The sequence below is a fragment of the Lagopus muta genome, chromosome 4, assembly GCF_023343835.1.
Source record: "Lagopus muta isolate bLagMut1 chromosome 4, bLagMut1 primary, whole genome shotgun sequence".
Lineage (NCBI taxonomy): Eukaryota > Metazoa > Chordata > Aves > Galliformes > Phasianidae > Lagopus > Lagopus muta.
The window spans coordinates 41,994,066-42,066,154 of NC_064436.1; the positions used below are offsets into that span (position 1 = coordinate 41,994,066).

A 72,089-nucleotide genomic window follows, 5' to 3' on the forward strand; every position below is an offset into this window, starting at 1 on the left:
CTGATGTAGTTTTTAAAACAGTCCAACCTTTTGTCTTGCCTGAGTCACACTCAGTGCAGAGGAATTGGGCTGCACATAAAAATATATAATATAGTTAATGCACATAGGCAACAAAAATTCTTTATTATTCTTTTTTATTAAAACATTAAAAAACACAACAAAATCATAAAATTAGCTGGTTAGATATGTATGTTCTAAAAGCAATAGAGTAAAGCAATTAATTGCTTAACAGAATAAAAGAGGCTGAGGCTGCCTTGCTGTGAAAGGCAACGACAGTCATTACAGGTATCAGCAAAGGGAAGAATTAATTTTAGTGAAATGTCACTAACAGTTAAAGTCCAAATTGTTACAGGTCACAGTTCCATCCAGATATTAAACAACCCTTACAAATTAGAACAGAATAGTAATCAATTATTCATTGAATGACTTTTTTTTTTTTATAAGTGAGCAGAGGGAAGCTTAACTTTCAAAAAAACATTAACATTTAGCCTTTGATACCAATTATGAATGCACTGTGTTTACCTGAGTTTAAGCTTGAATTTATTTTTACCCTAGTCACTAACAATTATCCCTCAAAAAAAAAAAAAAAAACACAAACAAAAAAAAAAACCACCCTGATCTTTTTTCTTACCCCCTTCAACATAGTAAGATGGGGTAGAAGGGATGAATTTTGTTATGCCTGCTGCATGATATCATCAGGTATGCACTTTTGAGGCATCATACTCAGTTTTCTTTCTCTTCTCTTTAGAAGGAACTTTACACTTTTGGGGGCTGCAAGTATTCTCATGTATGCAATGGTTCTGGCTGTGCTACAGATGTGTCCCCCAAATTTTTTTTCTCTAAATGCCATGAAGCGCTGTTAGAGTTGGCAGTAAAACTAATCTGGCATGTGTCAACATCAAATTTCGTAGCTGCACATAGCTGCCCTGTAAATAATTCCTCAAATTTCACCACAGTAACCAAGATAATAAAACAAATGGGCTACCATTAAACATCACAAACAGTCTGGAAAAGATGAAGTATGCCATAAGAAAAAATGCATTCTCATTGTTCTGAGTGTGTGTGTGTGTGTGTGTGTGTGTGTGTGTGTGTGAGATTACTTCAGTTTCTAAAATTCACAGGACTCCAACAGGAAAAATGTGCCACTAGCTTAAACTACAACAAAGGTTTTATTTTCTGAGAAAAAGGTTTTGCTGGAATGTGTAATTATTTTGAGTTGATAAAATCTTTTGAACACAAGAAACATGATGCAGTGTCAGATTAATAAAGAAATATGATTAGAATTTGATAGAATTTTTGTCCTGAAGATCATAAATGAGTTATGAAATTTAAGTGATCTTGATGATGGTTTCACAGAGGCTTGTGTTTCTATACTAAAAATTGTTTTTACAATTGGATGTTGAATTATTTGAGTATTCTATCTGACTTAACAGTTACCTCATTAGAAATAAGAAAATTTTTCTTAAATAATTGGAAAAATGGAAATAGTGTACATTTCAATTAAAACCAGTTTCTTTTTAATAGTAAGTCAGCTTCACTGGATCGATCAGGTTTTAGAGGTTCATCTGGAACAATAAAGATTTATTATGTCTTTACCTCTCAGATTTGATTTCTTTTTCCACAAGGAAATATGCATAAAACTAAGAGCATAAGCTTTGCTAGGTAAATTTGACATTCAGATTCTGAATGAACATCTGAGAGGAAGAATGAGTAGTGGAAACCAAACCTGGATGAAAGTCTAAAGCACACCTCTCTGAAGACAAGTTAATGTTATTTGTTTCATTTCTTAGATAGTAAAATGGGAGAACTACTGAATATACACCGTGATTGAATGAACCGAAGTTACTGAACTCTCCCATAGGACTTGGAGAGATCAAGTGAATTTTTACACAACGAAGCCTACACCTTTTTTAATATATGCAAAGATTAGGTGACATTCCAGATAACAGAAAGCCAAGGTTTGGGGAAGCTGCAGCCAAATTCACAAGCAAGAAAGGAAAATTTGTAACTCAGACAATCTCTGATAGATTTATCTTCTGTAAAGTGTTTCACAATATTACTGCCCTAATCACCTGAACATCATTTTTGCCAAAATCTGGTGTTCTGCAGAAAAAACAAAATAAGTAACATGTCCTTACAGTTACTATGATAGTGACAGTCTCGCAGCCTGGCTGTATCTAGCTCCTGATGAAGCTGAGTCGTTATTACTATGTCAAGGTGTGTCAACTGAAAAGCACCCCATTCTGTTCTAACTATTGAGATAGTGGGGATCTCTGGCAGACAAGTTTCAGGTATATCTAATGCATCAGATAGAATGTTAAATTAGTATCTTCTCTCTGTCTGGGCACATATTTTCCTCTGTACTAATTATGTTCTAGACTCTTTTCTAACATCTTTTCTGCATTTGAAGGAAAAGGGAGATATAATCAAAGAAATAATTTTAACTACTTCTAGAATTAGATATATTTTCAATCTAGTTGTTTGTGCCAGCCTTCTCATACTTACATAATAAAAAAAACTCTGTCCTTTTAATGTTTCATCTCCAAAGTTATTGCTACAGGCTTTGAAATAGGAGTTAACTGCATTTTGGAATGTAGATGAGCTGTGACCTATTTTTTTTCCCCATGCCGAAAGCAATGTTTTCCAAAACAAGCTGTATGAAATCAAAGATTTGCAGAAATCTATTAAGGAAAAATGTTCACTTTTAATCCATCAATGAAAGCACGGTAATGTGCTGCATGGTAGCGAATATACAACTGTTCATGCTGTAAATTCATACATGCTTCCTCTGTGAATATGGTGAATGTTTTGCTCATGTACCCAATCAACATTATTCTCTGTAAGATTATCATTCTAATGTTCCTGTTAAAAAATTTCTCAGACGCTACAGAGAGCAAAGTGCTGCTCTTGTCCCACAGATACAGATTTTGTGCATATTATTCAGAGCTGAATATCATTGTCCATTCCATTTAAAACAATGAAAATCCATAGGTGGCATTTCTAATTCAGATCTGCTTTTCAGAAAGAATAATCCTGTAGTTATGATGAATATACATACTCATCCAGATGAGCAGACATATCTGAATATATTGCAATCATAGTTTCATGACTGCTTTGACTCACAGAATGAAGTAACCTACAAATTGAAAGGAGGGTAGCAAAGCACACTGGCATCCTGGAGATCAGTCTTCTCATCATGCTTCCTATTGGCAATTTCTTTTAACAGTTCTCTGTGTATCAGTTTTGTAACTATAAATATAATATAGTAAGTATTCTTTTATCCTCTTTTATCCTCTCATCCCAGGGAACTACAGACCTGCCAGTCTCATCTCTGTGCTGGGAATGATAGAGAAGATCTTCCTGGAAGCTATGCTCAGGCACACAAAAGACAGGGAGGTGATGTGATACAACCAGCAAGTCTTGCCTGACCAACCTAGTGGCTCTGTATTGTGGCGTGTCTGTCTGAGATCCTCTGAGATCCTAAAGCACAAAAAGAATTTTTTAAACTGCCTGTGACAGGTGAAAGATTTGAGTCATAACTCAGATAATCTGCCTCTCTGTATGGTAAAATGCTGTACCATTGATATGCGTGAGCTGTACACTATTCACTACTTTTTACACTTTTCACTACTTTTTACTCTGAACATCCAATCTAGAAAACAAGTTTTAAGGGGAAGCATTAGTTACAGTGTTAGTATCTGGAAACTGCTAGATATTTCAAGCAAATACAAGCATGCAAGCTCTAAATACTATTCACCTAATACATCTATAATTCTTGTTTTATGCAATTTTAGTCTAAATGTGCACATTTTTCAAGTGTTTTCTGCTTGGAAATACATAGAAGAAAGTTAATAAATTGATATGAAGAAATCTGCAGAAAGGCTCATCAGGATGCCTTCTCCATGTATAAAAGGTCAAAACTTTATAAATGACCTTTAATTTCTACTAGCCCTTAAAAATCCAGTCATTGGAGTTGGGAATTTTGACATTTGGGATGCACATTCTTTTTGAGTTAAAATGGGCAGTATGAAGGAAATCTTCCCAAACTGCCGTCAGTCTGGGCAGCATTGGCTGGTAACCTGGTATTCCTAGTGCTTCTCCCTTCCTCAGGCTTTTAAAGTTAGATGCTAAAAGCAAGTGGAACAGCATATGAGGTGCTGCCAAAATTCTGTTATTCTTATAACACATTATCTACCACAGAAAATCATTTGGGAATAACTAGAAGAGAGACTACGTTTACCTTTTAAGATTTAGCATTTGCTCTGGCAAAGCCACAGCTTTGAGAAGGGGGAATGGAAGTTTCAAATATTGAATATAGAACATATTGCATAATAAATCTGGTATACACATTTGCCATCTTCTCACATAGAAAAAGTGACACAATTTAATGTTTGAAGATCTATGAAAAAAGAGAAGCAACAGCATATCTGAATCAAATGGCAATATTGATTTTTCTGAACACAACCACACATCTATTTTCTAAGTGTGACATCAGATAAAGACATGACACTTGCATTTAAAGTTTATTTTTTATACTATCCATAATGAAAACATCTTGCAGAAAACATTTTGGAAAAGTACTGTGTAGCCTTCAAAAAGTCAATAATCTTTCAATTATCAAATTTTGTTCCCACTAAATAGAAAGGGTTTGGTTTAAAAAGACTTTAAAGTCCTTTCTTGAAGGGATTGACGGTTATATAATATTTACTATTTTTTGTCAAGATAGCAGTTTCAAGAGTATGTGTGTTTATAAGGTGATTAATAAGAAAACTGTTATTCTCTTCATACTTTCAGATTGAAAAGGACAGACTAAGTGATCTCTGATTAATGACTAGGCAAAAGCAAAACTAAGAGTGCTTACTTTTTTCAAGACTGGAAGGAAAAGTGGCATATCTATTGGCACAAACTTTGAACTAGACCGACCTGGCCTAGCATAATAGCATTAGTAGGAATCAGATTTGAAAGTGTTCTGCTGGGACTAAAAGTTGTTTAAATATCTGTGTGTGTGGAAGCTGCTTGAATGCTGCTGTGAAGTAACTGGGCCAAATTTAGTCAAGCTGTCGTTTATTTCTTTATTTGTTAGCCTTGCTGATTTCTTATAATGAGTACTGTAATTTATGTCCCACTCTTGAATGAAATCTTCATTTTCCCAGGAACTACTAAGAAGACTGAAAGTGACATGAAGACATCTGTTCTTTGGATCAGAGTTGAAGTTTCTACCTGAAAGCTCCCAGGCCAGGATTAAAAAACAAGCATTTTGTTTTAGCTGAAAAAAATGTTGCAACCCATACATGAACTGATTCAAGGGTACACACCAATGTTTGTCTGATTTCTTTTACAGCAGTCTGCCAGACTCACTAACCTTATTTACAGAAAATAGATCCACTGGCATGATTCTGTGATTTAGTGTACTGTATTTATTAAAACTCTAAGTCCACTTAGCTTGAATGAAACTGATAGTTAAATATTGTCTAGATAGTGTTTCAGAAACACTTCTCCAGTGTGGGAAACTAATATTTTACAAATAATTTATGCCCATAGCTTTTAATTCACTTGAGTGAAGGCTTGTGACATTTTTCATAACTATATTTTTACAAAACAAATGTGTACTGAGTACTTATGAGCCTGACTGACTAAATATAGGTTTGAAACACTTTTATTCTTAGTTAGAAAAGACAAAAGATAGTGCTAGTGGGGAAAAAAATTCTAGAGCCACAGCATCAAAATGGAGAGTATGCCATTCCATGATTTTTGTAGTGTAATAGAGAGATGTCGCTTTTTCCCTATCGTAATTTTCTCCATCTGTTATGCTCCAAATTGTTGGTAGCTATCATATTGGTAAGCAGATATAAGTAATTCTGGACTTTGACTACCATAATTAAACAAAGATTTTGAATTTCAATGAAGATTGTCTTATTTTTAGGCATCACTGATAATGTCACGTACCATTCAGCAAACATTTGCCTCATAACATAAATAACAAGATTATCTCCAGATCTATCTAAAGAGGCATAGTTTGTCTTTCTCCTAGTGCAGCAGCCATTTTATTTCCAGAAACTGAACCCTGTTGCCTCTGCAGAGACAAAATGCAGAGCCTGCAGAAGCACAAGCAGCCATTGTTTTAGTAATATTTGGGAAAGGTCAGTCTGTGTTTGGAGAAGTGGATCAGGAAGTCAGAGGCCAAGTGACTTAATTCATATTACAGGGTAGGCTTGGAGAAGGTTACAATATGATGGCAGTGAAGAGGAAAAGAGCAGCAAGATGAAAATGACTCTTTAGAGTCTGAGAGGAAAGCTGGACTTGTAAGTCTTTTTAAGATGAGGAGAACATGTAAATAAATTCTGCTACGGGGGCTTTACAGGAAATTTACAAACATTTAACACTGTATAACTTGTATGTATTTTGTTCCTGCTTTCCGATTTATAAGGCATTTGTATTACAATTCTCCTCCTAGTTGTGGAGAATACAAAGCACTTTCCAAAACTCCAGAAGGATATATCGCATGTAAGTAAGTAATACTCTGCTGGAACCTGTCCAAAGAAGCTATGACAGTGTTCTGTAACAAAGACAAGACTGAATCACTAAACACAGCAAAGAGCAAGAGAAAAAAAGAGAATAAGATGAAGCAGCATTCCTGTAAACAAGTGGATTTTTTCCCAGTAATTCTGCTTTTCATTCACTTTCAGTATATTGACAGGTGATTGCTATTCCTTTAAGACAAGAAGGTACAGTAAGTAGCTTTATATTTCTCAACTGCTGCAAGCAGAAAGCAACCAACTGAATATTGATGTTATTGGAAAGCAGAACTAAAACCTTCTTTCAGACGGAGGTAAGGAGTGTGAGCTTGGAGTCACATGTACAGCTGTTTGACAGAATGACGCAATGGATACATCCTTCAGTTGCTATGGTGATGGCTTATATGTCCAAGAAATAGAGCTTTTCATTATACCCTCTAAGAAGAGAAACTGCTAGCTCATAATAACAAAGTGATTTGTTTTTGCACTACAGCATAGCTGTGCAAATAGCATTGCTTGGCTTTAATTTGGGCATGAAATTAATATCCTAAAGCAAATACATGAACAAATAACTTTTCTATTCTCTATCTAGCTACTCACACAGTACTTTTCACAAAAGCAACTGTTTACCTCTTCAATGAATCACTAACATATCTACAATAAATTGGATTTCTAGAATGATTGAATCAAAATCCCAGTGCACTGTGGTAACATTAATAAAATTTCATTTCAGACTAGGATCTAATTTTATTCTAACTTAAGTGATCCAGATATTAGAGCTGAACAGACTTTAGAAAGACTTCTTATTAATAGTTTCCTGAATACTTAAGCAAATTCTGATCAGTTGTTGTCATAGTCTGTATTTATTTATTTTCTTCAAGTCCTCTCTGATAGGGCTCTATTAGTAGGAACTTTTACAAGAAGGAAAAATGCACGTCTAAACTTCTTGAAAATAGATATACTTTTTTTTTTTTTTTTAAATACATAAACAGGGAGCATCTAAATTTGAAATGCCTGTTTCCACAATCCAGGATCAGCATCACCAATATATGACAAATCAGATTGCAAAATCAACAAATACACAGATGTATAATTGACAGCTATACAGAGAAGTTAGGCTGGTCTTCAGAGAGTGTATAGCTGGAAAGATTATCCCATTAGAGACAGATAATTGGAAATGAATGGAGAAGCTTACCCATGTCCTGAACTTGCAGAAAAAGACTCCAAGAAGAGCAATCACCAAAGAGAGAGCCTCCCTTACTGTCAATGAGCCCTTAAATGGGGTCTAGGAGAGGTGGAGCCAGGCTCCACCCCTTCCAGTCACACAGGTGAATTGCCTTCACCAGTACTCCTACAGCTGACTCATTGCTTGCCTCAGGTGATCAATCAGAGGTTCAGGCCATGATTCAACAGTTCCCATACACAGATCAATTTTAAGTGTCAACCTAAAAAAAAATTTTGGGTACCATGTAGTATTTTTAATATTCTATTTGATCTGCAAAACTTCCTTAAGCAGCAGAAAAAAATCAGTGGAAAATTTGAACAATAAAACTAGAGGAAATTGTATAGAATTTATAGTCATAGAATCATCAAAGATAAAAAAAAGCATCTAAGATCATCCAGTCCAAACATTCACTTTTCACCAGTATCATATGTTCGCTCTGTGACTGTTCAGAAAGTTTAGGAAAAAAGTTTTTAAAAAAATCTTCAGTTAAAATTCTTTGCAGATACAAATGAATACTGTAATTAAATTTAGTTCACTTCAATACTTCTCTTACTTTTTGAGAAATCATAGTAAAATAAGTATAATGAACAGTACAATATGAAGTGTTACAGAAATTACAGACATATCTTTAGGATGTTGTAGCCATCCTTGCATTCAACTCATTCAAAATCAGAATGTATGACTATGTAATTAAGTAAAATGATGCAAGGGACTCTGTGATCTCAAAAAGGTAATTCTGTAGATTAGAAGACGAGTACTTTGTGACACTTATTTCACAGAATCACAGAATGTCCGGATTGGACATTATGTCCTCATGTCCTGTGTATCCATGATCAAGCCAGTAAATTCTGTTGTACAGACCTCTCCATTTTAATATTACAGATATCCTAGGTGGAAAAAACAAAAAACAAAAACAAAAACTATCAGGACTTAAAATGATTGAAAGGAAAAAAATCCCACCTAAATAGTTGGAGGAATAACATCCTAGGTTTTTTGTTTGTTTTTGAGAAAAATGTATTTATCTAATAAAACTACTCCTAGGTGAAAATTTAAGTAATAATGATTTTGTTTTGTTGCTTTTCTTATGATATTTTATTATTCAAATTGCACTTGAATTGGATAGCAATAAAATTCTCAGTAGATCTGGTGGGCAGATTGTAGTTCTTTGTGGTTCAGTCATCATGGCTTAATTTTTCCTAGGATTATTTTCAAATGCTAGATGTAAGGAATGACAGAGTGGATATGTTAAAAGATGGAGAGGATTATTAAGTTATTAATGATGTGTACTTCAGTCAGCGTTTGGTAATAGGGATGGTTTGGGTTACTAGTATTTTACTGTATTCGGAAAATAAAGTTGGTTACCACCATTAATATAAGGGCTGCTCAGAAGGTAATGCCTCCTATTTTATCATGTTGATCCACAACATCAGAAGTGGATGTTGGCAGTGACAAACATATGTATTTCTTAATTATTTGTAAACCACAGTAATGATACGCAGAAAGTATTTAATAAAAAATAATTAAAGAATTACACTCCACCTGTATTATACTACAGTTTGTGAACAAAATGTTCATCTGAGATTCTATTTTAAATTTAGCAACCATATGTACTTATGCACTTTTTTATTATATTTTAAGTACGTTTTTATTATTGCTTTTTTTTCAAGTGTAAGGGAAGTAACAGTTCACTTCAACCTGTAAGCAATAATCAGATTTAATATTGTGTTATTTCTAAAAATAGAATTTTTAGAAATCCAAATTTTAGAATCTAAAAATTTCTAAAAATAGGTCCAAAAGAAGAAAAAGGTCAATATGAACTGATTATGGAATGATGTATTATACAGTGCAGTACGGTTTCATTACAATAGTATATTCATTATGGATGGTTTAAAGACTTAGTTTCTGGAATACGTAAGAAAAGAAAGAAAAATAGAGGAAGTATTGCTATATATTATTCTTACTAAAATAACATGCTTGCTTCATATCTATGTGCTTCCAGTAACTTAGTGGAAGAAGAAACTGTGCAGGACACTCTTACATGACCTGTTCCAAATGAAATTACTTTGTTGCATGTAATTACAGTTTAAGTACAATAAATGCTCTGTTAAATAATATTAATGTATTCATTAATAATTCTCTCTGCTGGTAAAATTAAAATAATGCCAGATATCCTTGTTAACAGGAAGTTTGCAATTATGTTGACAACAATTAAAAAAAAAGTCTGTAAGGATTCAAGATGTGATATTATCAGTTACAAAATGTCAATATATTCAAGATTGTGATATAAGAAAAAAAATTTTTAGGATAAGACCAGAGTCAATTACGATGTGAATTTTCAGTGTCATGCATACAGGCAATTCATTGCTTCTTCTCAGAGTTCATTTGGGTTCATTAGAGCTCAAAATCGAAGTGGATAGGAAGTACTGAAGGGAAGTGTCTTTGCATGCATGGCAGACTTCTAAGACTTGAGTTTTAGATTTAAATCCATCTAGGCCTTATGGCTGGTAAGAAAATGCTATCCGCCAGACAGAGATCTAAATAATATAAACTTAAAATATGTCTTTCATACAAGGAAAAACGTCATGACTTGGAACTGCAAAAACACATCATGGCTCATTCACTTTCATAGAAGCAATGAAATCTGGTTATATTTCTAGCTCCATCTCACTATAATGAAAGGAAATTACAATTATTTTTGTTGATCATTTTTATATTGACCATAAATATTTGGAGATGCTGACTTACGTTGCCATGTAAGACAGTGGTCTGCTCACTGTCTTACATACATCACTTTAACCTCTTCTTAGAGAGAACAAAATCTGAATAGAAAAAAATCACTACTACAGAGTTAAACCACAGTATTCTCTCATTTTTGCAGAGTTTTTTGAACACCCTGACTAAAGTATCTCAGAATGGCAGTAAGAGTAGAAGCAGTGTGAAGAGAGCAGCAGATGTTTCTCATCCATATTAATTTACACTACATTGTAAAGTCTAATACATTTCCCTCCCCCAAAGAAGAACAAGAGATTAGTTTCTTAAAGTTATTGCTATATTTATCAGCTCGTAACATCACCACCATGCACAGTTCTGTGATTTAGATATCATACAAATATTTCAAAATATCGATCTGAAAAAAATGCTCTCCATTTTAATTACAGGCCTATTCAATAAAATATATACCTTTGGTATAATATGTTTTATTGCATATAGCAAGCCATTTTCATTATCATCAAAAATATACTTTAGCACTTGTGAATTACAGGGGACTAATTCCTCAGAAAACTAACAAGTTTGAATCAGCTCATAAATACATAGACAGGATAGGCATATACATTATCTGTTGTCAATGGCAAGTGAAAAATATTTGAGAATTCTAAATTTACTGATGATTAAGCTAACTGTCTTTATGCTAATTTATTAGAAGCATTGTAAGACATTTTCATTGAAAATACACTTTAAATAAGGCAGGTTTGTAAGAATTTGAATAGTGTTTTTTCTTACATGAAGATTTTATTTTCTTATACGCTGGTCATGCCTCCCTCCCTATTCTGAAATCAATACACACAAAGCAACAAAACAGAGCAAAGCATCCTCTGAGGATGAAATCACAGTGAAAAAAACTGTGATATAATTTATGTTGTTAATCATGTTGTACCATACTGCATCACATGATGATACCACAGTAGAAGAGAGCTGGTTATTTACACAGTGGTTCTGACTGGCAAATGTAAACAAAGATGAGTCAAGCACCTCAACAGTGCTTTGACTGGCTAGTTAATCTGCAGGATTTTAATATGTTTATTAGTTCCAGCTTGACATAAACAAGTGAGAACATGAGGCACCTATGTTTAAGGTAAGAAGCTGGTCATTGACAAAATGTCAGTGGGATTTTCAAGTAAATATGAATGTTTTCTCTCTTTAGTTCATTGCTAATATTAAGTCAAATGTACACTAATCTGTGATCCATGAAAGAGGAGATGCTGTTAGATTTCTAGACAGCTTAAGGAATTATATAAATATAGAGTGGCTGTTAGTTTCTAAGACATATAAATTGAATAAAATCTCCAGTACAGCAAGTAATTATTCAAATTAATTGCTTAGATAAGTCTACTTTTCACTACAGAAAACTTTTACAGGCTGTTCAGAAAAACTTAGTATAGTTGGAAAAGCTCAAGTTTAATTGAACATTGGTACAGATATGAACAATTGAGTACTAAAAGGTATGACAGTTGCAGTATCTTTCCAGAGTTAAATATTCCTTCTCTGTAAGGTCAGCTTGAAGGTGAATCCTATTGTCTTCCGACATCAGAGGACATTTTATCAACAGAGATGCACTGTTGCAGGAGACATGCTGTCTAGGTATACTTCCTCATTTCACAGTGTGCTTCCTCTCAATGAAAAGGCACCTGCTGTCTGTAGAAAGTCCACATAACAGGTCCTGTCCAGAGAGTCATGCATTTCTCCTTCTAGCAGCATCATTAGTAGCATTTTCTCTTTATTATTTAGATGTGTTTAATTGTTCTAGGTGAACATTATTTTTACAACCGTGTTAAACAATGATTATTTTGAAAAGCTTATCTATGAGAGATTACAAAATAACCTGTAAATCTTACACTATGCCCAGGAGATTAAGTTGAGAAAGATGTCACATGCTCATTCTGTAAATATTTGTAATTTCCCAGGGTGTAATGAGATTATGACTCAAGTAACCAGACAAAATGGCATCCTTACCCACTGTCACTTTTAAAAGCATAAGTCTTCTTGCAAAGGCTCAGAAATTCCATACCACACAGAATTGAAAAATACTGGTTCTTCCTTGCTTATATTTCTAGGAGGCGTCTCTTCAGAACATGTTTTGGAAAACTTTCCAATTTTGTGAATTACTATGTCTTCAGAAAAAAAGTGACGTTTTGTATTTTTCTCCACCTGTCCCAAATGGCTTGAGAAGATGAATTGAATCACTTTTCTTTCTGTCCACTTTATCCTCCCCTCTCTGTAGCTTTGATAATAATCAGTTGCTTTTCTTCCCCTAAAATCTATTTTGAATTTGAGAAGTCAGTTGGGAATGCCACTACTAGGAAGTCTGGTAAGGTTTAATGTAAACAATTCTTAGAGCTTATTCCCCAAAATACAACCAGATTTCATCTTTTAAAATAAGTTGTCAGAGATTTTTGAATCGGGATCATAACTCGGCCAAAAGATGGGGTAGAGAGCAATGGGAATAGTTTTGTGTCTTTTTTCATTAAGCCAGGTAATATGGATATTTCTGTTTCATTCTATCTCTGATTTGTTAACTCTGTTTGAGAGGAGGAAAAAAAAAGTATCCATGCATAATTTGTATTGTAATTCCCTCAAGGATATCACTGTGTTGTTATATGAAAGATACACCACTGTATAACAATATCTGTACGTAAAGGCTCTGTAACTCAGATTCCCAAATATCATGCAAAGATTTTGATCAAAGTTTCTTCGATGTAGAATAGAGAATTCAGTATAATATTCAACAGTAGGTCTAATGAAACAGATTTTTTATTTAGATGTTGTGGATTGAAAGTAATAAGGTTCCCATTTTCACACAGAGTCCACCTTCACTTGATTGTTGTTCGTAATCAGCGGAGAAGGTTTACTTCTTATCCTGTCTGCTGCATCATTAGAACTGTCCTGGAAAAAAGCTTTTGCTGTACAAAAACTGACAACAATTTTCTTGTATTCTCTTCTGAAGTTCTGATTCAGGAGTCCATATATGATGGCATTAAGGCAGCTGTTGAAATACGCCATGTAATAGCTAGACACGAACAACCACTCTGGAATCCTAGGGATTATAGTTTCTGGGTCAACAGCCACAGCAAGGCCAATGAAATTCAGAGGAGCCCAGCATACTGCAAACAGTACAAATACCACAAACATGGTTACAAAGTTTCTGAAGTCATGTGGTTTCAGTCTGGGGTTGTTGTCTGGTTTAACCCTTCGTCTTACCTGAATAACAAGGATCCATATTCTCAAGTAACAGTAAGTAACGATGGCTATGGGAAGCATGAAGTGGAAAAACACCACTGCTATTGTATATGCTGAACTCACAGACTGTGCAAATGTGCACGAGTAAATCCTGGGGTCATACTGTAGAGATCCTACAAACAGGTTGGGCACAATAGCAACAACTGTTAGGACCCAGATAAGAACAACATAGCACAAAGAATTCTTGTCGCTGTACAGCTTGTCATATTTGAGACTGTGGCAGATATAGCAGTATCGATTGATAGCAATGCCTGTAATATTGAAAATTGATCCAATGACACTTAGGCCCATCAAGAAGCCACTAATCTGGCAGTGAAGGTATCCCAGATTCCATCCATTGTGAAATACAGATGTGAGGACCAGAGGATATGGATAGATTGCTACGACCAAGTCTGCAATTGCCAGGCTTACCACAAATATATTTCCTGTAAAATAAATACAAAAATACAAGTATTAGTTTCTCATTCTCTCTTCCATTACTTCTGCTCTTAATACATTAATGACCAGACTTAGTGGAACACTTTATATTTAATTAAGTTCTAGTTTCTAGGTTGAAATTAACTGAAAAAATTAAGCATTCTCTCAGGTCAGTTTTCTAATTAAAACAAAGAGACATTATTATAGGGTGTGTTAGCTCTTGGTAGAACTCTCAAAGACAAAGGAATCTGCCATAATTACATTAATTTTGAATTAATCCTTTTAGTGCAGATGATATATTCTCTCTCTTTTTTTTTTTTTTTTTTTAAGAGATGATTACTTTAGTAATAACTCATCTGAACGCCTTCTAGCAATTCTAGGTTCTAAGGAGAAGGTCACAAAATAAAAAAGATACAGCTTCTCTTCTTTTTTAAGAAATAACTACTGCATACCACATATATGTGTTATGTTATTCATGTTCATATCAACAGAAATGTATAAATGTATACATGTTCATATGTATAGGTATACAAATGTGTTTGCGTGTAAGTGTGTGGTAAGATTGTTCACAGAAGATTAAATATAAGCTATTGTAACCTCTAGGAAAATATATTGCTAGCTCAGTAGTAATCAAAATCAGCTTTGGCAAATTGCTTTATGCATTTACCTTGAGAAAAAAACATAAATAAAAATATTTTAAGAAAAAAGGTAAAAGTACTTATGGATTAATAGGACATATAATTTTCAAAAAGTGTTTTACTTGAAAAAAGTTTAAATACATATTCTCTCACTATGCTTTACATGGCTGTGTAGAAATATTAACTGTGCAAAAAATATAGACAAAAATACAGCAATTATTTAGCTCAGGATTCCACTTATTCCCCTTTTTTCAAACTTTTGATTTTAACATGAAATACTACATTTGGCATTTATACTCGTAGCAATGGGATAAATGGCCTCAGAAGATTGCTACAATACTTTTCATAGATTTTGTATCTGGATTTAGAGACGTCTTTCTTTCTATGGTCTCCATAATTTCTTTTTTTTGCCTGTGAATTCATTGCCAGGCTGAAATTTGTTTATCCTGTAGGCTTTAGCATGATTCCAGATCATTTCAGAAGAAACATCAGAGCTCTTTTAAGCAGAAGCTCTGTGTTTAACTTAGGGATTGAGAAATTGAAATGGTATTAAAAGTTGGTAGTAGTGGGTTACCAAACATCCTCCCCTGTCTCAAATGCTGTATATTTGATGAAATGGCTACAGATAAATTCTAGTTGGGAAGAAGAGCTGGGACCTTGTTTAAAGAATACTTGAAGAATCCTGTTTCATTTGCTTATAGATTTTTTTCACAATTAAGACTGTTCATATCAGACTTTTCTCTATGCTATTCACTACAACTTCTGCTGGTGATCTGCATGAATACTGCCATTATTACCAGTATTGACACTCCTGATATAAAAGGTTCAGCTATTAACCAGCTATTAACAAGAGAAATGTTGAAAGAAGTATGGATTTTCTTTTTGCCCTTTTTCAAGTAAAAGAAAGGTGTAATGCTCTTTCTCTCCTTCTCTCCTTCTCTCTTCCTTTCTCTCTTCCTTTCTCTCTTCCTTTCTCTCTTTCTCACTTTCTCTTACTCCCTTCCTCCCTTCCTCTCTCCCTTCCTTCCTCCCTTCCTTTCTTTCTTTCTTTTTTCCTGATTTGTTTTAGAAATGCTTTGGAAAAAAACAGTCTAGGAAAAGTAGGCATTCTGTCTATGAATCAGATAAATTTCAGGCCTCAACAAATTTGGGAACCATGGTAATCCCAGCTGTTCTTTCCAGTAGGCTGCCACAGACCCAAAAACCCTGAAAGGCTAGAAAGATAAGCTGTTTCATAAGGCGCTGGGAGGCAAGCAGGCCAAGTTGGGAACCTATCTTTTTAAAAATTCATGAACTTGGAAACCAAACTCTTCATCTGTCTTTTCCTGGTTTGCATGTCACGTATAGCCTTGGGCTAGAAGACTGCTGGGAAACCAGATGCTTGCTTGTAAAGAGTACATTTAACTTGCCGTTCAGGAATGGTTGTCTTCAGACTTGAGTTCTGATGCATTTTCCTTGTGAGTATAGAAATTTCAAGTAAAAATTTTTTGGATTTAGCTTGTTTATTATGTGTTTTAAAGTTCATTGTTTCAGATTCTGATGTTGGATCTGAAATAGTGCTGATGTTGCACATGTTGAATAGTTCTTGCTTAAAAAATAGGAGCCTTGATTTAGGCATCCACTATTACTGGAAGATACTCAATGAATTCCCATATATTTAATGGCATATTGTGAAAATAAAAATTCTTATGTGTGTGAAGCATTGGTATTGTAGTGGTGAGTATCAAAAAAAAAAAAAAAAGATCTGGGTATAAATCAGCTTTTATCCTCAGAGTTGGGTTTGAACAGAATGCTATAAATGAAGTCTGAAGTTCCATGTTAAGCTCTTTAAAAAGAACAGCTACAGCATCAGAATCTTCAGTAGTTCTTCAGTGAACAAAAACTAGTCTTCCTCCTAAGAGATTAAGATTAGACTGTTGGGGAAGAATGTGATTTATGTAAGTGAAGAACTCGTTACAGAGCATTACCACAAGTTGGCTGAACAAATGTTCAGTGTAGAGTGAATGTGGAGGGTAATTTCTTGACTTCGCAGTTAAATGAGTTTAAGCAGCTGTTGTGTTATGGATGCATGTGAGAAGACAATACAGTGGTCACTTTGTGGACTTTATCGGCCTGTTCTTTTAGATGAAATCTAAAGCAATTTCTGTTAAATACTTTCACCATTGCTTCTAAAAAAAGGAAATTATTCTGCTCAGCAACCACTTAGCAACGTCAGACCTACCTGCTAAATAAAAAAAAACCCTGCAGTAAAGCAATTGAAAACAAACAAGTACTTTTCCAGGCAAATGAACTTTTCCAAGAGCACAATATAAGCTGAATATAAAAACTGTGACCTTGGCAACTTATAAAAATATATGGGATATTAATTGCCCCAGTGTCAAAATTAATAACTTGGCATCAAATAAGAACTATATGATGTTATACCAATGGTAAGTAGCATCTGCATAACATATAAATTGCTGTGTGTGTTGATATTCCCTAAGGTATTAAATGAATCCAGAAATTAATGGGAATTAGTATGTCTGCAGAAATTTCCAGAAACTTAAGTGCAGGATATTCATGGAAAAATATTACAATTACTTAGTCTAAATGGTGCTCTGTGTCTCTTGTAGACTTAAACTGAAGGAGGTGGGGGTCCACAGATCTAGTTCCTCAGGTGTAGTGAAATATTTTGATAATTTCAAAACTTCTAGCTTGGACCAGGGGAAAAAAAAAAAAAAAAAAAAAAAAAAAAGTGAAAAAAGGAAACACCTACCTAAGGAATGAATAGCAAAGTGCTAAAGCCATTAGAAATTCCAACCAAAACTTTCTGGAACCAAGTCAGTCAAAATGAATTTTATCGAAGATGTCCTTTTGCTGGCAACAGTGGCTAAGCTACTGTTTCTCCTTTTTTGTAAAGATATTTCTGTACCTTTTAATATTGGATGCTATCACTATTTCTGTTTATTTATTTGAAATTCTTTATCATTTAAATAATGTATTGGCTTCTTATTACAAATCCTTTCCAGACATCATGTTTTAATCGTAGTTCTACATTTTGCAGTATAAGTGTTACATTTCCCATTTTTAATTAATTTTAATTAATGCTTCAGGTTGTACCAAATTTAGCTAAGAGGATCATAAAGTCTTTATGCTAACTAGAGATGCTTTTACTTTTAGGCAAAACTAAAGTCTATGCAGCTTTATTCAAGTCAAGTACAAAGCTTTTGTTTCAGTGGCCACTGGCTCAGCTCTCTCTTTGATGTTTACTTGTTAAGTGTGTCTCTGTGTCTCTGATAGTAAAAACATTTGCAATGTTGAAACAGTTATGATACCAAACCTACAAGTTCCATGCCATTCCTATTGATTGTCCATTTTTATTAGCTCTCAGATTCTGCCAGATGTGCTGTCATTTCTGATTGTTTCATAACTAGGCTTAATTAACAGGATGCTTTGCTTTCTAGAAGTTGTGCTTTATCCAAATATCGTGCTGCAAGAATTCCATTTTCATCATTTTTATATATTTAGTGTTGCCTAAGTTTTGATTTATGTTTTAAAGAACCTAGTTCTGATCACTCTAATACTGACTTTCTTCAAGGATTGCTACAGATTTAGCTGCATTTTGAAATGTTTCTCATTAATTCAATGCTGGCTCAGAATATGAAGTTAACTTTATGTGCTGAACTTAAAATGACTAATATTAGGTGCATGCTGGTATTAAACATACAGTGAGAAGTAGGAAATTCAAAGGCGATACCTCGCAGTCATAACTGAGCAGTGCAGCATTGTGACATGATTATATCGAGCAAAAGCGATGGCAGTAATTGAGAGCTAGCAAAACATGCAGTTCAGAAAACTTGTAACTCCACAACAGGATGGTAGCAGTGAGTAAGCCTCTGATTCAAGTATATAAAACATCACAGGAAATGAGACAACAGGCTAGTTTGTGAAGAAAACAGAATTAGAAGTCTAAAAATAATATTTAGTTTGCCATATTTTGTTCCTATGAGCTGGACTTCCTTCCCTAGAAATACATTTTGGTAAAAATACCTGCTGGTCTTTCCTCTGTTTCTCTTCCATGGATAGCCATTTCCATGAACAAAATGGTGTCTCAATGATGGATGACAAATCTAGTATTTGTTTCATATATTGTGTATAGTTTTACCCTAAATGTTGTTCCATTAGTGCCAGTGTTTCACTTTTTAAAACATCACAACCAACTACAAAATTAAGAAGTGAAAGCTGTTTTTGTGAGTATCAAATGCAAATTTAATAAAATACTCTTTTTCATGTATCTGGAGACAGAGCTGGATTATTACATCCTCAGCAACTCTTCTGCCCGGGATCTTAACCAATCATGACTTTAGTCAAATGGGATCAAGAAAAGACATAACTGTCCAGAATCTTTCTAGAATCACTTTAATATCAGAAATTTACTGTACCTGGCAGCACAGTTTGGGATTTCACAAAGGTAATGAGTAATAAAAATTATTAAACAAAAATTACTTTAATAGGGGGCAAGTAGTCAGTGTCTCAAGCAAAATTCCAAAGCCAAATGAGGTTATCTAGACAAGAAATTGCAGACAGTCCTACCTTCACTGAAGGAAGTTTTAAAATGTTTAAGAAACTAACAATCCTTGCTGTTCAGCATCAAACTGGCACAAAACAGCTGAGCAGAAATGTAGGAATAAATATTACATAAGCTCCAGTTACTCCTGGGAGCTTCATTCACTTCACAGATCATAATATCAACTCCCTTAGATCTGAAAAGCCTATATTTAAACTGAAGATACTATTTATAAACTTGGCCTGAATCAAGAAGTCCACATGCACATTAAATTTAAATAGCGTGATGGGCCTGTGGGTTTTTGCTTCTGATTAGCAAATTAACCCTCATCTTGCAGGTGGTAATGCAAGCAAATATAAATAGCTTAAAGGCCACAATGTATATTATAGCTCTTAATGTTTGTAAGAAAACCTCTTTCTCCTTCCTTTTAAACTAATAAAACTTTATATGATTTAGAAATTTTCTTAGAGCCTTATTTGAAAGTGCACCTCTCATAATAGAAGGGATTTTCACATCCACTTTCATCTAGTAGGGATACTAGATACTATGTAATTACAGACATGGCAGTTGCCTACAGATCTTAATGATGTTGAGCAGGGAGCACATGAGCACTGAGGAGAAACTATTAAATATTAACAGATCAGAATCATTTATATTCTTGCTAAAATAATCTTGCTAAAACAGCGTCACAGAGAAATTGGGATACTGCAAGGATCTAAGTAGCCTCAACTTTTAACTTTATTTGATGGAAATTCAGGATGCTGAATGCTACAGATCTGAAAAGCTAGAGAGCTGTATAACAGTATATTTGAAAGATAAGGAAAAACAGATTATTATTTTGTTTTTAATTTATGTCATCAGAGTAACCTATACTGTAATATTTCATTCCACTGTGCTGCAAACTGAAGAAAATTTGACATAATCAGCACAGCGTGAATGAAAGATCTGAAAACAAGATGTTGTACTGTATTTAGATTATGCTAATTATCATACAATCTTCCACTGAAGCTACAGCAGCAATTTAATTTGAAATACTTATGCCATCTTCTGGTCAAGAAAATTAGATACACGGAGTAACTGGCAGAAAATGGCAGTGAGAGATTATATAATAATCAGTGCAAAGAAATGAGGATTCCAGTGTCAGATCCAAGTTGGCTGTAGCAAAAATATGTACACATGATTTTAGTAGTTTGGCAGGTATTCAGAGGACATAAAGTCTTGTGTTGTCCAGTGGCACACAGATGAATGAGGCTGCTATTGCTTTCCTTCTTCCAGTCTAGAAGTATTTGTCAGTGCTATTCTTGGTTCTTTGCTCATGATAGGAAGGTTTTACTGTCAGGCAGAGAAAAGTATTGAGCCCATATGATGGATGAGTGCTACAGACTTGGGAATGTGAATTGCCTCTGGCAGTTCTGTGTAATATGTCAGGGCTGCTTTGAAAATGTCTCTCGTATTAGACCTCTCACATGGCAGAAATAGTTAATTTGTACTATGGAGCAGATGTAGTAAGTGCATGGAACACTGAACAACTCAGCACTGGCAAGACAGGTGTTTCTGGATATACTGATAAGCGTTGTGTTAGCCAGTGGACAAATTTATGTGCCATGAAATATAAAGCAGCTGAGAAAAGCAGTAATAAATAAAGGCCTAGACTGCCAATGCACATCTAGGCATTTATTGCAGGAATAGACTTGGCTGCAGTTCTTTTGGGGGGCTGATTTCAAAGATCTTGAGGTGGTCAGGGTCTGAGTATTTTTAAGGGTTCATAAGAAATGAAGGTTGAAAAGGATTTTAAATACTAGCAGTCTGAGTCAATACTGAATCTAAAGATACACTTATCATTCTGTTAAACTATATGGTGTCATGAAATATTTTTCCTCAAGGATCTACACAATACATTCATTTCCAAGATACTATGCCTTAGAAGCAGCAGCAAATTATATGTGATTCTCTATTCTTATACTGAAACCTCTACAGTTTCATTAGAATAACATCTACCTAATTTATGTTCACTTTAGTATGAAGATTTAATTAATAAATAAATTTATAAATTTATAAATTTAATTAATAAAATATATATTATATATATATTATATATATATATATATATATATAAAATATGATAGGAAAAAATCCTATGGAACTGCCTGTTTTTCAACAGTATGTACACAACAGTATGTATGTAGTACAGCCCAGATCTTACAGAACACTGAGACTGTCATCTCAGTTCAGCAGGCTGTATATAGACTATTAGAATAACAATGCTGCTGATGTCAAAGGATCACACAGTTGAACAGTATCATAGTACCGTAAAGATAAGGTCACTTCTTCCCCTTTCAATTGCATTTGCTATGGACACTGGAAATAAAGGACAGAAAATGGTGCTATCAAAGCTTAGATAAATAAAACTCATAATGCATTTCAGAGACTTAAATAAAGGACAGGGAAAAAGCTGGAAATGGCAGAGACGGATATACATGAAATATATTGAAGTTTTGTATTTGTACAGAATCTCATAGATCAGTCAGGATTGGTGCTGGAAAATGGAAAGACACAGCCTCTTCCCCTCCAAGGTCTACTATGTATTATGAGAAAGTAAATAGGAAAAACCATGAAGGTAAAGATACAATGGACCTCCAAACTGAAAATATGAAATCTTTCTTAAATCTCTTTTGAAAGTCAAATTTTTATGCAGCAGGGTTTAATGGTTGATTTTGTCCATAGTATTATTCATGGGAAGAAAAAGAAGTTAAAAAAAAAAAAAACAAAAACAAAAAAAAAAAAAAAAAACAAAACAAAAAAACAAAAAACCCCCCACAAAACTATCAAGAGTACAAAATAATGGATTTTCTTTCTGTTATGACTCAGAACAATATAGGGGGTCATTCAACCAATCCCACATTTAACTGAGAGTCCACAGTAGACAGCAATTCTAATCAAATGAGTTCTTAAAACAGTCCTGCTATTTCTTTCCCAAATATCAGTAACAGTGAGATCTCTGTCTGGAAACTGGAAAATACAAGTACAGAAAATGTCACTTAGATATATGTGCATTTGCTCTCACTTCCTCTATTATTTCCCTTTCTTTCCATTCTTTTTCTTTCTTCTTTGATTTATTCCAACTATATGTCTTTTATCCTTCACGTTGGAAATGTAGATTTCCAAGAAATCTTTTGAATCTCTTCTTTCTCCTTCTTTCCTTTCTCTCTCCCTCTCTTTTTTTTTTTTTTTTTTCTTTTTCTTCCCCGCCCCCCCCCCCCCCCCCCCCCCCCCCAGGTTCTTAAAAAGGTGAAAAGACACAGAAATATTCTGTATTACTTCCTCACTTCATCAGTGGAATATTAATTCCACTGTGTCATTACCAAAGACAGCTGCCTCCAACTCCTCTCGCCTCCCTTTCATATTTACATTGTCTACTGTGTTACAGTAAAAAACAGAAGAGGAAAGACCCAGGCCACGCAGAGCAAGATAAATGCTATCAAGTATCAGGGGAAATACACTAGAATAAACACTAGTTGCAACATTAGTCGGTTTTGTTGGTTTAAGTAACTCATGGTAGCAAGAGAGTAACGCTTGTAAAGCATGGGAAATACATTTACCATTTGAAACTAAAAGATGACAAAGAATTGGAACCTGTATATGCATGGTGGCAGGTCAAGGATGTTAATAACTGTATTCTCTCATGCTTGAAATGAAAAAAATGCAACTATGGACTAAGAAGGAGTGATGATACCATGATGAGTAGTTCCTTTCCTCTGTAAAGTTTCATAAACTCTGACAAATATACTGTAGTTAGCAGACCAGAATAGACTCTTCTAATCCAACACTGAAATACCCACACTGTCCTCCTCTTTGTGTGTTTGTCCACAGCCTGCCAAAATAATCCCTTTCTTACAGCATGTGCCTTTGTAATTTGTTGGCCACCCAACCAGCTTTAGGACTCTGTACCTGACACACTGAAGTGAAAATATGCTGGGAAACACAAATTCAAGCTAAACTATTTACACTGAGTGTCAATCAAATTCAAAATATGACAAGGCAACAACTGAGGTTTCAGATAGCTTTCATAAAAAGAACACATTGGTGGGAGAAATCTGTGCAGAATTGCTGCAGCAAGCCATTAAATTGATAGTCTTGACAATTTATGTTTATAAAAACCTTAGAAGCAACAGCATAGTTAGCCCTTTGTATAATTTAAAACATGGATTTAAGTATATGATGCAGGATAGATTTATGAGAAATTGAAGGCAGCAAGTAGTTCATTAACTGTTGCCCTGATTCGTACATATAATTACTTATCAGATTTTAGCATCTGTTCAGTATAATTGAGTCTTTTGATTCTTGATAATTGTTTTATTATATTATATACATATTTTATATATATATATATGCACTTTGTTGATACAACTTCAAGTTACAGCTGGCATTTATATTAGAGGAAATGAAGGAATTGCACTATCTGAGGAAAAATCAGTGTTTTTATATTTATAAAAATAATTAGAGGAAATAGACAATTTCACAGCACTTTTTTTCTTCTTTTTTTTTTTTATTCTTTTTTTTCAAAAGATCTGATTTCTAGTCCTCTAAGAGAATTAAAATGCATTTTAGAGAAAATTTTTTTTTTCAATTTTCTAATGCTATTTCCAATGCTTATAGCATTAGTCCACTGAACTTGACAGTTAACTATCACAGAAAACTTCAGGTATTTCCACAATGTACCACAATGAGATTTTATAATTAAGGTCAAACTCTTCAAGGGACTTTACTTCTCTTCAGTAAATACTGTCATATAACTCAATTTCTCAATATCCACTTGTCTAGTTAATTAGTAAAAACATGAACTTTCTCTTTAATGCATTTTAGAAATGAAAAAGTTACAGTTTATGTCATTTATCCTAAGAACATTAAATTAAGTTCTTTAACAAGTGCTCACTTAAATGGAGAAAAGCAGTTGGGTATGATGATGAACTTGCCAAACATTGTGTACTTAGAAAAACACTTGTGCCTAGGTGCTATTGGCTAAAATAGGTACCCTTATTGAACTGCATACAAGTTCAAATGAGTCAATGAGTCATAGAGTCATAGAATGGCCTGGGTTGAAAGGGACCATAATCATCATCTAGTTTCAATCCCCCTGATATGTGCAGGGTTGCCAACTGCTAGACCAGACTGCCCAGGTCATTCAATTACTTTTATCCTGTCTGAGTGGTGGTGGCTTTTTTTCTCATGCATAGTACTGTGGATTTTTTCAGAAAGCATTTTATTTTCCTGTTGTTTATCAATGGTTGTAGTCATAAGACAGCTGTGAAACTAGCTAATAGGAGAGAAATACATATATATGGTTGGGTGTCCAGACCTACGTATGTTTTTCAAACTTATCGCTCAGGGTTCTGTTTAACCTGTAGTGTCTGTCAAGAGGAATGAAATAAATGGCTGACACCAATACTTGATCAAAAGTATTGGATTTTTTGTTATGGTAAATTCAGTAGTAGCATATAAAACCTGTGCTATGATACATCTGAAATACTGGTACCCAGTAATTTTTATTATGACTCAGACATATCTTCACTGCTTACCTTGAGAGTTCAAACAGAGTTTGTAAACTCAAGTTCAATATCTTCACGGTAAAAAATGTGTGAATTTTCACTCTGTGAAAATTAAGTAGATTTGGAAAAGCAAACCACCAATATAATCTTAGTCTTTTAATAGTATGCGTGTAAAACCTTGGCTGTTGAAGCTCCTTTCCTTTATAAATGCCTGTTTGTTCTCTTCTGAGCCTTTCTACCTATGTTAGAGAGAATCTTACAATAAAATCTTTTAAGCAAGATGAATAGCTAAATATAGACAGCTAAAGATAGTATCCTTTTAAATATTCAGTAAAAACTTAGCTTGTTCTATTTCTGAACCTTACTCCTGAGTTCTCCATCTTTTTTTAGGTATTGGTTTTTAGTGTGTCAACATACTTCATTATTTATTAACATTTAACAAAGCAGAGAACAACACTTCTAGTTGGAAGCTAAAAAAAAATGCACAAAACAAGAAAGGTAGGATAATTATCTGAATTTATAGTGCTGAAAGGATGCCAACAGGAAGAGGGTCTGTACAATCTGTATCTCAAAGATAGAGTGTATTTCTATCATGTCACAAAACTTGACATGAAGGTTGTGAGAAGTATAATAACAATAGTGGTCAAGTGGTAAGGCAACTCTTAATAGTCCCTTTCCCTTTCCTTTCTTTCTTTCCTAATAAGGAATAAATACTTCATCTTTCAAGCATTATCCCTGTAAAATATTCTACAAGCAACTGTTAATATATCAGCAGTCACTTAACAAATAAGAGACTGAGCATTAAAAAGAAATAAAAAGTCTATCTTCCACATATCATCTAAAGCCTCCTAGATTTTCTTCCTTTAATTTCAGAAACATTTGCATTTAGCTTTGTAAGTGAAAAGACTAAAGATTCCTCCAGCAGTTTTGGAAGTGAAAGTCAGCTTGAACTCCTCAGTGAGTTGCTTTAGCCTTTTCCATCTAGGAGCATAAGCAGATTAATTTATTTATAAAAATAACAGCAGAATGGCTTCCCCAAAAGATTCTTCACTTTTTCAAAACATATATACACCCAGATTAACAGCCTTCATTTGTGTGAAGTAAAACTGATCAGTTCACAATGCAGAAGGAACTATCTCGGTAACGTAAAAAAATCCTCCTACAAACACTTTTATTGAACTTGTGCATTTCAACTTCAACCTCTGATGTAGAAGCATTTGCTGTCATTATATTCATTTCATAATAGACTTGAATTCATATTTTAGAAAAGTCCAAGGGGATTTTTGATAGAATTTCCAATATCTGAAATACAACACGAGTTCTTTAAGATATTTTTAATCATATTTTAGTATTTAGATCAACCTTTCTGTAAACATGGTGTGGCAGCATGTTGAGATGATCAGAGATTAAAAGTGTATTTATTTTCTCCTTACAGTAAGCTCAATAAAGAAAACCACCTAAGAGAGGGAAGAAGAAAAAAGAACCAGCTGCTCTCTGCTTTTTTTTTTTTTTTTTTTTTTTTTTTTTTCTCTTTCAATGTGTATCTCTTCTTCCAGGATTAATTTACTTCAGCTCAAGCACACTTATGGTTTATTGTGGACCTTTCTTCCTCATTTCTTAGGCCTGATATGCTTTCAGTTCTTCTTAGCAGTGTCCTGTGCCTGGTGCTTCTTGGATGGTGCTTGCTTTTCTTGACTCTGCTCAGCTGTTTCTGAGAGATAAAGTGATCTCTCCTTACTTCCAGGTTTTTAATCTCATCCAGATATGTCCTTATTCTGTGGTTTAACCCAGCAGACAAGTCACCACACAGTCATTCTCAATTCCTTCTCCCATTGTGGAGAGAATCCAGAAAGAAAACAGCAACAAAGTAGAACTTGTAAGTTGAGATAAAAACTATTTAATAATATAGAAAATGAAAATGAAAATAATAATAATAATAATACTATAACAAAAATTACAATGAGATATATTATTATATGACATATATTTATGATATATATATATTATCACATGATACATATGATATTATTGATACATTAATTATGCACTATAATAGGTTTGACCCATTTAGGTCAGCTGTTCTACCTCTGTCCCATTCCAAATCTTTGTGCTCCCACATCTCCCTGCATTAGCAGGAGAGTACAAGAAGTTTAAATATACTTGATTCTGTACAACACTGCTCAGCAATAACCAAGTCATTGATGTGTTATCAACATTGTTATTCTACAAAAGCCAAAATATGGCAACATACCAGACACTATGAAGCAAAAAAGAAAAAAACCTCAGTCCCAGCTGAAACTGAAACACCTTATTAACAAAATATTGCATGCAAAGAGAAAAAGAAAGGAGAAAATAGCTTTAGTTGGAGAAGACAATTAGCTAAGCTTTACATCTTCAAGACAGTCCCTAAAAATGTCTATTTTAAGTCTTCATTGAATTAAAATCCTGTGACAAACTTCCATTTCCAGTGAATGAACAAAGACATGCAACCCTTTTCTTCTAGAATAGGATGAAATTTATCTGTATAAAAGTCAGTAAATAAGCCATTCTAACCAAGTGTCTAACTCAGCTTGCTCTCCAAGCCTTTTCTCTGATGATGAATTTTCTGAGTAACATGTCAACTTGGAGATTATTTCATTGATAAGCAAGCATTGCTAAGAATAAGAATCTGCTCCACACTGCTGAAGTCTTGAAGGTGGGAAGAACAGTGCATAAAAAAGATGGAAATGTGACAACACAGCAAAGGTCCTTTATGTGACCAGCTGCTGAGATGAGTGAAAAAACAGTGGAAGAAAATAAGACTTCTAGAATAATGGATTCCCAGAATCATTAATGTTGGAAAATACCTCTACAATCATCTGGTTCAACCGTCAGCCCATTGCTACTTTGTCCACTAAATCATACTACCATATGTTACTACTACCCTTTTCTTGAAAATCTCCAGGAATGGTGACTCCAACACTTCCTTGGAAAAGCTGTTCCAATGCATTATGGTGCTTTCTGAGATTTTTCCTAATACCCAACCTGGATCTTACCCTGCTATAACTTAAGGCTATTACCTCTTGTCCCATCACTAATTACCAGGGAAAAGAGGCTGACCACCACCTCACTAAAGCCTTCTTTCAGGGAGATAGCAGTAAGGTCTCCCTAACCTCCTCTTCTCCAGACTAAATAATCCTAGCTTCCTGAGCTGGTCCTTATAGAACTTGTGCTCCACCAGGCCCTTCACAAGCTTTGATGACCTTCTCTGGACACATTTTAGGGCCTCAATGTCTTTCTTGTATTGCAGGGCCCAAAACTGAATTCAGGACTCCAGCTACAGCCTCGTCAGATCAAGTACTGAAGAACCATCATGTCCCTGATCCTGCTGACTACATTATTTATGATACAAAACAGGGTGATGTTGGCCTGCGCGGCCACCAGAGCACACTGCTGTCTCATGTTCAGCTGGCTTTTGACTAATACCCCCAGATCTTTCTCCTCCATACAGTTTTTCAGCCTAAAGCCTGTTGCATTTCACATGCTTGTTGTGAACAAAGTGCAGGACCTGGTCTTATTGCAGCTCATACAATTGGCCTCAGCCCATCGATCCAGCTCTAGTGGAGGGATAAAAGATTTTGTCACAGAGGAATACATACTTTTGGAATCCATTAAATTTAAATTAGAGTTTTTAACAGGAAAATTATATTGTATTATTTCTCACTTACTATTCATTTTTAATAAATCCTATCCTGAGACTCAATACATTTTTGTTCCAAGATCCATTTGGAAAAGAAATAAGAAAGCTTTTGGGAGGATGCAAGTTGTTCAGTGGCATAAGTCAGTTATTACCAAGTTCAATTCTTATTAATCAAGCAGCTATTGTGAGGAGAGGAACTGGATGTATATTAAAGAGAAGTACCCTGTACGTTAAAGAGAATTTGACTGTGTTCCACAAGATACATCAGAGTCCATTTCTTTGTGCCAATTTGCACAAAGTGGTTTGCTTGCTTTCTTCAATCTGTTCTAGGGCTGAAGGTATGTAAGAGCCATAAATTTTCATGCAATTGACATCATAGCTCTGTGTTCCATACCTAGCTCTTTGATTTTCTCTGAATTAGAAAAAAAGGAGAACAAAAAAAAAGGAAAAAATGCAAGCAACTTCACATAATTATAATAAATATCTTTGTGTATTTTTTCCAAATCCAAATCAGAGAACCTGACATCTCCCACAGATGCCCCCTACCACTCCTCTGGAAGGTAGTGTAGCTAATTGTTAGTTACAATCTCAAGTAGGTCAAGCACTAAATGACAAACACAGGATTGGATTTTGCTCTTGCCTAACTGTGCAACTTCATAATATCTTTTTGTCCTATGAAACTTCCTTCCTAGCATTTCTATTTCCCTTTTTCTCATCTTTTTTTCCCCCATATTAATCTTTTCCATTATGTATTTATTATGTATCATTTCATGGACAAAATTTGTATTCTCAGTACTACACATGCTATTGTAATCAATTACTGTTAGGTATGTAGTCAAATAAAAGACACTAAAAAGCACTTTAAAAAAAATATATATTACTATATTTTCTTTGCTGTCTTCACATAACATTTAAAAGAATTAACATTTTTCCTGATAGTCAAGCTCTCTTCTCCATTCAGTCTATATCTGTGTGAACAAAAGTACGCTAAAATGCACAGGCTATTAATAACATGAGAATGAAAAAATTCTATTATCCTTAAAGGATGTAGAAATAACAGTTCTGCCACTTACAATAACAGTCAAGATTGTAATACTAATTTAATTTCTTGAACATCTCTTCAATATCCAGTTCACTGTCAAGAAATGCTAGAAATTAGAGTATGTCTTTTCACTATGGAACTGATCACTTTTACTCTGCTTTTGTGGAGTGTCTTTCTAAAACACTGGTGCAGAAAGGAAGTGGAGCAGGTCTTTCTCCATCTTAGCAGAAGTTCATCCAGGAGCTGAAGTTCAGCATGGTAGTTTAATGTGTTAAAAATGTCTTCATTAAGGTGCTGGCTTTCTCCATTCCTTTGCTTCCTTTCTGGTTCTTTAATTTCTTCTCATTCGCTCAGTTTAAGGGACAAGAAGAAGAGAACACATTAGCTCTAGAAGGTGAGGTCTGCTCCAAAAACAGAAGGATGAGGCATTTCTGTGATGAATTTTATTGCTTCCTTTCTTTCTCTTAGTGAAGAACTGTTGGTAGGGGGTATATGAGGAAAAGCAGCCTCTGAAGGAAAATGTTTCTTATTTGCTAGTCTAGTAGAGACGTCAAAGAATATCACTTAGTCATGGGCAGTTTCTTGTGCTTATATTTTTATGTTTAGGTGCATCTGTTAATGACATCTGCAAAGCTAAAATGAATTTGGTTGTATTTGTTATATAGTTGCTACTAGTGTTTGAAATCTGTAATATAAATACACCAAATTGATAATCTTGGAATTGTGAACACATTTAAATATTTCATTGAGGTTGTTCTAGAATTACAGTAAAAGATATTATATGTTAAATATTTGAAAGTCTTAAGTACTCTAGCTGAAATTTAGCGCTAAACCTACTTACAATCAATCATTCAAATTCAAGTAATTTCTTGTTCTAAATGCCAAATGCTTTGTTCATCATTTAATATTAGTGCAGTCATTGAAGTTAACTAGTTTTTCAAGCCTGACATCTTCTGTGAAGTTAACTAATGTATGAACAGTATGACCTATTTGGTCTTAGTTGTGCTTAAGAATGAACACAATTAATACAGTGGATTTAATAGCCTGAGTGAATCTTCCATAATTACAGTCCTGTATTTGTATGGCATGGGCCAGCCATGAAGAGGCAAGGAAAAAACCAGTATTTGTGCTAATATGCAGTGATGTCACAATCTCCAAAAAGAGCTTCACACTTGACAAGTATCCTAACTTTGATGACCATTGCAGAAGTACTGCTGAGGGATACATTGTTCAACTTCTGGTACATTCAAGCCAAACAGAAGCAATTCTGTTACATTATATTTCTGTATCTTTTCTTGCAATTGTGTTGAAGAAAAACTTCCAGGACACTGGAAGTTTTTAACTTGCTTGAATTAACATAATCACAGTAACTATGAGGAAACCACACAGGTTTACAGGTCCGAAGAATAAAGATATTATTCAATTTCTCAAATATTAAGTCATGGATTTTTGAAAATGTCTCCTTAACCACATATAAAATAAATAATTACTGATCTCACGTAGAACTCCCAAAACCCAGACACATGTACTATAATCCTATTATATTCAAATCTATCTTATTATTTCAGTATTATGCGTAGGTGAGAACAGAAACCCTTAATAAAATTGATGTTCACATCCTTGATTAGTTTATTTTTTAACTTTTATTTAACAGCAACAACAACAGAACAGTGCAAATATCAAACAGTTGGTAAAACATTCTTAAATCTGTCTGTGTCACATTTTCAGAAAGACTAGAGAATATTCACTTCTCCAGAGAAATCTGGTTGTACTATGGACTACTTTTTAGTAGTATTTTTCTTTGTATGTGCTTTCATGGATGAGAATGTTCTTTAAATCATCTCATTCATAATTATATTAGATGCTCGTATTTCTTGGTTCTTGGCAATTTATTAACAATATGCACCAAAAAAAAAAAAAAAAAAAAAAAAAAAAAAAAAAAAAAACCAAACTCAAAAAACTCAAAAAACTCAATGAAGCATGTAGAATTCTCACTTGAAACAAAGTCTCAATGACAGATGCTACCTATCACAACCAATATAACCTCAGAGGTTACAGTGTTTCACCATAAGAATATCCTTCTATTCTCTAATTGTAATTTGTTTGGCATCCTCAAACATTTCTATTAGACACAATAAGTGTAAATATTTTATATAGGAATTGAAGTTGGGGGGAATTAGGCTTCTATACACTTTCTTCTTCATTAAGCTACAAAGTATGTAGATAAAAACTGGTTAAAGTCCAGATCATATCTGTATGCAAAATGTGTCTCTAGAATTAACCACATCCAAGGAAGTCTGACAGAATCTTCAAAATTTACAGTTGGTTTTAAGTTTTTCTGAGACAAGATGATTAAATCAGACAGAATTTGCATATTTGACAGCAGAATTACGCCTACTTGTTGTGGGCTACTTTTTCACAACTAGTGAAAATTCTGCAAAGAGCCAGTCAGAACCATCATTAAAAACATTTAATTTAAAGATACCATTAATTATTTAAATAATCTTGCTATAAGGAAGATTTCTGTTGCTTCACAAAGTTGAACATTAGAAAATATTTTATTACTGTGAAGATGATCAATCACTAGCACACACTGCCCATAAAGGATGTGGAGTATCCATGCTTGGAGACAGATATCCAAAATTTAACTACACATGGTCCTGGTCAACTTACTCTTGCTGACCTTGCTCAAGTAGAGGGAGCAGACTAGAGGATACCAAAATATTCCTTCAACCTTACGTGATCCTGCAGTTCTTTGAAATTTCTTGTACTTAAAAATCCTTGATAATGAACACTCAGGCAGCGAGTGGACTTAGTTATTTAAACACAAGCATCTAGTGTCATTTGTGAGACTGTAGGGTACTGTACCTTGCCTTTGGATGCAGCTTGAGGAGATGGTTGCCATGCATGTGCTGTTTATGTTTCCCAGCTCCACACAGACATCTGTCTCAAATACCTCATGGCACCTCAGATGGCATTAGACACCCGTGTTTAAGTACCACATTTGTATTTTAATAATGTAAGATGAATGTACAAAGAAAAGCTGTGAGACAGCTGGGGAAAAGGATCACAGAAAGATTCAGTCCCTTTCTATAAATTATTATGTTCTTAACTGTTAGAAAATTAATTTCATACCTTGTCTGAGATGACTGAAAGAGTTATGGCCCAAAAATAAGAAAAAAGATAAGCATAAACTTCTAGGATCTTGGAATCCATATCTATTCAAAAGTAAGTCATTCTTGTAAAATGAGATTGACTAGACCAACAATAAACTTTCTAAAAATACCAAAAAACAGTCTTCCGCTTAGAAATATTTCTTTGTTGAAGGCATTTAAAGTAGACAAAGATAAATAAATTACTTCTATATAAATAGAAAGCAGATGTGCCACTTTTCTGCATCAGAAAGGAAATACAGTGTAGCAGTATGAAGAAACAGTGTGCCAAATCTTTCATTTTTCCTTCTGTACTGATCTTCAGCTACAGCAGTACTAATTCGCTCAGCAATGTTTTGTGCCACTAAGGATTATCAGCAGTACTATTAAAGAGAAAGCCTAACTCTGAATACAGCAGAAATCAGTTTTGTAGAATGCAGGTTAATCCAGCTTGAATTGCACTTAATCTTTGTTAGTAGATTAACAAAATGTATTTTTATGTTTCTTCTAGATTACACAGAAATGTTTGTAGAGATTAAGAATTGACATAGCTTTGAGCTCAATAACAAAATCTTTATTGGTTTTGATTTCAGCACAGGAAAAACACTGTAATTGCAATTGACAAACTAATTGCAAAACCTAAAATTGTCTGGGGAATAGGACACTGAAAACCAGAAGTTAGAGAAAAAGAATGAAGTTTTTTCCTGGATATGTGCAGATTTTTCCACAGGGTCATCCATTTATTCCCTTCTAGGTTAATGATCTTACAACTCGTATTTGCAATTATGCACCTGCTAGAGGAAAATCAAAGTTTTTACACCTATATGTAGTCATGCTTACGTACAAATATAAATTAATATATACAGGTGCATAATGCCAAGTTGTCTCTGTTACAAATACACCAGCAATAAATAAACTATAGACAACTGTGGTAAAGATATGTGTGAATATCAGAATAGAGAGTAGAGAGAGTAGATAATATCCTACTGTTTTTACTACTATCCAATAATACTGTATGTCTTTTAGTATTGTAAACATTCCAATGTCTAGGTTAGTGTGTTTTTTTGGCATAGTTTGAGGAGTACATTTTCATATATTTGTTGCATCCCCTGTGGTCCATGACTACACACATTTGGATTAGCTAGCTGTTTGGGAGAAACCACTACTGAACTTGGTTTGTTTACCAATTCTTCATTTCATTAATTATGCCTTTCTTTTTTAACTCTTTTTGTTGTTGAAAAGCAGAACATAGAGTGGAATTCAAGAAGAACCAGGAAACTAGTTGGAAACAGGATGATCACAGACTTAAAATAGCACTCATGAAAATTAAAATGTTTCCTAGCAATGATGAACTGCAGTTTCTGTGAAAAAATATGTACTTACAACAAGGTTCATAAGAATTCCATGCATAGAAAGGAACGAAAAGGACCCACTGTTATAACTTGGACAAAACGTTACTATATTTTAATAGATTGTCAGTGTCTGTAAGGATTACCAAGTAAGGCTTTGTAATACCTCAATACCAGCCGACTGCTCATCATATAGTGTTAGGAATCCCATTATCTTGAGTTTTAATTCAGTGACTCAGTAACTGTACAATTAATCACTTTGAACTAGAACTATAAAATTTCTAACAAATATTATTACAAGCAATTGCATTCTGGTTCTGAGAAGTCATGTATAAAATGGAACAAATTAGAGTTTGATTTACATCTTAATTGTCTAAAGACGTGGAACATTTTTTCCTTCTACTGTCTGGTAGTAGAAATTGCAAGTAATTGAATGGAGTTTTGAACAACTATAATAATCAGTTTATAGGGGCTTTTCTTAAATGCACATTGAAGCCTCAGTTATACTTAAAAAGCTATTTTGAAATTATTTCCTAATGAAGAACTATTTTATTGTAATTAGTCGTTTTTATCTTCTTAAAAGAATTGAATGTTTCTACTTGGATTATCATTTCAACAAGTATAGATAATATATCCTAAACTAAAAATAAGATTTCTACATTAAGCAAAAATCACATTTCATTTGCTTTTTTATTTTAATACCAACAAAATACATGAAGTTAGCGATAATGAATGATCAAAGTGATGTCCTTCATTTCAGTGAATCAAAGTAGGCTTTAATAAACCTTTGTTCTTTGGAACACAATTGATAACAAAATAAACTTTTAAATGCAAGTAAATGTGTACACATGAACACACGTTTACACAGGTCTGTATTCATCAAAGAAAAATAAAATCTGAAAGAAAAAGCAAGCAAAGCTCATGGCTTTTTTAGGTGGGTTTTTTTAAATTTTGTTTTTTGCTTTTTTGTTTTCCTTTTCAGAAAATAAGGAAAAAAAACTGCATAAAGCTATTTCAGTTAATAATGATAGAACAGGTTCATATTTGGAGAAGAGATCTCTTTGAGTAGGCTTCCAGGAATTAAAAGGAGCTTATAATCAGTAGGAAGACTAACTTTTTACATGGTCTGACAGTGATAAGGGGGAATGAACTTATTCAGAAGGTGGGGAGGTACTGGAACAGGTTACCCAAAGAAGTTGTCGATACTTCACTCCTGGAGGTATTCAAGGGCAGGTTGAATGGGGCTCTGGGCAGCCTTATCTAGTGGCTGACAACCACTGATTGAAACTAGATGGTTTTTAAGGTCCCTTCCAACCAAACCAAAGCCATTCTACAATTCTATGATAGAAAGTAACAGTCATGAAACTCTACTATGTTCTCAGTTGGTATCAAATCAGAAGAGTGTTGAAAGAGAAACACACTATAAAATAAATAGAAGTCCTGGAAAATAATGCTTAAATTTATAGAGAACTGATATGTGGTAAATTTTCTATTCCTAGTTAAAAAATGGCTTTCGTGCTGTTGGAACCATGTTTAAAGGTTGTGTGAGTAATTTAAAATAAAGTGATCAGCCATTTAAAATTCTTGTCTGCACTATAGAATAAGATTTTGCATAGTTATGAGGTTGCTTTATGAAAATGAATTACTTAAAGTTTTTTAAAGTAATGGAAAATTGAACTGATAAAAGACTGACATTCCAGGATCTTCTGTTTGAAGATACCTCATCTCCTGTAGATGCTGAGAGTAAGAGTGGAAGGAACTCTTATTCTCAGCTCTCTTACTCTCAGCTCTCTTACTCTCAGCTCCAGTTACCTAAGAGCTGGGGTATCTGGATGGAGATCCCAAAATAATTCTAATGAAATTAAGACAAAAATAAATAAAAACCACAGGTGGAGAAAGTGAAAATTACTGATTCTATTCAGCTGCTGAAAAATGCAGGAGCTACCAGAAATGCTCTCTGTGTTCACAAATTAATGGAAAACAATAGGACCTCAACACTGAGGGAATTCTGGCATTTGTGTAACCCCTTGTTACTTTCATCTTTGAGGAGTTCCCTTGCAAGTTCACCATTGTAGTGGAATGCCAAGGTCACAGCCTGAACCAATAGGTGATCTATGTGAGTACGCGAGTGCCTGGAGCAGGTGGGGGGGCTGGAGGGTGGGATTTAGAGCCACCCCTTCTGTCTCTGTGATACTTCCCATGTCATCTGAGTCTGCACGGGTCCCCCTTTTTCCCCCACCCGTCTCTGCTGTGGCACGACTGTACAAACAGGGGAGGGTCGCATTCCTCAGCTCAGCCCTTTCTCTAAACTGTTACCAGGAGGGGTGAGCTAATTCCTCTTTGATATCTTTTCCTGTAGCATCTATTTCTCAAATAAAGACTCTGTCACTGCCTTTGTTTGCTCTACAACCCTCTTTTACAAGTAGACTACAGTTTTGTCACATCATAAACACTTCTAAATATTTATATTTTGAACTCTATTCTTGTTTCGGGTCTTTGAAATCTCTGTTGAGCCAATACTGGGTCATAATAATTCAGCCAATTTAGCTTTTAGTACCTGATGAGAAGAGGAGGTGCACAATACTAATGTAATACCTTCCTAAGGAAGAGAAAAAGGCTTTCCACGTACACTTCTGCAAGCTAAATTTACTGTAAACTAAATGTTTGCTGAAAATATGAATTTATACAGAACACAAATCAGAGGAAGATGATTTACCACTTGTAAAACTCCTGGATACATTTTATGAGAAAATACAGTTAATTTAACTTAAGCTAGTGTTTCAAACATCATCTACTCACAATACTGTGCAATAAGATGAATAAAGAACTTTGTTACAGCTGTTAAATATTTGGCCACAGAACAATCAAACTTAATGGTGTGTTTATACCTCTAAAACAATCTATATTCCCCTTTCCCATTCAAAATATTATGTGCTTTGGATTGTGAAAGGGATGTCTGTACTGAGGCATATCAATAGCAAACTGGGGACCGTCTATGGCTAAAACATTGGCTGTTTGAAGCCCTTTTATATCTGTCTATCTAAACAAACCCAAAGCAAACATAACAGATATCTTTGGAAGACTGTTTATAATTGGGAATAATGACACCTTTATCAAACATCTGCTAAGTATATTCAAAACATTGTTGGAATTAGTTCAAAACTGCAGGATTATTTCAGACATCCTACAATCTCAGATTAAATGTATCATATAGTGAAAATATATGATATGGAACAGAAAAAAAACATCAAGGAAAAGATTCACGAAATAAATATTCCTATTTGTTCCTTAATGGTTTGCATTAGCTCTATGGAGTCTAAAGCAACAACAGTGCGAGATACAACTTTCCACATGAGTAAACAAAGGAGTACTAAAAAAGAAACAGCTAGATTACCGAGAAACATATGTTCTTTTGTTGTTTCTTATTTCCTTTTACTTTTCTGCTTTTAAACAGAGAGAAAAAAATGAATATGAAATATGATAAACTATCAGTAATGAGCAAACAAATACCTTAATACTATTTATGAAATAGTAATCTTTTATTTCATAATATTTGAAAGGAACAGAGTCAAAAAGAATTATGTATTTAAAATACAAGAGATTTGTTCTAAAAGTACGCCTATGCTTACATTCTCCACTAAAAGCATCAATGGGTCACGGGCTATTTCTGCCCGGTTCCATGACTAATGGGGCAGGGGGAGCCATGGACTCATGCTTGGGGAAAGGGAAAAAGGTAGAGAGATGGGCCCTAAAAATAGAACAGTAGCAACGATCTGAGAAGGAAAGCTAATTTACTTTAAAAAAAAATAAAAAAATCAGAGTGCAAGATAACACAATATAATACCATGTAATTGGAATTGAATCTAATAAATTAGAGAACATCCAAAAACAAAAAACAAACAAACAAAAAATGAAGGCCTTACTCTAACACTGAAGTGAGACAAATGCTGCTGGGGTGAGCAGAAAGGAAAGAAGAGAGGGGGACGTCTAGTTATCTGCAAACAGTTTTTATCTTTCCCTCTGAATGGAAAATGGAAACAGAACAACGCGAAGTCCCCTGGGGTACGTAGAATGTAATTCTCCTCTTCTGAGAACCAGGTACCCAGAACTATCCATGATACATGGAACTGGAGCATTAACTCTTAACTCCCAGAACATTACATGATGTTATGTGGAGCGTCAATAATCAAAAAATCATAAAACTATGACATTATTCTAGAGTTAGAAATGCTTGAAGCTCTGACAAGTCTTTACCTTGATCTATAAAGTTTGCACATACAATTCTACAGGTGAAAAATAAGTGAATGCTAGCTTCAGGTTGTTTATTGGTAGGGTTTTTTTTTCAGCAGTGGTGGACTGTTTTTGTTTGTTTATTCACTTAATCATTTTTAAAAAAACAGTGATTAGAGAAAAAAGAAGCAAATTTTATGGCTTTCCAAAGTTTCTGACATATCTTCATTCTACTTTCTGAAACAAGTAATTACTCTTCTGAATTTTTTTGTTCCTAATTATTTATTTTTCTTGAAGATTTTATTTCATTTTGCACTTTACTCTCCTCTTATTAACTTTTTTTTACAGGTCTTACTATTTCTTGGAGAAAAAAAAAAAAAAAATCACAGGACATCCCAGAAGTTCCTTATTTTCTTTTTCCAAATCTAGCTTTGCTCTTCTAAACTTAATATTCATCACTGAGGTTTATTTTCCAGCTTCCAAATCTTTCCATTGCTTCCCGCCCATTGAAAATAATATCTTCTTTTAAAAAAAAAAACAAAGTAATCTCTACACTTAAGCATTTATGTGATCATTCTGGCATATTTTAATTATAGATACATTTCTATTTGAGAACTTTACATTTCTATTTGAGAACTTTATTTATTTAGATATATGTGACAGTTTTATTCTTCTCCTGTTTCAGAGATGTTCCCTTAGTAGGACCCCCTCTTCATATCATTCTACCGTTTGGGAATTTTCCAGTTGCTATCTTTCTTGCCTTCACTAGAAGAGCTCACAGATGCTCCAATCCTTTACCATATATCATTACTAATTCTACACTAACGACCATTTTGTCTTTCTCTCCTTTGTCCCTCTGTACCTCTGCTCCAACTCACATCTCTAACATTCATTACTCTGGCTTCTGGTAACTTTGTAAGGAAGTCTCATTCAGTAGTAAGAAAATCAAAACTTCCTACCTTTTTAATGAAACCTCTTACCTTGCTTCTTCTCTATTATAATAAGCCTTCATTTTTCTTTCAGTGATACAGACATGCCATGTTTTTTAAAAACATGTTTATTTAAGTAATAAAATGAAAAATCAAAGCAGCTCCTAGTAGAATGGTGCCATGTTCAGCTAGCTTAATAAAAAACGATGACTCTAAGAAAAGTCATAACAGTACCCATTATTGTTAACCACTTTTTGAATCTCTTGTGAACCTCTGAGACACTGTAAAAATGATGGAAAATTCAGTCTCAGTTGACAAGCTTTCTTGAGGTGCATCCATTGATAATACAGAGGTCTCTGATAGTATACTCCTAACTGAAGTAGTTTAGCTGGTATCTTACAGCAGAAAACATGAATGACATTCCAAAAAAGAGAGCAACTACAATATAAATCATAGATAAAAGACAATTAGTGCCAAATACCCATTCTTAGTTAAAAAAAGCAGAGATTGATTAGAGAGTTTGAAATTAAATATAAACAGAGCAAGCGAGTAAACAGAGTGCAAGATTTCTACACTGCTCTTCAATCTCCAAATGTATTACTTGCATTTAAAATATCTGTAACTGCCATAGTTTTTCTGCCTATTCCTTTGACAAAACTCCCTATTCAGGCAACTGTATCTTCTAGCCTGAAAATGTTTGTGGAGGAGGATACATTCAAGAGAAGGAATTCCCACATGACATATTATTTCACAGAGCTAGCCACAAACAGGCTGTGAACCACAGTATCACAATATTAACCTTCAAATAGAGGTACTGCTCGCTCTCTGAAAAAAATTATTGTGACTCTCCTATTAAGGCCACAAGAAAAGATTCACAATTTTTAGAGCTGACTTGGAGCTAAACCTAAAAACAATTCTGAAGATTTTTGTTGTTTAAAATGCATAGCATTGCAGTACAAAAATGAAATCAAATAGCAGATTTTCAGTTAAGGAGGATATTGGTAATCCCATTGGAGACATCTAGCAAAAGTATTTCAGACTTAAAAACATAGAAATTACATTCCAATTGAAGAAGGTTTCAATGCCCATAGCAATCTCAGAGAAATATGTTCTGTGTACATCAAACAGTGGCTGTTACAGAATTTGTAAACTGAAAGATGCTGCAACATTCTATTTTTAGTGTATTTTAATGAAGATAATTACCCTGAGGAGAAAAAGGTTCTAAACAATGTTCAATGTAATAATCACAAAGTATTATTTTTATCGTGGTACTTACCCACTGCCAAAATCACTGCTAATGGATTACTTTCAAAATCTTGAGAAGCATAAAATTTTACTGAGCTTGGGTAATCTGTAAAAATCTGATGTTTGTTGAGCCTTAGCCTAAATGTTGCCAAAGGAAGTATAAATCACATACTTTGCTTAAAATGGCTCTTTAACAAAATTCCTCAGTTTGCTGAAGAAGAATTAACAAACAATTGGTTGTACAGGGAGTTCTCTGTTGATGGCAAGCTAATAAATTCTGACAGGTTGAATGGTGCAAAGATAACGGGCTGAGCTGTCCACTGACTGTAAAGCAGAAGTTGATTAAGGTTAAGAGTTTAGGAAAACACCCCAGCAAAACTGGATCAAAATGAAGAATTCATTTGATTTAGGGGTTGAATTGCAGAAGTTCAGATTCTTTACTGAACATTGATGTGTTAGCCCACTTCAAACATCTTTAACACTGATAACATTATCTGCTACATAATCAACTGTTATATTACTATTCATTCCTTTCAATATATAAAATAACTTTGGATTCAATTAGATATTAAGCATTATTATTGTATAATTTCATGGAAAACTTTCAAAAGAGTGCTTGTAATCAGATTTCAGGATTAAGTAAGACTAACAGAAAGAGTTATCTACCAAAGAATAATTTTTCTTGCAGAGGTATCATCTTGTGTCTTTAAAATAATGACTGATAAAACTTAGACATTTAGTAAGAAAAATGATCAGATGTGAAAAAGCTGGATGACTTTCATGAGTCCTAAAGTCATTAAAAATTATGTAGGGTTTTTTAGGTAGAAGAGAACGTTTTCCTTCTAGGATTATTCACGTTTAGCTCATGCTTGGAACTTATTAATTAAAAGTCTGAGAAATCAGCAATGGAAGAAACAAAATGTACCCTATTGATCATTAGCAGAATGAAAAGCAACTAAAAACATGCTTACTTGTCTTTTTTTATTTTTTGGTTATCTTTTAGATGTCAACTGCATAAACAAGCTGAACTGTTCTAGGCAGCAATTTGTCTAATCAGACAAGGCTAAGTCCTGTGAATGCTTTTCAAGTATCAACAGACCAAGGAGCTTTTCTTAGTCATCATTACAAATATTACTAAAGTTCATACACATAAACCAAAAAAGAAAGGAAGAAAGGTTCTGAACCCAAAAGGTGAATCAATCTTCCTGACACTTCATAATGAAGTTCTGAATATTCTGGTGTACTTATGGATCACTAACATCAGTACAGTACTGACAACTTCCAGAAAGAAAAAAAACTAAAAAAAAAACCACAAAAAACTTCAAAGAGAAGATGAAGACTGTTTTCAAGGCACAGCTAGAAGGTATGGAACCTTCAGTTTTAACACTGAAGATTAAGCCATATTTTACTGTATTCAAACTATATATTAAGAAAATGTATTCATCTTAAAATAGATGCAACATCATTAAATGGTCTTTTTTTTTTCTTTTAAGAAAAGCTATCAATCACAAAGCATAAAAATATAACATAGCTCCACATTACAGATTTTGCCTCCCAAAACTTTAAACATTCCAACACATGCAAATATTTTTGTCATAAAGCTCAGTAATATGGTTCATAAGATCCAAGCTAAATTTCAATCTCAAATTGGCAAGTCTTTCAAGAGTTCTCTTCTTAAAATCTTAGGTGAAAAATAGAGAGCAAGTGAATATTTCTCAAATTACTGTATTCTCTTTTTTGGAAAATGAATGTGTTTTCAATCTTTGTACGTGACATAGATATATGACAAAGAGGCTTGTCAGAGATTGATGATATTTTGTAAGGTTGGAAAGGGCATTCCAGCCTTACAGATCATTTAGTTCTAACCCCCTTGCTATGGGGAGAGTTACACTCGCAAGATCAGGCTGCCCAGGGCCCCATCCAGCCTGGCCTTGAACACCTCAAGGAATGGTAGGAATGGGGCCTCCACAACTTCTCTGGGCAACCTGTTCCAGTGCCTCACCCACCTTCCAAGTAAAAAATTTCCACCTACTAAATTTCCCCTCTTTATTTTAAAATCATTCAACCTTGTCTGTCACTATCAGAACATGTAAGAAGTTAGTCTCCATCTTGTTTATAAACTCCCTTTAAATACTGAATGATGAGGTCTCCCCAAAGCCTTTTCTTCTCCAGGCTGAACAAGCCTAGCTCCCCTCAGCCTGTCTTCACAAGAGAGGTTCTCCAGTTCTCTAACTTCCTCCAGACCTATGTCTGCTGTACTGAGGGCCCCAGAACTGGATGCATCATTCCAGGTGGTGCCAAATGAGGTCAGAGCACCTCCCTCAGCTAAAAAAGCACTCTTGAATTGTCAGGGATCAAACCCAAGTCCTTCTGCCTGCAAAGCTAGCTTTCTTTCACAGAGCTGCATGCCTTGACATTAGACGAGAAATGCTTCCTGTAGAGAACAAGAAAGTAGTTACTGCATTTATAGACACAGTCAGTCTGTACTCCATGACTTCTATGCACAGAAGTAAACAAGCATATTCTGAAATACAGTAATTAACTGACCGAGAGGATAATTTTTAGGCTCACTTTGATGGAGCCAATTCTGTTACATAGGACAGGAAGCAGACTAGATACCTTCTTGAAATTCCTAGTATGGATATTTCTCTTACTCCAGTAGAACCTGACACATCTAATATGACGAAAGGTATTAAGATTTTATTCTGAGGGCAGAAAAGCCTAAGAAGTTGAAGGAAAAGGGTGGAACAGATCAAAATTTCCAACTAGCAGTCTATATTTACATATTTTAAGTTCCTAATCACCTTAAATTATTAGCTTTAAGGTCATGCTCATGTGTTTCATTCAGAATTCAAGTGCCATCATAACTCAGGAGATAATTTTCAAGCTACTGCCATTACGTAATTTGCAAACTGCTGAAGAAAAAAAAACCCACAGCTAATGTGAAATGTTTTTGCATTGTCTAACAACAACAGAGCTGGAGTCTGAAAAAGCTTTCTGCTTCATACAAGTATTCATGATAGTCATTGGCAAAGCATACACATCAGGTAGATTTGACTTGACCATACAACAGGTAGTAACCCCATCTCTTTACAAGAGACAATCTTATCTTCTGAAAGTCAAACTCCTGGAAATTAGGAGGAAAGCACCATTTAGCTTAAATAACACAATAAGGGAAAGGAATCAGTGGAACAAAAGAGTGAAGTCATTTGTTTGTTGGAAATAGTCAAACTTATCTTCTGCCTACCTTACATTTGCCTTTGGAAAAACTCATTTAATAGCATCAATAAGATCTCTCATGTAAAAATTATTCAAAAATAGGGCAAAAGCAGCACTAAAATTGTGTAGCAAGGTCACCTGGAAATTAATACAACAAAATACATCCCTGAAAATATAGCAATTAAGGGTCTTTCTGAACTTTGGATTGCAGTTGATGTGCAGAGCCCGTCAGTGCTCAAAGAACATCACCACAAATTTTATTTTGATGAAATGCAGCTGCCTCTATTAATTTGACTTTTGTGACAAGCCAAAGGGGAATGCAGCGTGTTAGAACTGATTTTTATTTTAGATAAATCTATGTATTTGAGTGACTGGCATGCAGACATACTAGGCATGAAGATACAGTGACAAGAAAAGTCTTCCAGTTACCGCTATTAAAAACATGTGTCTTAGGAACTTCATTTTGAATACTTCGCTTATCGGAAGAGTCAAGTCACTTGAGCAAAAAGTGCCTTGAGCATTTGAATAGAAAATAAAATGTTTGTCTCTTTGTCTCGAGTGTAACTGGCACTGAAGCTAATTATTTTCTTCCCTAGATGTTTAATACATTAATCATGCTATGCTTTTTTGGAGGTGCAGCAATAAGATGAAAATCTGAAGTATTCTTGGAACTTGTGAACTTGTGACAGCATTTTGAACTTCCTGGATATATTCCACTCTCTAAAAACATTTGACTTTTAAGTTCAGTTGAAACACAGAAAAAACGACACCAAAAAAAAAAAATAAAAAATCAATATAAAGGCTTTTAGTTCCAAGCACAATGATGATGTACACAGCTGAGCACCAGACTTGCAAAGCATATGCCAGCATTGTCTGACTGGGGCATTCCCATTCTTAAAATGTTCATGTTGAAATGGAACAGCATAACAAGAAACATTAAAAAAAAAAATTAAATGCACTACTTGAAAAACAAACAAGCAAAAAAAAAAAAAAAAAAAAAAACATCTGGGGAAATGTCATCCATATCCCCAGCAAAGTGACTATATCTGAAAGACAGCAAGAATCACAGCTTCAAGAAAGTTTTCAGAAATATGTAAAGTCTTACTAACCTATCCAGGTTTTCCTGGACCAGGCAGAATGAGCTGTTTCCCAATCAGGAGTGCCCAGAACACACAGAAATCCCTCCATATCATGGAGAGAAAAAGAAAACAATAATCAATTAGAGGTCTTTAGAACCCCTATATACACACATGTAACAGTGCAGGAAGTACATGCTCTTCACACCCTTCAGCTGGAAAGTTTAATACAAGAATATTCCTGTAAAGCTCAACTGTCTTGCTGTTCTCTCTACTCTGCAGTTAGGGTAGAGAGGCTGGTACTTGCTTTCCATCTCAACTTTTTTGAACTGCAGAATTCTAATGTGTCAAAAACTTGGACACAGGGAGATGCAGAGTGCGCATGTGGATAATACACTGCAAAGCTCCAGCTCCTGGTACATAAATATGTCTTCTTTTTTAGAGTTTGCAGCTCTAAGCAAAGATGTCTAGAGAGCTTCTGGCCAAATCCACTGTTTTCTCTGAAGCTTCTACAATGATGCAAAGCATACTGAGAGCATGTGAAGAGATTTAAATGACATTATATGCAAATGCTTGGAATAAAGATTTTTAAAGGGAGGCAATTTAATCTACCTGATAGTATCAAATCAATTTCATTTTGGCTTAAGTAGGCAGATATCTTGACTGTTTAAGAAAATACCATACCTTCTTTTGCCTTCACTTTAAAACAGGCAAAGATTACATGGGAGGGGGTAACATCAGCTACAGCTGACTGTCACAGCTGTAGAAACAGAACATTTACATTAGCTAAAGGTCTGTTTAATTTAAAGCAAATTAAGGAGGAAACCACCAAATTTGGCAGTAGCCTAGACACCCCACTCTCAACAACAGAAGTGGGCAATGCCATTACTATTCAAATCATCAATTCAGTGTAAAAGTTCAGCATAGCTGAATTCAGTGGGGCAGATAGCTCTGGATTTTCATCCCATAAATAAACTACGACACTGAAATGGAAAAACAGACTGAGAAACTTAGTCTATGTGAAATATTTGTCTTCAAATCTGGTATCTAGAGACGTATCTCACATACTGAGATGCAAGAAAATCTAAACATCTGCAGGCATTCATAAAAAATGAAGTTATTACTCTAAGGAGTGCTGCTCTGGGTAACATAGGAGTAATATAGGGTAATACATGATACACATTTATACTCATGTATGTACAAAAAACATTCACATAAAACCTGCCAGTCTTCTGAACATGATCATCAGACTTGCTGGTCACACAACAAAACAGACAAAGTAGTCTGTAAATAGAAGGAACTCTAGGCTTTCCCACCATCAAGTACAGCAACATGTTCTTTCACCAAGCTGAGGGGCTTAATCATTGATTTTAAATACTTCAAAATAATGTTAAGTTCCTTGATGTCTTGTAGCAAAGAGAAAAATGCAACTCAAGCCCATCTTCTGCTTTCATCAGAATCCAGCATCTTCAGACAAGTTTCTGATTTCAGCTGTATGGAAAGCTATTGAAACATTGTGGAAGAGATGACAACATTTCATTCACTAGTAAAATGGAGAGTTTGGGGCTTATTCTGCAAATAACCTCATCAACTTCAGACACTGGAGCAAGAAATGAGAGAAGATGCATTATGGGGCTTATTAGACATTATTTCAACTAACATTTCACATAAATAGTGGAAACATGCAAGAAGTCTATTTTCAGTGATGCTAGAAAATAACAGGCAAAAAAGTCAAGTAAATGGCTTGGTTAAAAGGGCTGGTAGAGCTAAAAGAATTCACATGAAATTTTGAATTTTGCTTCTTTAGTGATAATCTGTTCTGTTTAATTTGATGATCTCCATGGTGTACCTAGATTAAAAGATTAGCAAGTGGAGATAAGACCTACAAAGAACTGAAAGGTCCCCAGAGTTATTTTACCATTACTTTTCTCAAATTTTGTAACTTTCTTCAAAAAGTGACAGTATTTTTCAAGGCAGATGACATAAGTAAATTTAAGTAAGCTCAGAGACTTGTAATCCAATAACAAATTGTTAGTTACATTTTCACTGAAAGAACTACTCTGTGGAAGCCAGCAAATAAGGTAAGTCACAGTCTTATGAACTCTATTGGCTTTGCCATCTTGTTGGTGCTTCTCAAATTGATATGTTTTGGAACAATTCCAGAAAAAAATAAACCCAACATTTTCTAATGTTTATCTTCAGTATACTACCTCAAAAACAGCTGTGCAAACTTAAGAAGGAAATTACCTCTGTACATGATCATGAGACAATATCTAATTACACAGTTCATTTTATTTCAAATTCTCTCAAGCTCTTCCAAGGAATATTGGACACATTATCTGAATAACTATTCTGAAAAAAATGTCACTTTATAAGAAAGGCTATTTGGAGAAAACTCAGGTATTTTAATTATTCTTGCAACATGCAAGCTACATTTTCATAAGAATTTCATAAGCTAAACAAAAATAATTTTAAAAATATGTAGGAAGATCAAAACTGAGTTGTATATTGACAGGCTCACAGACCATTCACAAAAAAGCAGGGAGAGTATCAAACTAGAAAGTAAGAAATGAAAATATGTAATTATATATATAAAATATATATAACAATCAAGACAACCAAGTCTACACTTGAACAAACATGAAAAACAGAATCACAATTTGCCACATTCAGAAAAGATGACTTGCCCAGAAGATAAATTCACAAATTTCTGCCTCAACTCTAGAACACTACAGAATAAAAGAAATCACGGGTAATGGCTGGAGTTCAAAGAAACTTAGTATTCTATACTCTAGTTAGGGAATATATTTATCAATATATAAAGGGATGGAACTGCATTATTTTAGATGGTCATTTAACAGAAATAGCAGGTCTCCCTCATATCAGGTACTCTAACATTGTGAATATTATATAATATGGGAAGGAATCATATATATGTGAATATTTCATAAAATGTGAATAAATTAAAAAAAAAAAAAAAAAAAGGAAAAAAAAAACAACAAAAAACGTGAGGTGATATGTCCTTAGTGGAAGCAACAATCTAGAGTAAAGAAAATTCTTAAGACTCTTCCTTGCCCAGTTCTACAAATTCAGTGAAGCTGAAAAGTTTCCTTTATACTATGCCCAAATATACTGAACTAAGCATGCTCTACACAAATGCATCTATCAGTGAAAAAAAACTAACTGTGCAGTGTTTGAAATTCTTTAAAGGTCTAGGGGCATTCCAAAGCATAATTTTGGAATCATACTAATGAATCATTACTTTTGTAATTACCTTTGTAATGATTCATATTCTCCTTTAAAATATACAAATTTCAGAACTATTATTACTCAAAAGAATTTACAGTGTGTCAGGCAAGAAGACAGTTTAGATCCAGACTGTACGTGGTTATATAAGTCACTGGTGTCAGAGGAATTAATCTAATTTTTCCAGTCATATCGTGTACTTTATTTGTTGCATCATCTGGATTTTCCTACCTTGGTAGCACCTCAGAGTTTCTGATTACAGAAAGTATAATACTCTCTTAATTTACAGGTGATTATTAGAAAGCTATCATTAGATAGTTCTTTACTTCCAGCAACATTACAGCATGCTGTATTTTTTAATTTTTTTGTGTTTTCACAATAAATAATTGGTCACATACAATATTTGTACTTGTCATATGAATATGCAGAACTGCTACCACAGAATAAATGCTTAATTTATAACTTTAACAAATACATCTTCAGAGTGGGCTTAAGCTTAAATTAAACATATGGTGGAGCTGCCACCCAGTGTTACTACTGAAAATTCCATTTATTTTATTAGAAAACCTTTTTAAGAAAATAGACAAAAAAAAAAAGACATGAGAAAATTCATTATTTGGAAATCTGTTTGCAAGGCAAGCAAATTTTATGTTTTTGAGCAAAAATAACATTCTGTCCAGTTGTCACAAGGATTAGTCACAAGCAATACAAAATACAGAAACAGGTAAGACCAATCTTTGTGAAGTCTGAATCTGATTAAGAAAGCTGTCCAAATAAACACGAGTGCAGAAGTTACTATGAAACTCCGAATATAAGCAGATCTTAGAATCAATTCACTGTTTTGATGGCAGTCTACAACATTATCCATTCGCAAGAAGCATGTGCTCAAGTACCCTAACACCAGTCAGCATTCTGGTAGCAAAGTCCTGTCACTATTGATTGAGAAAAGTAAAAGGGAAAAACAACTAGAAAACCTTACTTTTTTTTGTGACAAACAGAATACTCCTGTACAAAACAAACACCAACAGACTTCAAATTCTGTATCTACTGGGATAATTAGACATAATTTGCTTTTTTTTTTTTTTTTTTTTTGCACTCACATCCCTGCATTTATGCATGACAGATTTAGCTGTATTTTCAGGGCATAGGGTAGATATTGATAATTGCAAACAATATTAACAGGATGAAAGTGCAACTTGACTGTATAATTTTTCCTGGATTACAAGGAGTAATTTCAAAAGCAGCACTCACATTTGAAATGCCAGTACTCTTAAGTGTAAATATAGGATGAACAAAAAGAGCACAAATTCCTTGGAGCATCCAAAATAGTTGGACAAAAGTATGTATGCTAGGAAGACAAAAAATGCTGCTGGAAGAGAGTGTTGGCATACAAGACAAGTACTATGCCATAAAAGCTATGAGAATTGAGGCAAGTTTCCAGCAATCAACAAAATTTTCATAGCTGACAAAACGTATCAGGCACCATAGAAATTTCAAGTAGTGGGGTATGCTGAATAGGAAAGAGGAAAAAAAAAAAAAAAAAAAAAAAAAAATCGGGAAAAGATCTGAAAAAAAAAAAAAACAACAGGGATAAGATGACAGATTTCTAAGAGAAACTGCAAAAATAAACACCCAGTTATTTGCTAAAAACAATGTTTGAAAACCATTCCTGCAAGGAGGAAGAAAATCTCACTGCATTTTGAATCTACTTATTTAACAAAAATTAAGACAAATTTGTATTTCAGAAAGAAAGTTGATTCTGCTGTCTTCTCAGTACTTACCTGTATACAGAGGAGATGAAAAGCTAAAGTACTCGCCAGAAACCACTACCAGATAGTCTTTAAAGCCTTAATGAGGAATAGACAGAATGAGCTTGTCAGTGAAAGCTGTGTTCAGATGACACTCACCAATACAAAAATGCTGTGGGAATCATTTCAGTGAGCATAAATTACAAAAACGTTGAAGCTGTTCTACTTTATACCTCTATCTTGGTGAAGGAAAGACATGAAAACGTTGTTCAGGCAACGACCCTGATCAATAATAAACTTTATTTCAAGGAATTTGGTGATCCAGCAATCCTGTTCTGACTCCATAGCGTTTGAAACATTTAATGAATTTCTCTGTATAAAAGACTTCACTAGAGACCTTGGCTAAAGGCAACATCCAGAGTAACAGTAGAATTTTAAAACTTATTCAGCTTCAGAGAAAGACAGAAGTAAACACAGCCTACATCTTTGGATTTTGGTCTGAAGTTAGCTACAGAAAGGAAAGTTAATGACAACTCTTACGTTAAAGTGCTTACTGCTCTTCAGGTTTAAGAGTGTTAACAGTATAGCAGCCTAATTACCCTTGAGCAAGTGTTGCAGCTAAACAAGAGAAAGGAGACTAGCGCTGACCTTGGTAAGAGGTAATTTGCTAATTGATAACAGTAAACCAGGATTTTGCTCTTAGGAAAGGTATATTCTAAAGACGAGGCACACTCCTCAGGCAGTCCAGTCACAGAAAATGTTATTTTGCCAAAGGACTAAGAATTTGATATTTTACTTGGGTTAGAAAGCCCAAACAAGAGCCAAGATAGTACATTTTTAATTCTCCCTCGTTATTACAAGAATAGAGAGATGCTAAGCAATGTTATGCATAATATATTTAGTAAGACAGTTACACAAAATAAAAAAAATACATTTAGATAATCAGAAGCCATACAATATAATAATGAAATAACTGTAACTTAAGGCGAAGACTGACTCTGAAAGGATTTGTGTGAATGTTTAGTACCCCTGGAAACTGGACTCCATCCAGAAGGTCCCTTTCAATCCTTTACTGCAAGTGGGAACTGATTCAGTAACCCAGACTCAGGAAAGGTTGGAAGATTTAATATCCCATAATGGAAAAGAACTCCAGTTTCATAAAATAAATTAAAATGATGTGAACCTGAAAGTTAAATAAGTTCTCTATAGAAGGCAGACACTAGAATTACATATCCAGAGATGATCTGGAGAAATACTCATTAGTCATTATTTACAGTAAAATTCAGATAGCACATATGAATGCAAAATACACATAAGCTGTTAATAAAAACAGGATTTTTTTTTTATTTATAGGTAATTAATTCTTCATCCAAAATGAAATAAAAATACAAGTTGCCACTTCATTCACATTTATGCAGACATCAATATTCCATAATACATAGCTCCCAAATTTTCAGTAAAATCATCTTTGAAAATAAGTATGTGGATTTGTTACTCAAGAACTCGGGCGTTCTTCATTTCACAAATGGCTCATACTTGACAGAAGTGGCAAACAGAGAGGGAAACTCACACCAAATGTTATCTTTCTTTCAGTATTTCTAAAATGAAGTTGTCCATACTATATACCTCTATTAGGCTATGAATACTCTCTCATGGCTGAGAATGAAAACCTTTCTTTGCTTCCCAACACAGACAAGGAGAGGAACATGTCCTTAAGCATCAGGTAAGACTAAGAAGTTAAAAAAAAATTCTCATTGCTTAAGCTAAAGAAGAGGTATACATCAAATGAAATCCATAGCTACTACCATTGGAAGGAGGGGGAGGTGTTGTTGGAAGAACATCCATGACTTTTCCCTCCCAAAAGCACACAAGACACAGCTAATGAAACTTCATCATGTAACTGTATATCAGTTTTCAAAACTGGTTCTTGTATTCATACCCATTCATTACTTTGGCCAGTGGCTACTGCTGTCTCATCTAGATTATGTGATAGTACTTACTGCTGCACTGTAACATGAAACTGATACTCAAATTCAGTAGGAGTGGGCTACTAGCAAAACCAATGTTACTGATCTCACACATTACCAAGCAACAAGAGGAGATTACCTTTGTCAGCTCAAGGGCTAACTGAGAAGCAGTTGGTTTTCTTAACCTTGCATCTGCGCCTCAGAAAACAAAGTCATTCTGATAACTAGAGCTTCTATTTTGCTCCTATGTTTTTGCTGAAATGGAAGTAGCTCATGTAGAATGGCATATCCATTAAACTAAATGGAAAAGTTACATATCCTGTCCAACTAGAACAAAGTCAATAACTTAATAACTATTCTTCTATAATTAGCATACTGCATGACCTTGTACCTTGCTAGGTCATTTATTAAAAAAAAAAAAAAAAAAGAATGAGTTTGGAATATTTTATTTCTGGTGCAAGGTGTTTCCTCAAGGAAAGTCTGCCTTCTCTTTAAGGGTAATGAATGTTAAAAATAAAAATCTATAGGACATGAAGTTTCGTACATTTATTGGTCATTTATTGCTACAAAACCATTTAGAAACAACAGAAGTCACTATTTAACAAAGCTATAAACAGACTTGCTGTTTACATCTCAGTTTCGGATCTACTTGTAGAATAGGTTAAAGTGTGCAGCTCGTTTACCACATGAATTGAAGGTTTTAAGGCACACATTGGTTTGGTATGTCATATCCATCTTTAAAACTAATGGAGGAAAGAGAATAATAAGAACTATAGTAAGGAAAGAACCCTACTCGTCCTACTCAGCTGTAATGCTGCCTTTGTGACGTCAGATTTTGAAAGAGAGCTTCAAGTAGCAACATTTGTATTATTATGTCAAGCATTTTTAGCTATATGTTAAATATACGTTTGTGGGTTTTTTTTTTTTTTTAAATTAAGCAAATATTAAAGTTGTGTTCTGTTATCCTGAAGAATTCTTAGTAACACTCACCTTCCTGAAACAGAAATTGGGAATCACTATTCAGGAGTGCAAAGTTAATGTGGAATTTGAGGCAGCTCACTGTTATGAGAAGAAAAACTATCAACAGCAAGGCTGCCAACATTTTTACTCAGGCTGCAGAATTAGACTGTAATGCATAACACTACTACAGCAATTGTTATCATCCTACCAACCTTATTATACAAACAGGCTGGACACTGTCCTATTAGCATTGGAAACCCACCATCAGTAGCACTACTGTCAACAAACTAGATCTGCTGCTTATGGCTTGGGCTAGAAACACTTGAAATATCAGTAACAGGATAGGAAAGCAACAAATTAAAAAGGAGTAAGAATAGAAGCAGATACAAAACGGATAATTAAGAGATTAAAGATGTAAAACCATCTTAATTAAGAAGGAGAACCCTTTCAAAAACAACTAAAAATGGCCAGAAAACAGTATAGTATGTAAGTAAGCACTGGCAGCAGCAAACCAGAAGCAGCACTACCGTGAAAAACTTACAAATGCAGAAACTTGCAGAAGGCATACATGGCTGACTTTGACAGATATTTTAGTAAGAATGGAATATTAATTATTTGAAATATTCATCTCTATCTTTGGTCACTGACAGGATGGTGCCATTTAAGCAGTTTTCTGGAAAACCCTTGATTCAGTAAATTATTCATTAAAACCACTCTGAGAAACAGCTTTATTTAAACTGTATTTTTATACTTCATTCTGTTCAACAGTTGCCAGGGTTTGGTGTCTCCTCTAGACATTTTCTCCCCTCCCATTCAGCTTACCATTTTTAATACCTGAAGTTATTCATGTCTGAAATAATGCCATCAGCACCTCAGTTTTCATCAGAACCCTGAATTTGTGCTACAACTTGATCTTCTGTAAGTTATCTCTTGAGTCAAATACTTGTCAGGCTACCCATTTTTCTCTCAGGACACAAAAATAAGTCCAAGGATCACCTGAAACAAAACCAATAATTCCATTAGTTTGAGTTCACAACAGGAGTTTCATTTATTAGATTAAATGACAGCATTAGATATGCTATTAAAAATTATCTTAAAAACTAAGAAAACATCATCAAGAACAATCATATTCTGATAAGGCTAGTGAGATCTCCCATCTGATTATCAAAAGCTGGTTCCCAGATTAAATAAAAAATTCATACTCTGCAAAACACACTGAGAGGAACATTCTTCAAGCGTGTTCTTACACTGCTCAGAGTATATAATTTTATAGAAGACAAGGACAATTTGGAAACCTTCTAAGTTTATTTCTAATAGTTAATACCCCTAATTTTGCAGTGGTCATGCTATTTACCAAATACCAGATTTAAGATAGTATAGTATTAGGTAGCTATGTTCCTTAGTTCTTGCATCAAAGACTTCACTGATCTTAACAAATTTTGATTGGGGATTATTCTCCAACTCATTCTTTTGTGCACTTTCTTTACTGAACTGTTTGGACATAATGTGGATATGGCAGACTTCACATTCAAGTTTCTCCTTTTTCATTTCCATCTCATTTGGAAAAGTAGTTAACATACACTTAACTTTAAGCATGAACAGAATTAAATACATCTTGCTTCTCTAGGACTGTGTGGCCTGACAAATTTCAGATTTCCTCTCCACCTTCTTCAGTAGAACTAAAAGCTACAGATCTATTATCAAAATATTTGGGCCAAGGACATGGGAAACCAGGAGAAGGTAGATACATCTAGTACAGAAGAGAGCTGGGAGAGAAGGGTATGAATGCATCTTTCTGCCCTGATGCATTAAGAGTTGTTTACAAGCTTGGCCACTAGCCCCCTGTTGCTACTGAGACAAGAAACAAAAGAGCCAGAATGAGGCTAGTGGAGCTATTATCTTGCCAGCTGTCACAGAAGTTTTCTGGAGGGATAATCAGGGCACATTTAGACATCAGTACAAAAAATATCCAGAAGTGGCAAACCACTGGACCAATAAAACAGTGTCAAAAGGAAAAGAACAAGAGGGACAACAGCTCTTATGAGAGCTTTATTCATTGGCTTTAATAGTCCAATCCTACAATCATTGAGTATCCAGCCCCTCCATCACCAAAATTGTAGGTGTGCATTAACTGACATTTTAATGCACTGAGCTTTAAACTAAACTTCATAGTTAAAGACCTACAGCTGCTCCCTCACTTTGTTCTTGATGCATTGTTTTTCTTGATGCGGGTAACAGCAAAGGCATAAGGATACTAGCAGTCACTGACAGGAAAAACTACTAGTATTTCTCTGATCTACCTTCTCCTAAATCCACTTATTTCATATTTCAGGGTGGAACTTCTGCTGAATGACCCTATTCTAGATTTATGAACGTTAGCAATGGGAAATGAAACATATTAAGATAATTTACAGCAAATTACCTTTTAAGATGAGCTATTCTCATTCTTCTTGAAATGAATTAAAGAAAGCACATCAATTTGAAGTTTAAGCTGCATGGACATACTGTCAAAATGTGGGTATTAGAATCCTTATGCCTTGAATGTTCCCCTCAAAATTTCTTTCAAAGCTGAAAGATCAGACATCATAAACCAAATTCAGTCTTTGTAGACCAGCATTAAATTGCAGCTGTTCCCTTAAGGACTGAATTGGTGTCAGGTGCCTGTTAAGATTAGAAAGCCACCATTAAAAAAAACAGACCAGAACTATGAAACTTATTACAAGTCAAATACATTAAATAAAAGAGAATCCTACCAGTTGCATCATCAGCTTCTTTGTCTAGAAGAGCATCTACTGAAGCCATGCTTGTGACTATGAAGGAGTTTGTAGTATCAGAAACTCCTCGCTTGCTGAGACAAACTTCTTTGAGATACTGACTCCTCTGCTTTGATCAGTGTCTTTTACTAACCTTCTGACTGACAAGAAGGTTATACCACTTGTTGAGAAGTTTTTTTCTAGTCTACTACTTCCCAGTGCACGTTTTAAAAACATACTTCCACAGGTTCAATTTGCAGAAATCTTCCAAATATATTTTTATATGCAAAGATGAATCCCCCACCAAATCCACATTTTTGACAAAGTATTAAATAATCCTCATTTCTGTTAGTCCTTTCTTGCAAAAAAAGAAAAGTGTCTTCAATGAGATATTTTCTTCAGGAGGTATCTTCTGTTCCTCCCTGACATTTCTCCAGTGGAATTTTCATCCTGAGTCCTTTATCCTCAATAAATGTGCCAGCAAGACTTATTAACACAGGATGTTATAAAGTTCGTAAAGTCAAAAGTTTCTTTATTGTTATAGCTCTGTAAAAAGTTGTATCTGTCTTTATAATTTGCAAGTTAAAAATTAATTGTATATGTAAATTAGATTATATTTTTTCAATGTTATCTCTTCTTGAATAACCTGAATTAGTGTTATTAAAATCAGGACACTCCTTCCTACTCACAGGGTTCTCTAAAGTGTTGTGTTTAGATTTACTCACCTGAGTAAACACTTATGAATTCAATGCCAAGATTAACAGCAGCATTCACATAAATGAAGTTGCAGGTAACAGATTTTTGCCAGATTAGACAAAAATAGTTTGCACATATTATTGAGGCTTATTATTGTCTTTGCAAAGTGTCAGTTAATCCACGTATTAAGAATCTTTCCCTCGAGGAAAAGGACTTGTAACCTACCTGATCAGGTACTTCAAAGTTACTTTTACTTTTTTTTTCCCCCCCCCACTCTAACACAGACAAATTTCCCATCATATACTAAGTATTTATTTGTTTTCAATAATTGTTTATTTCAGAGCATAGAAAAGTATCTAGTTCATATTCCAGTCTAAAATAATTTGTATTCAGAAGAATGCTCTTCTCCTAGCTGTAGGAGAAAACTGTTTCCAGTTTGCTGCAGTTCATGACAGCCACTGTGACAGAAAAGGCAAGAATGAGAGATGCAGTAAGAATGAGCAAGTGAGCATGTGTCAAGATTCAAGAGGGATTATACAAAAACTACGGTAGTGAATATGCACACACAGAAGACCCCATGATTCAGTTATGTTTCCAGAGAACAGGCACCACATTTATTTCAGACTTGTTACCAGAAATGTCTGCTATGAACTCCCCACAAAAGTGGAGACGTTCATACTTATTAAGGGGGAGTAGAATAACACCTTTTTTTTTTTCCCCTGGAATAACCCCAGTGACGTGGGTAACTCTACCCTTTCTCTCTTCATCAGAAAATCTCTAGAAACAAAGGTTGTCAAATGCTGACTTGACCTGCTTGAGTCTGATTCTCATCTCATGATGAGTATCACACAGTGTAGCCCTATCAGCTTCAGTGACATCAGTTTCTGTCAATGAAAGCAAGAAGATACAGCTTTTGGAATGTAGATCAATGGCAACCACAGGGGGGGAAAAATCAGCTTGCCTTCATTCTGATATTGTATTTTAGTGCTCCTGTATTTCAGCTGAATGAAAGAAGAGTACAATCTACTTGAATTACCAGGCTTAGCCATAGAAAGTTGTGTGCCATTCTCACAGCTTGTAGCAAAGCCAGGCATCAAGCTCCCCCTCAGATGAATTTTAAACCACCGGCTACCAAATAACTTGGCAGCCAGTCATGACTAGAAAAAAGTAAAACCAGTATCTCAGTTGTCATGGAGTGAAATCCCGCTTTCATTAACAGCACAGCTCCCTTCATGCACTCCCATATTCTTTCAGTGAAAGATATGTGGGGTTTTGAGTGCACAGAGCTGGTACACGTGCACAGCAGCTGGCCTGACGTGATAAAGCAGAATGAATCTGAGGAAGTTCCTGCCTGTCAGACCAATAATCCACAAACTAAGAGGGATTTAAGCAGTACACATCATAGAATCTATCCTGTCAAAACTACAGTTTTTTTCAGAACATGCTTAAACCTGTTTTCTGTCAGACGTCTCCGATTCCACAAAGACTTGCTATCATAGCAAGTAGGAGGTGACCAAAGAACCTGAAACACGTGTCTGTTTTTCTTCTGAATCCTGCAGCGTCTGTAATTTAACATTCGGCTTGAAGCAACAACCTTACTACTGCAAGCGGACACTTTCTCTAACTCGAAGCAACCCGATCAGAATAGCATGAAGACTAACAGCGAGTGTCAGAGCAGCATCCCCAGCACCGTGCTCAGTTTCGTTCTTAGAGGCTTCCATGCCTTCCCCTTCTGCTTGCGAGGTGGGAGCCGCCGACAGCTAAAAATAGCACCGCGATTCGGTGGCTGGCGCTAAAAATAGCTGCAGCAGCCAGGGAGCGAGGCGCGCCGTCCCGGCACCCGGCACCGCTGGGGCTCGGGAGGAGCCCGAGGAAAGCCCGTCTCCATCCTGTGAGTCGGGGCAAAGTTATTCCCACAGAACAAAGCGGCCCCCGCTCCCCCCCACCCCAACCCCCGGCGACCCTTACCCGCGTTCCGCAGTTTCTTGTTGCGGTACACCGAGAGGATGACCAGCAAGTTACCCAGCAAATCCACTACGATGGTGAAGATGAGGATGGTGGCTAGCGTGGAGGTGACCCAGGGCTGTCGGCGCGGGGAGCCCTCGGCCGGCGGGTCCCGCGGAAGAACAGTGCCGTTCAACTCGCTGCCGTTCAACTCGCTGCCGTTCGCTCGCATCCCGCCGCCGCTTCCCCGGGCGGGAGAGAGCCGGCCGTGCTCCCTCCTGTCTGTCGGTGCCGGGACGGCGGCCGCCACCCTCCGCCGCAGGGCTGCCCGCCCTAGAACGGCACGGAGCCAGCCATTCTGCTCCGCCTAAGAAGTTTCCCTGAAGTGTGCACGCAGAGCGGCGGGACACTTTTATAGTCTCCCCCGCCCCGCCCGCCGCCACCGCTGCCGCCAGGTGACACCGAGCCGCCCCCGCGCCAACACGTGCGCGGCCGGGGGATTCCAGCTGCCGGGCGGCGGCGGCGGCGCCACAGCGACCTCCCGCGGTCCCGTCCGTCCCCGCCGCTCCCCGTTCATTCATCGCGCTGGGCTCCCCCATTCATGCGCACCCCGCTCCCCATTCATTCATCCGGCCCCGCCGCCCATTCAGAGTCGGCTGTTTCATTCAGCGGCGGGGAGAGGGATCGATGGGTTCGCTGTTCGTGCTGTATAGCACTTGGGCTTTTTTTAGTTCTCGTGGTTAACGCATCTCCTAATTAGGTGCGGGCTGAATTCTCCTCCCCTTCTCCCCCATATGTAGCTAACGCTGCACTAGCAGAGTAGTGCGAGTGAGGTGAGGTCTCAGAGCTGCTCCCGTTGCTATAAAAAGCTCCTCGCTGCAGGCGGGCCGGGGACGGCACGTGTTCCGCTGCACGGGGACGACGACGCTGCCTGCAGCCCCCGCGTCCCCCCTCCCCCCTCCCTTTCGCACCCTTCCCCCCCCAACCCGCAGCGCAGGGAGAGCTCGCGTGGGCTGTGATCGCCACTCCCTAAAAGCAATGCAGAGGAAATGGGGAGTCACTTTGTGCTCCTCGTTGAGTGCGCGTTGCAGAAGAAAATGGGCAGACTGTAAACGAGGATTCTGAGGCTTACAGTATTCTGAGCACATCAGGCGGAGAAACTCTCCCACTGAAGGCAGCAGGGGCTGAGAAAGGAACTGGCTACACGCCGCGCTTCACAAAGCACAGATGTGCGGGAGAACACCGGGCATTTCCCCTCTCCCCCCTAGTTCCCCCACCCTCAGCTTTTTATCAGGCTGTGGCGGGAGGGATATCCGAAACCTCGGGGCTCCATAGGGCTCTGCCTCCGCCGCTAGATCAGACCTGCCATAAACCGTTCGGTGGTGGAAATGTTATAGCTACAACGGCAGTCCGTGGTGATGAATAATTGAAGCCATCGTCAGGAGCATTTAAAAACATTTATTGCGGGTTTTTCACTTATCGGCCCTGCTCAGGAGACCTCGATAAAAATAGCACTGTCGGCAACTCGTACCTCCGAGGCTGCAATGGCAGCACTTCCCCAAGGGCTGCCCCTTCCTGCAGAGCCCGGAGCTCTGCAGCTTCTGCAGAAGGCTGTTTGTTCCCGCGAGGAGCGCTGGTTTGCTCGATTTCGACATCCCCTCACCCTTAGTGAATGAAAGACGCAGAGAGATGCACGGGCACCACAGACAGTCCCTCCGGTTGCTCTCTGCAGAGCAAAGCTCGAAGTAGAGGGAAGATTGTCATAGGTGCCGCGGCACTGCAGCCTCTGGGCTGGCGATTGAGCATACATTGGGCCCCCGCCCCCTTACAGATGTTGGTACATTGAAAGAAAACAACTCTGTGTCCTTGTAGGTGCATGAAAATAGGTTATCAAGCTGTGGGAGAAGATTAAAATTAGGGAGAGCTGGCAGCAGGGGGCCATCAGATCCAGGTCGGACACGTGGAAACAGACAACTGCCTGGTCCTCAGCAGACCTCCACGGGTGTTTCACTGGACAGGGAGGGGCAGCCCAGAAAGACATGTGAAGTTTCACGAGGTCAGATATTTTTAATCAGAAGGCAGAATGGAGATGAGGATCAGCCCAGAGTTTAGATGCAAAGAAAGGGCATCTGCACCATGAGGGGGCTGCTGACATTTTTCTCACTGCTGGGATGTTCAGTCACATGTTTGCAATTTAGACTCAGAGGGGTTCAGAACCATACCTCACCTCCTCTTTGGCTTGTGACAAGAGTACACACTGGCCACAAAGCCCACTTTTGCTGGTGAAAGTAGTGCTGAGGGAAGGCTGCACCTCTACAGCTACATAAAAGGAGATTGTAGTGAGGTGGGAATCAGCCTCTTCTCTCAGGTAACAATAGAGTGAGAGATAATATCCTCAAGTTCTGCTAGGGGAGTTTCAGGTTGGATGTTAGGAAGTTTCTTCTCAGGAAGAGTGGTGAGGTACTGGAACAGGCTGCAGTCACCATCCCTAGAGGTTTTCCAGAAACATGTAAATGTGGCACTGAGGATATGGTTTGGTGGGGATAGACTGATAATTGAATTAAATGACCTTCCTGGTCTTTTCCAACCTTAACGATCTCTGAAAAGGGAATTAAGAAGGTCCCACAATGTATAACCAAGATGTTATAATCACAATATAATTGTGTATAATCAATAGATATCAAGATGTTATAATCGCAATATAATCAAAGAGTAAGGCAAGGCAAACAAGGATCACAAAAGAGAATAAGTGGAAGAGCTTACCCTTGGGTTGAGCTCACAAGAAGATACCAAAAGAGGGGATCTCCAGAAGAGATCATTCCCCTCTGGTAGCCAGCTCTTAAATAGGTCCAGGAGGGGTGGAGCCTGGCTCCACCCCTTCCGGCAGCACAGCTGAATTGCCTTCACCTGTGCTCCTCTGGCTGACTCAAGGCTCACCTCAGGTGATTAATCAGAGGTTCAGGCCGTGACTCAGCAGTTCCCATACACACAAGAAAACCCTGCGGAAGCTAAGGATGACACAAGCACCATCAGGGGAAAATGTATATTTGGAAACTTTGTGTTTCTTTCACAAAAAGAGGTTCCATGAAAATTTCTGGCATAACTAGAAATATTATTCTGGGAATATGCTCATAATGATGTGTGAGAGAGCAATTCTGCCTTCACAAATGGAGCCTGAAATCTTTTCTGAAACTGCCAGTGAAGATATCCAGTGTGATGACATCTATATTGTAGTTAATATTATTCTGGACATGTAAAAAGGGACTTGTTTCACTTAATTTGTGTTTTGAGAAAAATGCTGGAGAGGTGATGGAAGATCATGAGACATTACTGAAGTCAGTGGTGAGCAGTACTGCTAAACTCGGTCTTGCCTGCTCCAAAAATTCAGCTAACATTATCTACATATTGTGCCTGCTCATTCATCCTATTCAGGGTTGATTGTGTTCATTTGATCTGCCAGCTTATACATCCTCATGGCAAGATGTATGCATGGGTGACTGCTTATCTAACAGGTAACATCTTGCAGCTTTATTTAGGATTGATGTTCTCTTTCTCCACACATCCCTCTCTTCTTGCAGAGAAATCCAGTTTGTTTGTCCAGCTTTGTTCTGTTCTTCATGCTTACCCAGAGAAATCCTCTCCACTTTTGAACCAGTCTCAATGTAATTTCTGCATTCCCTGTAGTTCATTTCACTTCCATTCCTGAAGCCTCAGCCTGGTATGATAAGACAGAGGTATTTATTGACATGTGATCTCTGCTTCTTGAGAGGATGCTGATTCATGGTAGTTACTACTATCTTCTGTAAAAAAAGAAACCTCTAACATCTGTACAGAAAAGATGAAGATAAATGATAAAACAAATAAATGGAAAACAAAACAAAAAGTCCTGCTAATTAATCCAATGATAAACATCACTCAGTACACACAGTTGCTAAGGGGATACCATTTTAATGTATTGGCTTAGAAGTGTGACATCAGTAATTCATGTTTTAAAAATATTTCTGGTTCCTTTGAAACTGTTTTGCATTCTAAAACAAACAAAAGATAATTTGCAAAGTAAAAGTGCACTACAAAGACAGCATGTATGGTAATGAAAGACAGTAATCTGAAAATCTGGAAGTTACGCATTGAGTCTGTACTCAGAAAAATGTTAAAGACAGTTCACATGAGTGTAATTATATGCACAGTGTTTCCAGACTAAGATCCTGTAAAAGGTTCTATTTAATATAAGAATTTGTAGTATTCATAGCTCAATCTGTGATACAAAACTTAATAATCCAATGAAATAGCATGATTTGTTTTACTGCCAGGGAATTACATCAGAGCTATTGAAACTAAGTTGTACAGAAACTTAAGGAATTACTTGTTTAGGGGATAAGTGTTACGAAATTGTTAATTGATATTTTATTAGTTGTCTTTAGCCTCCACAGAACATACTGAACCTCTTGAACCTGAAAACAAGACGTGAGATTTTCTCAAATTTAGGAGTTTCACTCTGCTCATGCCGTTACTTTGCTGCATAATATTATGATAGAAAAGAAACATTCAGAATAAGCTCATAAAATCTTTATGCAATTCACAGCACTTTTTTTTTTTTTTTTTTTTTTAATCCCTCTTGAGTGTTCAGGGTATGTAAATAATAAGTATGGTGTCATAAACTGGGATTCTAATGTTTACACTAAAGTACTTGTTACCAGACTTTACCAGACTCATTACATTTTTCTTTCTATAACTTTTATTGCCATAACTTTCTTGCCATTACTTGTAGCTCTAGAGAAAAAAAATTGCTTAACTTCATTTTCTTTGTAACATCACCATTTTTCAAAGCTTTTCACTCCATATTTTATTGAATTTGGAAAAATACCTTTTCCAGCTTTTCCACTTTTGTTCTTCATGCTTACTCACAGAAATCGTCTCCTCTTTTGAATCAATCTCAATGTAATTTCTGCATTCCCAGTAGCTCATTTCAGTTCCAATCCTGAAGCTTCAGCCTAGGATTATAAGACATCTTTTTTTCTTTCTAGAAAGAGATATATGCTTATTTTTTTGAGGTTATTATAGTCATAAAGAAAAGATGACACACCCAGAAAGCCACTCTCACTTGTACACTCCAATAAACAACTGGAAGCAGCCCCAAGACAACTTACTGAAGTGAGTGAAGCAGAAATCATCCTGTTTTCTCAAGGCTTTTAGTGCCCAAAGGATCAGGTTTTGCACTGATTTGCATTCAGCATCCTACTGGATCTTTTTAGATTTTGTTGGAGTGAATAATGAACAAAGCAGCAAGCTTCTTAACTCTGAAGTTCCAGTTCCAGGCTGATTGTGTTCCTTCTGAAGCCACTGATTTCAGAGGGACAATGGGCATATTGTGCCACAAATAGTAGATAGAGAACAAGAGCTTATCTGCATTTTGTAATGTGAAAATTCCAGGTCTTTGTCACTTTCACAAACCAAGGAGGTGGGAACAATGCCAGTGGGAAGTTAACATCATTAAGAATGGCAATGTGGGAATTCTAGAAATAATTAAACCAAAACCCAAATCTGGCAATTAATGTCTGCTTTTTGTTTAATGCTTGGCATTTTTCTTCAAATCTAGTATTCTTCCAGGATTGAGCATTTGCTTGATTAATTGTGACTTGACTGATTTAGCTAAGTAGTAGTAAGCCCATTTTGTGTGGCGGCACTTTTTAAAATTAATCTTTGCTAATTTTTGCTTATTTGGCATTCTATTATATGTAGTTATCAGTTTTTACCAATAGCAATTACTACAATTGAATAGTAATTAGTTTTCAGTTATTGTTTTTAATTATGATATTTTCAAATACTTTTAGTTTCTTGAAGAAGAGGGGAAACTTGGTTTTATGCCATTTTAAGAAAGAATGACAGCAGATCAAATGAAGTGTGAATAATACACAACCAGCATGTAAGTTATGCAGGATTACAGTAGATTCTGGCTACTCATCATGTCACTGAGGAGAATAAGCAGGCGTATGGGAAGTACTGAGAGAAAATTAGTTCAAGGAAAAGATACAAACTTAGGGCTATCTAAATATAAAAAGAAAAACAATGCTAAAATTAGATTTTATTTTTTTGTAATATCTGAAGAAAGAGAAAAGGATAAATGGAGAACATTTTGCCCTGTTGCAAGAGATGTATTGAATGGAAATTATTTTAGAAGTAGAAGTCCTCTTGACAAGTAGTCCCTTGTCATTGATTGTGGAGTCACAGAAGTAGTCTTCAATAAAAACAACTCAGTGAAAATAATTCCATCAAAGTTGTGGTTGTTTTCATGGAAATAATTGTGCATAAAGCTCATAATTTTATAACGGAAAGTTCTTTTTTTCATTGAAGAGAACTGGCTTAGAAGAATCACTATGAAATTATCTAAGGTATTTAATTATTCTGTGATAGAACCAACCTAACTGATTTCTGACTTATTCTCCCATTTATTTGTCCACCTACGGATGGATGCCTTACATATAGTATCCACAGGGCACTGATTACAATACTCAACTGTCCCTATAGCTGTGAAGATTATCGAAAACAAAATTTTGTTTGAATTTAAATGCAGATGCTATTCAGAAATAATATTGAATGCAATTCAAGCTATTGCATGAGCATCAAAACTAATGAAGCTTGGTTTTTCCCAGATTTCTGAGACTTTCTAGTAAGCCATTCTCATCATCTGTACTCCATGACATTTCAAATGGATTGCTGTGGCTAACTGGAAGTTACACATAAAACTGCAGTAAAACCAGATATGTTACAGTCAAGTTGTTTACCTTTACTTCTGTTGTCTTGCTAGTCTTTATGTTGCTTAAAACCCAAAGAAAGTCTTATTAATTGAAACTGGTAAAAGAAGCAAGGTGTGGGAGAGATGTCATGTATGATTGCATAATTTTTTTTTTCTAAGAATATCCATTTAAAACTCCCCCTCTATACTCTTAGTCTTACATATCCCATTTGGTTTGCTGTATTGCTCTCAAGACCTGTTTCTCAAATGTACTAATGGTCTGTAACTAGTATTTAATTTTGGCAAACTGCTAAGTTCAACGTATCTCATATTGGTGCTTGATATGTGTTTGAATATGCTGGTATCAAAGAGGCTACAGCTTTATACTAAGGACAGAAAAAAACTTAGGTCATATTTTAGCCTAACACTATGTCACTTGATCTCTGTATAGACTAGTCCTCCTTCTGTAAAATTGAAATAATTATACTCTCATTTATAGAACTTCATATTTGATACAAAGAAGACCAAACCAGAAAATGCTTTGGTTTTCAGTTATTCCATCATTATACTGAAGAAACACAACCTACCTTCAACAGAAGGGGAAATGTCTCTTGAACCTAGGTTGTTTTTTAGGGAGGAGTGCTGTACAGCTAGAAAGCCTCTTCACCAGTTGAGTGGATTCAGCTTTTCTTTTTGTATGTGACTATTGGTGTACCTGTGAATACTTAGCCTGGTATTGCTAAGAATCTGCCAGAAGTAATTTTGCTTCTTTGTGATTGAGCAGAACACATCTATGCTCTGTGAGGCATAGTTTCTTGGACTGATTTCTCACTTGATCTTACTCCTTGTAGAGCAAGACTGTGCTTTCTCTGAGAACACAAAATAAGAATGAAAAGAATAATAATCAGGTCAAAAATATAGAGACCCAAAGTAAAGATAAACTACTTATTTTGTTCAGAGAATTGGTTTTAGCTTGCAGCGAGAACAATCATAGGCGATCACAGCTGGCACTACTGGAAGCTCAACTATTTGGTGTATTTTACTCACGTTTCTAAGGGGAGTCTGTTTCATCTCAAGAGTACCTGTATGGTTTCTTAACAATTTTTTAATATTATACTTAGATGCTGTGCACCTGCCTAGCAGTAAAAGTTTAAGAAGTATTTTAATTTTAGATTACTGATGTATACTGAGCAAGGCAAAAAAAGAGAAGAGATGCATCTGGAAAATAGAACAGTGTGCTTAGAACAGCTAATCAACAAATGAAGGTTTAGTATTAACAAATGCAGGCACAGCTCAATTAGCATTACTTACAGCATCATAAAGATGTACTAAAAGATGCTAAAGTGTGTACTGACTGTACTGGCTGCCAAAACACCAGCTCTTCAAGGGCCTAGATTGTGCAGGTTAGCAGGTGCTGTAAGTCCTGCTGAGTGCAAGTTCATGATATGAGCAATAGCTGACCACATTCACAGTTTTATTTTAGTCTCCAAAAATCAATCCTACATATCTCATTATGTTCATGTTATTGCTCTAGAGAGCTGCTTTTCAAATGTGCTGAGTGACTTCTAACATCTTTTTCTCACAAACTGCTGAACTGATCATATCCCAGACTGGAGCTTGCTATGAGCTTGAATGTGCACCTTGCACATGCATCTGGGGTGAAATAATGAAAACTCATCATGCATGCTTAGCTGATATGGATCACAAACTGTGAAAAGCTGTATTTTTTTCTTCTGCTTGTAATCTCATAATGGACAGAAGGTGCAAACTACTTCATATGTCAACACTTAAAAAATACACCTCTTAGAACATTCTGGGTATGTTTGTTCTATTGAGTGCTGATCTGTTTAGGAAGAAGCTAGAAAAAATGACATCTGTTGCAAGCTAATTTGAACCTAGAATTTTTTGTCTGTTTGAAGCTAACAATAGATGAACTTTACATGTTTGAACTTCTTTTTAATTGGAATGAGTAATTTTTAAGATAACAGAGCTGGACACAATAATTCTTTTACATAATTAATTTGCATGTTCACTATGTAATTAGAATGCCAAGTACCTTTGAAAGTTAAAGTCCTTAAGGAGAATATAATCAGTCTATGGATATTAATTTATACTAGAATCAGATTTTAGCTCTTGTTCCTGATGTATGAAATGGGGTGGTTTTGTTTTGTTTTGTTTTGTTTTTTGAATATTATCACAATACAGCAGCATTGGGACAGGCTGCTAAGCTATGCAGTCAGAGAAAGTTATCATGATTTCTGAGTTGTTTTATTTGTAAAAGGAATTTGTGTTGCTGCCACATTATCTTTTATTAGAATTTAACCTGATACAGAAGGAGTAAAACTAATACATTCAAATTATTTAAGAAGATAATGGCAAGAATGAAACCTGTAGTACAATTATATGACCACTAAAGGGAAAAGTCCCGCACTTTAATCTTGTACAAGGAGACACTTATCAGCAAATTCATCTGGATTTCTTATACCCAGAAAATGAGTCAGTCCCATAGAAACTTCATTTTTAGGGCAAGCTTCTTGGCAAGCCTGTTTTGACAAATGAATCCATAACTGCCTTAGCAGGATTTGTTACAGATGCAGATTCTCAGTTAACCCTTTGCAACTCCAGTGGAAATAGCAGTAAGAATCTGCCAATAAAGCTCTCTTGCTAACTCTAACCCTATTTCTAATTTCTTTTTCTTTTCAGTAATTCCCCTTTTGCAACTGTTAACTTACTTAGCATATGTGCTTTAGCATACGTGGACAAGATGGAGCTATGAATTCAGCTTCTATGACATTTCAAAGGGCAGAAATTAACATATATTTGTGGCAAATCCCCTTGTTCACTATGTGGCAATTCCTACTTAAAGGAAAAAGACAGTATTTTCTGGTCTTTTTTTCTGCTTCTATTTTCACACGTTGAGAGTGAGTTAATCAGAAATTTTCCTTACTAGCATCATTACCAACACTATCTTCTCATTTACATGGAGAGCAGTTTGAAGTGATTACTGACAGGTCATTTAAGTTTTCCATCCCATCATTATTTCTAGCTCATTTTGTTAAGACTTAGAACCAGTTGGTTAGCTGATGATAAGAATATATGCCTGCTTTGCTCATCAGGCTAAATTATTCAAAGCTGAGTTCTGTCTTGGTAGGCAGGTTCCCCAAGTCTATAAAACCACCAAAGAAAGGTAGCTAATACATCCCACTTCCTGTCTCAGCAACCATGATGTGCATTAAAAACTTCATTAGAAGTAATCTAATTGTAATATCTATCTTTTTATATGACCACTAAAAAAGACTTATAAATAAGACTGACTTACTGTTAGTAATCATCATCTATCTCAAGGAAACTGCTATAGCTTAAAAACTTAAGACTACTGTAAGAGTTTTTACTAGCAATATTTGAATTAAGCATTTTGCCAGCATTGTAATATCCGTTTCATCATGCCTAAGTTTTGATTTTCTGACTTTCAGTTATGACAACATATCCAGCAATAACCTAAATGTGAAAATTAAGGGCTTTTATTCATAAGACATCTGTGCTGGATCATAATAGGTAGCAATTTCTATCACTGTCAATTTCAATTATGTTGATTATATCTATGGCTGACGTAATTGATTAATTTTAGTGATGATTTGCTACAAGGTCCACTGAAGATACATTGTTCTCTAAAGTTGAGATTCTACTCCATGGATACGATTTGTGCAATTTCCCATACAACCTTGATTATGTTTATGAACAGACGTATTGCTTTTAGTTTTATTTGCATACGTAAGGACAATAAACCATCATATAAAATTGGCTTACACTTCGTGTAGTCTAAGACATTGACTAGACACTGTGGATAGCTCACATGACATACACTGAACTTATGGAACTTACCTGAATTAGTACTGATGAAACTTTTGTGTTCAATTTCATAGCAGCATTTAGCAATATTTAACTGTCATTTCTTGGCTTCACAGATTCTTTGCGTTTATTTTTTGAACAAACTTGCAATTTCATTAATGCAAGTGGAGAGCCAACATTTGACTCTGATTCCTATGGCATCCTCCTATTTATATCTGAGCAACTGAACTACAGTATAACATTGTAAGAAGCCAATGCTAATCATTTCAAGTTATATGTATTATTTCTGTAAGAGATGAGGAAACTATATAGAGCAATTAGCAAGGAATGGCATTTCCAAAGTTACATTATATATATTTGAATAAAGCAACATCAAAGAAGAGGGAAAAATACATAATGACACCTCCATGGTATTAAACACAGGAGCTTATTATAAACTGCAGTAGCTATGGCATTGTATCCACATATCATCCCTTAAAAAGGCTCATTTTACTTATGCTTATTCAATCTGAGCCATTGATAACTATTCAATGTTCAGCATTTCGTATGCAATAAATTAGTGCTTCTCATCTAGTTAATGGAACAAAGCAGTGTTTGAAGAAAAAAAAGCCCTTTTTATTAGGATTTTGTAACAAATTCTGCTGACATGATAAAAAAGTAATAGAGGCATAAAGTAGCTTGTCCCTTCATCTTTAAGGGTGTGATTCAGGGTTACAGCTAGCATATCTGAATGGTTATTACTACTTCTTAATTCTTCTATAGAGAGATTTTGTTCTATATCCCCACTGACCAAGAATTTGTTTGTGCACTGAATCCACCTTAGATAGTCTCTGGTGAACAGCTATCTGTCTAATAAGGAAAGTAGGCATAATATCGCTTGAAAGGACAGCAGATTTAGCTGTCTCACTTTGTTATTACTAAGCGATTGTGATTTTATGTGAAAATAAATAATCTGAAATCCCGATGTTTTTCACTCTTCAAATGATGTAGAATAAATTGAGCATATAATTTTTTTTTTTTTTTTTTTTTTTTACTAGTTTTGCTCAGTTTTATTTTCTGCTTTTGGTCAAAAGTACTGAATTTTTTATGATTTATCTTGAGAATGTCAGTACAGAGAAAAGTGATAGGAAGATCAATAGCTTTTTTTTCCCCTTTTACTGATTGATTTTCTCTTTGAAATAAATTAGTACCCATCTTTTCCATATCTGTTTTTGCTAACAAAAATGTTCACTGAATCAGGAGCTAAGGTTTTGCTACTGTTTACTAATATCCTAATCCTTAATTTGATGTATCTCTGCAGCATAGTCCACACAAAACAAGTATGAGGCTTAGTTCATTCCACGTTAGTCTTCTACACTGTTAGTAATCTGTTTGTCAACACTGCTTCTGTGTCAGGACTTACTATGAAAGCTCATTATGTAGCACTGAGTTCCTTTTTCTAGGGACTAGGGGAACATGACAGTTAGCAATATTTAGGAACTGTAAAGGGGAGAAACATGGAAACAACCTAAGTGGGAGTAGTATTTCGAATGACTGATTCATAAGATACTTTCGCACCACTACAAACACTCATACTTGGTTGATGCATATACTTTAAATGGTTGCAGTATATTGAGAGTTGCAGAAAATTAAGTACAGTCAATGCCATGGTATTTATTAATTTTGCTTACACTTGGCTTTTTTAATCCGTGATGTGATTTGCTAATATGAAAATTCCTTTCCAAATTTTATTGCTACCCTTTCAGTGATTACTGGAATGATTTTCAGTTCTCCCATTATTTTTTTTACTTGAAGACAGTTAACATGTCTATATGAAATATAGAAATATATATTGAAAAAAACTGGGTGAGGTTTAACAAAAGCAAGTGTAGAGTCTTGCATCTGGGGAGGAATAATTCCATGCACCAGTGCAGGTTGGGGGATGACCTGCTGGAGGGGAGCTCTGCAGAGAGGGACCTGGGTGTCCTGGTGGATGACAGGTTGGCCACGAGCCAGCAGTGTGCCCTTGTGGCCAAGAGGGCCAATGGCATCCTGGGATGCATTAAAAAGAGCATGGCCAGCAGGTCGAGGGAGGTGATCCTCCCCCTCTACTCTGCCCTGGTAAGGCCTCATCTGGAGTACTGTGTGCAGTTCTGGGCTCCCCAGTACAAAAAAGACAGGGATCTCTTGGAAAGAGTCCAGTGGAGGGCCACGAAGATGGTGAGGGGCCTGGAGCATCTCTGCTATGAGGAAAGGCTGAGTGAACTGGATCTGTTCAGCCTTGAAAAAAGAAGACTGAGATGGGACCTGATCCAGGTCTATAAATATCTAAGGTGTGGGGGGCAGAATGGTGAGGCCGGACTCTTTTCAGTGGTGAGTGGAGACAGGACAAGGGGAAACGGCTGGAAACTGCAGCATAGGAAGTTCTGTGCAAATGTGCACAAGAACTTCTTTACAGTGAGGTGACGGAGCACTGGAACAGGCTGCCCAGGGAGGTGGTGGAGTCTCCTTCTCTGGAGATGTTCAAGACCTGCCTGGATGCCTACCTGTGCAACCTGGTTTAGGGAACCTGCTTTGGCAGGGGGGTTGGACTCGATGATCTCTGGAGATCCCTTCCAACCCCTACAATTCTGTGATTTTGTGATATGCAGTAGTGGGAGGGAAAATATATATTTACTCATTTATTCTGGAATTTAAAAGCCCTCATTAAGTATAATTCTTGCTTCCAATCTAGTTAATTCTGTACACAATGCCAATGCTTGATGGAATCATTGTGCCCTGGAACTGGGACTAAAACAAGTGGCACATACTGAAGATAGTTTAAACCTTTTCTTCCATCACCTTCTTACTCATATGGTTTTTGCAGATGTGGCAATTGCTGTACATAAGAAGCACTCTTGCTATGCAGCATAAAAAGGCCGGATGGAAAAAGCTTGGAGAATAGTCAGGGCAAAACTGGTACATCTTGCTTGTACACTGACCCATCAGGGATGAGCCCAGAGATTAACTGTTCTTTATTTTTAGTCTGTGCAGGAGACAACCTAGATTAAGATGACAGCTTTGGGATGCTGTAAACGTATTTTTTTCAGAAGTGTTGGGCAAGTTCTCATGCTTCTTGGTGAAACTACACACATGAAAAAAAGTCAGTTTTACTCACTGAGTCGCTACCTATTTAATACCTCTGCACTCCATAACTTAGTTCAGATTAACCTGTGTTTGCATGACCATGTTGAGTATGTGTGTGCTACTGCCTTTAATGAGCATGCAGTGTGTTCTTTACTTGCACAATTGATTTATTTCAGAGACAAGTTGGAGGAAGCAGCCCAGAAAATATGTTGTCATTGAAGCAAAAGGTGAGCTTCAGAGTAGTGGAAACAAAACTTATAATGAG

At 35.7% G+C, this 72,089-nt stretch overlaps 1 protein-coding gene across 1 annotated transcript; it reads right to left on the bottom strand.

Moving 5' to 3' along the window:
* Positions 1–13,096: 13,096 nt before the first annotated feature.
* MTNR1A (melatonin receptor 1A) lies at positions 13,097–58,555 on the bottom strand. Its single transcript, XM_048941176.1, has 2 exons — positions 58,162–58,555; positions 13,097–14,180 (listed from the first exon to the last, which is right to left on the bottom strand). The coding sequence occupies exons 1-2, from the start codon at positions 58,367–58,369 to the stop codon at positions 13,312–13,314; spliced, it is 1,077 nt and encodes a 358-aa protein (XP_048797133.1). The 5' UTR covers positions 58,370–58,555; the 3' UTR covers positions 13,097–13,311.
* Positions 58,556–72,089: the final 13,534 nt, after the last annotated feature.

Excerpts from the sequence above, each read along its gene's own strand:
- MTNR1A (XM_048941176.1), bottom strand. The coding sequence starts at position 58,369 with ATGCGAGCGAACGGCAGCGAGTTGAACGGCAGCGAGTTGAACGGCACT. Across the intron at positions 14,181-58,161 it reads CAAGAAACTGCGGAACGCGG|GAAATATATTTGTGGTAAGC; the intron begins GTAAGGGTCGCC and ends TTTATTTTACAG.